The sequence below is a fragment of the Saccopteryx bilineata genome, chromosome 3, assembly GCF_036850765.1.
Source record: "Saccopteryx bilineata isolate mSacBil1 chromosome 3, mSacBil1_pri_phased_curated, whole genome shotgun sequence".
In the NCBI taxonomy this organism is placed as follows: Eukaryota; Metazoa; Chordata; class Mammalia; order Chiroptera; family Emballonuridae; genus Saccopteryx; species Saccopteryx bilineata.
The window spans coordinates 276,224,526-276,296,111 of NC_089492.1; the positions used below are offsets into that span (position 1 = coordinate 276,224,526).

The following is a 71,586-nucleotide window of genomic DNA, read 5'->3' on the forward strand; positions in this document are numbered from 1 at the left end:
GCCTGTCAGTCGATACTTCCCCAATCACCTAAAAAAAAATCACCGTTCCCTTATAGCCAGCCAGTTCCTCTTTTAACTTCCTGGTTTTAATGGGGCACAACAGACAAATCTCTTTTAGTCTGTTTTCTCATCAAAGTAGGGGAGTTGTGCTTGTTAAATAAGTTCATACCTAAATCAATAATATTTGTGCCAAGAACTGTGAAATAAATAAAGAAATATCATGCCCTTGAAACAGCATTTGATTCATTCAAGTATTTATTGAGCCCCTACTCTGTGGTAGGCACTGTGTTTGTTGCTGGGCCTTCTAAGATGTGCAGACAGCCCCAAACTTAAACAAGAAATCCAGTCTAGTGGGTGTAATGTTATTCAAAAGAAAAATTCCATTAGGGAAGCCCTAAGTGTATCAGTAATTAGAGGATGATCCAAAGACTTGAAACAAAAATTTTCCTGAGGAAGAGGAAATTTCTTTTTAATTTTCCTTTTTTTTTTTTTTTTTAATTTATTGGTGGCGGCGTGGATAAAGTGTCAACCTGGGAATGCTGAGGTCACCGGTTCAAAACCCTGGGCTTGGCCCTGACCGGTTGGCTCAGCGGTAGAGTGTCGGCCTGGCGTGCGGGGGACCCGGGTTCAATTCCCGGCCAGGGCACATAGGAGAAGCGCCCATTTGCTTCTCCACCCCCCTCCCCTCCTTCCTCTCTGTCTCTCTCTTCCCCTCCCGCAGCCAAGGCTCCATTGGAGCAAAGATGGCCCGGGTGCTGGGGATGGCTCCTTGGCCTCTGCCCCAGGTGCTAGAGTGGCTCTGGTCGGGGCAGAGCGACACCCCCTGGTGGGCAGAGCATCGCCCCTGGTGGGCGTGCCGGGTGGATCCCGGTCGGGCGCATGCGGGAGTCTGTCTGACTGTCTCTCCCCGTTTCCAGCTTCAGAAAAATACAAAAAAAAAAAAAAAAAAAAAAAAACCCTGGGCTTGCCAGGTCAAGGCACATATGAGAGTTGATGCTTTCTGCTCTTCTCCCTTCTCTTTCTCTCTCTCTCTCTCTCAAAAAAAAACTGAATAAAGTTAAAAATAAAATAAAATATATCTTTAATTTTTGGGGGTGACACTGGTTAACAAAACTATACAGGTCTCACACTGGCCAGATAGTTCAGTTGGTCAGAGCTTCGTCTCAAAGCATGGAGGTTGCTGGTTTGATCCCTGATCAGGGCACATACAGTAACAGATCTATGTTCCTGCTTCTCTTTCTCCCTTCCTCTCTCTCTAAAAATCAATTTGAAGAAGGAAAAAAAGAAAGAATAAAGGGAGGGAGGACAGGAGGGAAGGAAGGAGAGAGAGAAAGAAAGAAAGAAAAAGAAAGAAGGAAGGGAGGGAGGGAGGGAGGGAGGAAGGGAGGAAAGGAGGAAGGAAGAAAATCTATACAGCTCTCTCAGATGCACAATTCTACAACACATCATCTGTACACTATATTGTGTGTTCGCCACCCCTAGTCAAGTGAGGAAACTTCTATAGATAAGAAGATATTCAATCTCAGTAGTAGTCAGGAAAGAGAAAATTAAAACCGCAATGAAATAGCATTTCAGCCTGGCCTGTGGTGGCGCAGTGGATAGATAGATAGATCATCAGCCATGAATGCTGAGGTCGCCAGTTTGAGACCATGGACTTGCCCAGGTCAAGACACATACAACAAGCAACCAATGAACAACTAAAGTGAAGCAACTATGAGTTGATACTTCTTGCCTCCTCCCCCACTGCTGTAAAATCGATAAAGTCTTTAAAAACAGAAAGAAAGAAAGAAGAAAGAAGAAAGAAAGAAAGAAAGAAAGAAAGAAAGAAAGAAAGAAAGAAAGAAAGAAAAGAAAGAAAGAAAGAAAGAAAAGAAAAGAAAGCATTTCAAACCCACCAGACTGAATTAGTCCCTGATAGAATACTGGGCCAGCAGGCCCAAGGTTGCACTAAACCTGAGCAAGCACGGAAGGAGTGCAGACAGGTACAGCAGGCGCTTGGTAAATATTGTGCTACCCCTAAGCATAGAAAGGTGAGAGCAGAGATAGCGAACTGGCAGGTCATGGGCTAAATATGGCCTGCCACCACGTTTTGTTTGCCCTGACCGTGTTTACAAAATTGAACTCATTGCCAAGAGTTAAAAATTAAGAGATTTCACAACTTCTCTTGGAAAATAGTAAATTCTGCAACCTCTTGACCCAGTCTCCACGGAACAACACGTGGCTGGAGCTGAGTGGCAGCAAAACCCAGCCTCTCACCACATCCGCACGACTCTCCTGCCCTCCACCCTGGGACTTCCATTATCTCTCTAGGCCTGGGAGCACTGAAGCATGTTCCCCCTTCATTTGGAGATTTCTTCAAATGTTTATTTTATTGATTTTAGAGAGAGGAAGGGAGAGAGTGAAGAGAGAGACAGGAACATCAATCTGTTCCCATATGTGCCCTGACCTGGGGTCAAAGCAGCAATCTCTGCAGTTTGGGATGAAGCTCTAACCAACTGAGCTAATCCAGCCAGGGTTCGTTTGGAGATTTAATGGGATCCACTCTCAGGGATAAAATCCAGAGGCTAATATTACCAACTCTGCAACAGGGACAGGAACTACAGCCAGAAACAATTTCTCCAGGAAGATATTTGTATACTACTATCCCAGATCCTTATACCCTGCAGGAAACCGAGGCTCAGGGAAGTTAAGAAATTTATCCAACGAGCGGCAAGGTTGGAATACAACTCACAAATCTTGGGTTTAGCTAATATTAAGTACATTCGTATGCTTAAGCACTGGTAAGTATTGCTTATGAATTAATTTCTCACTTTACCCCTATGAGACAGAAACAAATGGCCCTGGCTGGGTAGTTCAGTTGGTTAGAATGTTGTCCTGACACGCCAAGGCTACAGGTTTGATCCTGAGTCAGGACACATATAAGAACCAACCAATTAATGTATAAATAAATGAAACAACAAATCAATGCTTCTCTCTCTCTCTTTCTCTAAAAAAAAAAAAATCAATTAAAAAAAAGAGAGCGCCTGACCTGTGGTGGCGCAGTGGATAAAGCGTTGACCTGGGAATGCTGAGGTTGCCGGTTCAAAACCCTGGGCTTGCCTGGTCAAGGCACATATGGGAGTTGAAGCTTCCTGCTCCTCCCCCCTTCTCTCTCTCTCTCTCTCTCTCTCTCTGTCTCTCTCTCTCTCCTCTAAAAAAATGAATAAATAAATAATATAAAAAAAAAAAGAGAGCAATAGAACAATTATTTCCATTTTACGTGTGAGAAAATGAAGGCACAGAGGTTAATGGTTTGTCAAAGGTCACACAGCTTGCAAGAGGCAGAACTGGGATTTGAACCCAGTACTCTCACTGTAGAGCCTGATACCGGCAGGCTCTGGAGCGTCAGCAGATCAAGTCCCCACCTCCTGGACCTCGCCAATTCACTCTTCGTGGTTACCAACTCACAATTTGGTGCCGCTCTTTCAAGTAAACATTTCATTTGCCCTGAACACCAAAATGGGGTACCACATGCCACCCTGCAATGTGTCTTCCCCCCACTGAACAATATAGCGTGGAGCACTTTCCCTATCAGCATGGTTTCCCGGTTCTATGGACAGACTGTAATTTAACTTATCTCCTTATAAACGTTTAGGTTCTCTCCAGTTTTTCCTTGTTTTACTAAAAAATTGATACAGCAAACATCCTCCTGCATCTAAACTTATGCACTTGAACACTTCTTTCTATAGGATAATTCTAAGTAGAATTATGGAGTCAAGGCCATGCATATATAAGATTTTGATAGATATTGTCAAATTGCCCTCCAGAAAGGCTCTACCAATGTGCGCTCCCACCAACACTGTAGAAAAGTGCCAGTGTTCCACACCCTTGCCTCCACTGGGTATATCTTTTTTTTTTTTTTTTTTACAGAGACATAGAGAGTCAAAGAGAGGGATAGATAGGGACAGACAGACAGGAACAGAGAGAGAGATGAGAAGCATCAATCATCAGTTTTTCGTTGCAACACCTTAGTTGTTCATTGATTGCTTTCTCATATGTGCCTTGACCATGGGCCTTCAGCAGACTGAGTAACCCCTTGCTCGAGCCAGCGACCTTGGGTCCAAGCTGGTGAGCTTTGCTCAAACCAGATGAGCCCGTGCTCAAACTGGCGACCTCAGGGTCTCGAACCTGGGTTCGAGTGTGACGCTCTATCCATTGCGCCACCGCCTGGTCAGGCGGGTATATCTTTCTAATTGCTTTCTCTGTGTCACATTCAATCTCTCCCTTAAGCCGTCTCGTTGTTGTTGTTGTTTTTTTAAAGATTTTATTTATTGAATTAATGGGGGGCGGGGGCAGAAGTAGTTGCTTCACTCTGACCAGGCAAGCCCAGGGTTTCAAATCAGCGACCTCAGCGTTCCAGGTCGGGGCTCTGTCTCCTCTGCTACCTTGTTATTTTTATAACCAGTTTCATTTCACCACTATGAATACAACCATAAAAAGGAAAACACAAAATAATCTATGTGTAGTTTAAAAGGGGGGAGGGGCAGGAAACACACCAGTGATGACAGTGATTGGATTCATGTGGGTATAATGTAAGTGATTTGTTTTTTTCAGTATTTTCCCAATGTTTTTACTTGAACAGCAGGGGAAACTTTCTCCCCACTGACCCTTATTCCTATACCCATCTCTTTATTAAAAAAAAAAAAAAGAGAGACCCAGAGTGTGTCACTGGGGCAGCATACAGGAGCTAGAGACTGCTACCTGTCAGCAGCCAAATCTTGTGGGGGAAGTGCCCACCATCCTAAGTGAATACTGGTGGTGGTAAAGAAAAGAAAGCTGGATGACTCTGGGACTGAGGCAAGGTGAAGGAGATGAGGGGAAACCCAGAGCTTAGCAGTGAGAAGGCCAGTAAGACAGCCAACAGCTGTTAACCTGTCTCTGTCCAGAACTGCCAATTCCGGGAAACAGCACCGTTGCACACACCCGAAGCCAGGGGCCCATCCTAGATTCCTGCCCACCTGTCACCAGATCCTGTTGATTTTATCTTCCTAAGTCGAGATCTCAGAATCCACCTGTTTCTCCACTTCCTTCTCTCACCTGACTCACTAAAACCATCACCCCCTCTGCACCCGGCCCCACCTGTTTCCCACAGAGCTGTCAACTCAGAGCACTTCTAACATGCTAATCTGATTTGGGGCAAAACCCTCGCATGGTCTCCTGTGGCTTACAGCCCTGGCTGCAAATTAGAATTTAGTGGGGGTTTTTTGTTTGTTTTTTTTACAGAGACAGAGAGAGTCATTGAGAGGGATAGATAGGGACAGACAGGAACAGAGAGAGATGAGAAGAATCAATCATCAGTTTTTCGTTGCGACACCTTAGTTGTTCGTTGATTGCTTTCTCATATGTGCCTTGACCGCGGGCCTTCAGCAGACCAAGTAACCCCTTGCTCAAGCCAGCGACCTTGGGTCCAAGCTGGCGAGCTTTGCTCAAACCAGATGAGCACATTTTTGGGCTCAAGCTGGCAACCTCGGGGTCTCGAACCCAGGTCCTCCGCATCCTAGTCCAACGCTCTATGTACTGCGCCACCACCTGGTCAGGCTAGAATTTAGTTTTTAAAGATGATCCCAATGCATCAAGCCCCCACAGTCTGAGATTTGGCTACACTGGTTTGGGGTGTGGCCCAGATTTCCAGTTGTTGGCTTTTTTTAATTTTTAAAAAACTTTATTCATTTCTGCCTGACCTGTGGTGGCACAGTGGATAAAAGCGTCGACCTGGAAATGCTGAGGTCGCCGGTTCGAAACCCTGGGCTTGCCTGGTCAAGGCACATATGGGAGTTGATGCTTCCAGCTCCTCCCCCCCTGTCTCTCTCTCCTCTTTCTCTGTTTCTCTCTCCCTCTCTCTCTCCTCTCTAAAATGAATAAATAAAATAAAAATAAACGTAAAAAATTCTATTAAAAAAAAAAAACTTTATTCATTTTAGGAGAGAGAGAGAGAGAGAGAGAGAGAGAGAGAGAAGGGGGAGGAGCAGGAAGTATCAACTTCCACGTGTGCCTTGACCAGGCAAGCCCAGGGTTTTGAACCAGTGACCTCAGTGTTACAGGTCGATGTTTTATCCACTGTGTCACCACAGGTCAGGCCCAGACTTCCAGTTTTTAAACCTTCCCTAGGAGCCAGGCTTGAGCACCACCGGCCTCCAGGGTATTGAGTGCTGGTCCCTCCGTATGGTATTCAGGGATTCCGTATCATTCACTCTCCCAGCAAATATTTACTGAGCACTTGCTATGTACCAAATATCTTGCTGGCATGGAGGCTCAGTGAAGAATAACATTTAGTATCTTCAAAGTTTTAATAAATTTATGCATCTTTAACATAAAAAAGAATAACAACATTTATGCCCCTCATGAAGCCTAAGAGTCTATCAGGGTCAGTCTGGCTCTCTGTACTTTCAGCCTTATTTCTGCCTCCTCCCACCTCCCGCTCTGCTGTTATCATCATGACGACTTTGGGATTCCCCACACTTGTACTGCTATAGCCTCAGGGCCTATAAATATACTACTCTTTCAGCCCAAAATTCCAGCCCTTAGCCTCCTGACCTAGTTAAGACTGCTTGAGAATCACTTCCTCTGAAAAGTCTCTACTTCACCCCACCTCTGGACCTTCCCGGATTATCATCATACCCATCACTCTGTCTATTGCCATCACTGTCCACTTCATTATTTGGCACACCCTTAGACTGTGAGCTCCTGAGGGCAGGGATAGTGGCTGAACCGTTTCTGTATGCCCGGTGGAGCCACTGTTTGGTGAATCCATACGGGAGCGAACTTGAATGAACCTGAGTGAACCAGAGGAGAGTCTGGATAAGAAGTATTCACACAGGGCAATATTTGGTATGAGCAGATTGGAGGCCAGTTAGAGGATAATTGCCACTTTAGAAGCTTTGCAAAGCCAGGTTCTGGATAGGAGGTTCAAAAACTCATAGCCCTGTAACCACCAGGGAGGCAGATAGATAAAGATACCTTTAAAACCAAGTAAAACAGCCTGACCAGGTGGTGGCACAGTGGATAGAGCATTGGACTGGGATGTGGAGGACCCAGGTTCAAGACCTCAGGGTCGCCAGCTTGAGCGTTGGCTCATCTGGTTTGAGCAAAGCTCACCAGCTTGGACCCAAGGTCGCTGGCTTGAGCAAGGGGTTACTCAGTCTGCTGTAGCCTCATGGCTACAGCACATATGAGAAAGCAATCAATGAACAACTAAGGTGTCGCAACGATAAAACTAATGATTGATGCTTCTCATCTCTCTCCATTCCTATCTGTCCGTCCCTATCTATCCCTTTCTCTGACTATATGTCTCTGTAAAAAAACAAACAAACAAACAAAAAAAACCAAGTAAAACAGTGGTAGCAGCCTGTTGTCTTCTCTTTGAAGAGGGAATGTGATGGAACAATAGGGGATCCATGTTTTACTTTTGTTATTTTTTTAGTGTGCACACATTAAAGGGCAGAGATAAGGGAGAGAGAGAGAAGCATCAACTCATAGTTGAGTTACTTTTAGTTGTTCATTGATTGCTTCTCATACGTGCCTTGACAAGAGAGGGAGGTGCTCAAGTGAGTTGGCAATCTTGGGCTCAGGCCAGCAACCATGGGATCACACATTGATGATCCCACACTCAAGCTGGTGACCTCAGGGTTTTGAACCTGGGACCTCAGCATCCAAGTCAATGCTCCATCCACTGCACCACCACCTGGTTAGGCAGAGGATCCATGTTCTAATTTGTATTTTCTAATTTGGGTACTCACTTATATTTAATTTTGGATTAGGCTTACCCCTAATATTTGCAGGGCTGGTGAAAGGAATGTAAATAGAAGCTCATATGTCTAATATCTTTTGTTTTTTTCTTTTTCTTTCTTTCTTTTTTTAAGAGAGAGGCAGGAGAGACAGAGAGACAGGAACATCAAGCTGTTCCTGTATGTGCCCTGACTGGGGATTGAACTGGCAACCTCTATGCTTCCAGATGATGCTCCAGCCAACCGATCTACCTGGCCAGGCATTGTCTAAATATGTAAAAGTTAAAAGAACAATATAAATGAACAAGCAAAACAGAAACAGACTCACAGATACAGAGAACAGGCTAATAATTGCCAGAAGAGAAGAGGATTAGGAGACTGGGTGAAAAAAAATCTAAAAGTTATATGACCTGGAAGGCCACACTGAATTTAGAATTCTCAGAGTTCTTGGAAATATGGCACAAGGATGACTAGCCTCTGACCCACCCCCTTTCCTTTCCACCTGCGAAAGGCAGAATGCCCCTTTCGCCTGAAATGTCCACAGCCTATGAATCCAAATAACATCTGGAGTAGTCTACCAATATTAACTTCTCAGTTTCGACCACTGTAATAAGGTTTCATAGATGTGAATGTGAAGGGAAGCTGGGTGAAGGGTATATAAGAGTTCTCCACTACTTTATTTATTTATTTATTTTGCATTTTCCCGAAGCTGGAAACAGGGAGACAGTCAGACAGACTCCCGCATGTGCCCAACCAGGATCCCCCGGCATGCCCACCAGGGGGCGATGCTCTGCCCCTCCGGGGCGTTGCTTTGTTGCATCCAGAGCCATTCTAGCGCCTGAGGCAGAGGCCATGGAGCCATCCTCAGTGCCCGGGCCAACTTTGCTCCAATAGAGCCTCGGCTGCGGGAGGGGAAGAGAAAGACAGAGAGGAAGGAGAGGGGGAGGGGTGGAGAAGCAGATGGGCGCTTCTCCTGTGTGCCCTGGCCGGGAATCGAACCCAGGACTCCTGCATGCCAGGCCGATGCTCTGCCACTGAGCCAACCGGCCAGGGCCTCCACTACTTTTTTAATTGAAAATTTTATTCAGATAATTATAGATCACATGCAGTTGTAAAAAATGATAGATCCTTTGTAACTTTCCCGGTTTCCCCCGATGGTGGTATTTTGTAAAGTTATAGCATAATATCACAACCAGGATGCTAACACTGATACAATGAGTTCTACAGAAAACATTTGCTATTCTAGAGGGACAAGAGACTTTTTGAGAATTGTACTTCCATATAATTGCCTCCAAAATATACAATAAACAATCACCGGGGGGGGGCACCTTTGGATACCCACTGATCATATGAATCCAGGACTACAGTGCTTTATAGAGCTATTACATTCTTGTTTCAGTTTTTGCCTGACCTTTTCCTTCTCCTTGGATGAGTCATTTTTACAGTGGATGGAAAAAACAAACGGTTTTTCCTGTTTGCCACAGAGTACACAGTGCTCTGCCTACAGAGGCCACTGCACACCATGGATCCAAGTCTGCAGAGTCTGACCTCCACTCTCTTCTTCTTCACCTTCTTTGTTGTTGTTTTTTTTAATCTCCACTCTTTAGCCAGAATTAGTTTCTGTCTCAGAAACCATTTTCCTTAGACTGCATTGTTTGTTCTTCGCTTCCATCACCCTCACTAGCAAATGGTTTTCACAACAGACGCCAGTTAGGGTGTCTCAGCAAAATTACAAATTAAAATCTGCTGTGTACTTTCGGGGTTGCTTGCAAATAGCAGTGATTTTGACTAAAATTTGCAAAGACCAGATATCACTCAGCTATCTCTGCTTGCCATCCCCTCTTGGACTCCCTCAATTCTGGCCACGTCATCTTTCATCAGGAATATGGCAAAATGTTCTACCTCTGCCCAGTCATTTTAGTTTTTAATTGATTTTTGTTTAGACAGACTGGCAGTGGCACAGTGGATAGAAAATCAACCCAGGACGCTGAGATCCCAGTTTTGAAACCACAAGGTCACGGGTTTGAGGACGGGCTTAACTGGCTTGAGTGCAGGCTCACCAGCTTGAGCACGGGATCGCTGGCTTGAGTGTGGGATCATCAACATTGTCCCATGATCGTTGGCTTAAGCCCAAAAGTTCCTGGCTTAAGCAAGGGGGTCACTGGCTCAGCTGGAGCACCCCTCACCCCGGTCAAGGCACGTATGAGAAAGCAATCAGTGAGCAACTAAAGTGCCGCAACTACGAGTTGATGCTTCTCATCTCTCTCCCTTCCTTTTCTCTCTCTCTAGCTCACTTAAAATAAATAAACAAATAAATAAATGAAAATTGATTTTTCGAGAGAGAAGGGGGCAGAAAGAGAGAGAGAAAAAGAGAGATAAACATCGATCTTTTCCTATATGTGCCCTGACCAGGGATCCAACCGCAACCTTGTTGTATCAGGACAATCAATGCTCCAACCTATCCAGCCAGGGCTACTTCTGCCCAGTCTTGATGCCCCTGTACACTGCTGCTAGGATGAGCTCTCTAAATACTGAGGTAACCAATAATAATGAACACTGGTGTCATAATAACTTAAATTACATTATTTTTACTCCTCATTCTAACCAAGTCAGATAAGAATATATATCCCTAATTACCAGATAAAAAAGAAACTAAATTCAGAGAAATTTTAAAATGTACCAAGATTAGAAGGTTATACAGCCAGGACTGGGATTCCACCCCAGATCTCTATGGCTCCAGAGCCTAAGGCATGACAGAGGACAGATGCCTTCCAAGTTTATGAACTTAAACCCAACAGACACATACAGTCTACTTTGGGGGTCTCAAGGCACTGTTCTTGAATTAGTAGTTTGAGCATCACCTGAGAACTTGTTAGGAATACAAATTCTTGCCTGACCTATGGTGGCACAGTAGCGCAGTGGATCAGAAACTCTAGCTATTGCAGGGTAGCTCAGTTTGTTAGAGCATATCCCAATGCAGAGTTGTGAGGGGTAGTGAGTTTGAGCCCCAGTCAGGGCACATACAAGAATCAACTAATGAATGCATAACCAAGTGGAACAAACCAAAGTTTCTTTGGCTTTCTCTCCCCTCTCCTCTTTCTTTAAAATCAATTTTAAAAAATTTTTACAGAAAAACATCATATAGCTTAGTCATTAAAAAAAAAAAAGAAAGAGAGCCCTGCCCAGATAGCTTGGTTGGTTAGAGCATTATCCAGATACACAGAGGTTGCAGGTGCAATGCCCGGTCGGGTGCATACAGGAGCAGAGGAACAGGTTGTCTTTCTCTTGCTCTCTCTCTTCCCCTCTCTCTAAATCAATCAATGAATTAAAAAAGAGAGAGAGAGAGAGAAAGAGAAATTCTAAGGGTGGGATCCCAGCAATCTAGTTGTTTGTTTGTTTTAAGATTTTATTTATTTATTTTAGAGAGGGGATAAAGAGAGAAGGGGGAGGAACAGGAAGCACCAACTCCCATATGTGCCTTGACCAGGCAAGCCCAGGGCCTCGAACCTGTGACCTCAGTGTTCCAGGTCAATGCTCTATCCACTGCACCACCACAGGTCAGGCCCAGCAATCTAGTTTTGATAAGGCTTACAGGAGATTTTAATTCACTTTATTTATTTTTAACTTTCCAATGATTTAAGAGAGGAGTCAAGGAAAAGAGAGATAGAGAAACATCAACTCATTCCCTTAGTTGTTCCTTTTTTTTTTTTTTTTTTTTTTGTATTTTTCTGAAGCTGGAAACGGGGAGAGACAGCCAGACTCCCGCATGCGCCCGACCGGGATTCACCCGGCACGCCCACCAGGGGGCGATGCTCTGCCCCTCCGGGGCGTCGCTCTATTGCAACCAGAGCCACTCTAGCGCCTGGGGCAGAGGCCAAGGAGCCATCCCCAGCGTCCAGGCCATCTTTGCTCCAATGGAGCCTCGCTGCGGGAGGGGAAGAGAGAGACAGAGAGGAAGGAGAGGGGGAGGGGTGGAGAAGCAGATGGGCGCTTCTCCTGTGTGCCCTGGCCGGGAATCGAACCTGGGACTTCTGCACGCCAGGCTGACACTCTACCACTGAGCCAACCGGCCAGGGCCAGTTGTTCCATTTTTTATTTTATTTTATTTTATTTTTTTACAGAGACAGAGAGAGAGTCAGAGTGAGGGATAGACAGGGACAGACAGACAGGAACGGAGAAATGAGAAGCATCAATCATTAGGTTTTTCGTTGCGCATTGCGACACCTTAGTTGTTCATTGATTGCTTTCTTATATGTGCCTTGACCGCGGGCCTTCAGCAGACCGAGTAACCCCTTGCTGGAGCCAGCAACCTTGGGCTCAAGCTGGTGAATTTTTGCTTAAACCAGATGAGCCCACGCTCAAGCTGGCGACCTCGGGTTCTCGAACCTGGGTCTTCCGCATCCCAGTCTGACGCTCTATCCACTGCGCCACCGCCTGGTCAGGCTGTTCCATTTTTTAGTTGTGCACTCACTGATTGCTTTTCATAGGTTCCCTGATCAGGGATTGAACCTGCAGCCTCTGTGTATTGGGAGGACATTTGATTGACCTAGCCACCTGACCACGGCTAATTCACTCTGAAGTTTCGTCATCACTGATCCGTAGGACAAAGATACAGATGAAATCCAGGGAGCAAGATCAGAGACACTCGAAAGGCCTATGGGACAGCCCTCTGTGTCAGAGAAGACTGCAGGTCGAGACCAAGTCTTCGAAGAAAGAAGAGCCAAGAGGATTCCATCCTGGAAAAGATCAGTGCCATGTGGGTCTACCAAGTACTAGGCCAGGACATTAGGTGATTTGGAGTAGGCGTGGCTCTGCCATTAACCAGCTGTGATCTTGATACAGCCCTTGACCTCTCAAACCTGTTTCTTCACCCACGGGAGTTTCATTGAGAGGGTCCTGCCCTTCGGTTGTGTTCCTCCATATTTGATGCAGGACTTCCCAGATGACTTTTACTCCTCCTCTAAAGCCTTATATCTGTCCCCCATGATTATCCCCCTATTTCATTGAGAAAATCAATCAGAAGAGAACACCCACTGATCTGCCACCTGCCAACTCTGCACCCTAACTCAGCCTCTCGACTTACCACCATACCCCAACCATGCTTCCATCCAAATCCAGTCTCTCCATTTGTGCTAAAAGCCAACCCCTCGCACTTACTCAAGGGTATTATTACTTCAGCAAGTCTTCCCTTTCTTACACCAATTTTTCTTGCTACTAGATTTTCCAATCACCAGAACAGTTATTTCTCCCATCTCTACTCCCCTTGATAGCAAAATTCTCATAAGAGTTCACTCTCCTCCCATCCTCTCCGAACCCCTCTCAACTCAAGCTTTGAAGCCTATCCCCCTACCGTCCTGATGCAGGCCTAGTCACTAGTGACATTCATGCTGTGAAGTCCAACAGTCAGTCCTCAGTCCTCACTAGACTTGATCATCAGCAGTACTCCCCTTGGACTGTCACACTGTCCTCCTTCACACACTCGCATATGACCTCCAGGATAATAAAGGCCTATTTTTTCTACTTTTCTGGTCCCTACTTCTTAGTCTCTGCCAATCCCTTTCTTTTCTTAGACCTCTTTTCTTTTTTATTTCTTTTTAATTTTTACAGGGACAGAGAGAGTCAGAGAGAGGAATAGATAGGGACAGATAGACAGACAGGAACGAAGAGAGATGAGAAGCATCAATCATCAGTTTTTCGTTGCGACACCTTAGTTGTTCATTGATTGCTTTCTCATATGTGCCCTGACTGTGGGCCTTCAGCAGACCGAGTAACCCCTTGCTCGAGCCAGTGACCTTGGGTCCAAGCTTGTGAGCTTTTGCTCAAACAAGATGAGCCCATGCTCAAGCTGGCGACCTCGGGGTCTCGAACCTGGGTCCTCCGCATCCCAGTCCGACGCTCTATCCACTGCGCCACCACCTGGTCAGGCTCTTAGACCTCTTAACAATGAAATACCCTAAGGTTCAGTTCCAGGTTATCTTGTCTTTTCATCACATTCACTCTCTTATAATTTCATCCAATTTCAAGACTTTAAATATGGATCTCTATGCTGACGAGCCCCAAACACCTACCTGCAGCCCAGACTCGACTCCAGGCTGCCTATTGCACATGTCCTCCTGGATGATTGATAGACATCTTCAATTAACCATGTCCGAAATGAATTCTAGTTTCCTGTCAAATCTGCTTTACACACTTTTTTAAGCAAGAGACAGAGGCAGGAAGGGAGAGATGAGAAGCATCAACTCATAATTGTGGCAATTTTAGTTATTCATTGATTGCTTCTCATAGTGTCTTGACCAGCAGGTTTCAGCCAAGCCAGTGACATTTTGTTCAAGCCAGTGACCTTGTGCTTCAAGCCAGTGTGACCTTTGGACTCAAACTAGCAACCATGGGATCATATCGATGATCCCACACTCAAGCCAGCAATCTTGTGCTCAATCTGATGAGCCCATGCTCAAACCCACGAGCATATGCTCAAGCCGGCGACCTTGGGGTTTCAAACCTGGGACCTCAGTGTTCCAGGTCAACACTATATCCACTGTGCCACCACAGGTCATGCTAGCAGGATACAGTTTTTAAGACAGTTACATATTTTAGTTCATTAGAAGTATGTCAAACCTGTAAATTCAGTGGTGACATGTTCTTTTATGTCTTTTACAGGAAATATCAGGTAAATAATAGTATTTCGTGAGTAAGCTAAAGGTGATACACAATTGGAAAACCCTGACATCTAACAGCAGAGACAGACACATTCAAATCCTCTGCTGGTCTAGAAAGCCTTCAGTGTAAGGGTTGCATCCTAGAATTTTCAAACCTGGCTGTGCATACAAAGTATCTAGGAAATCACTAAAAAATAGATTCCCGTGTTCTACTCTAAGCTCTCTGGCATTGGGCCTGGAATTGGTATTTTAAATAAATGTCTCAGATGATTCTCCTGTAACCAAACCAGTGCTAGCCAAGAATTAGGATTTAGGGGCTGCTAGATCAGATGATCCCTGAGGGCTCTTCTAGCTAAAATGTTCCGCCTTTGGGATCGAAACATGACTGACTGCACGCAGAGCAGGGTTTTCCGAACTGCAGATTCAATGCATTAGCACCAGCATTAGAAAAAAGCATATACACACGACAGACTATAAAATGAGAATACATTGCCGAAAGTAAGGGTATTATTTCATTAAATTATTTTTTCGAGATAAGAATATGGATAAGTGGTGACATAAAATACATTTTTATTTTATTGTCAAAAAACTCTGAAAGCTAGTGTAGTCAAGAATAGAATAATGAATCTCAACCTTCAATGTTGTAAGAATGCGAGCTTCTGAGCCCCAGAACATTTTAAGTCTCTGAGTGGAGTTCAAGAATGAATCTGCTATTTAACAGGTGACTGATGCAGATGGCCTTAGATTACCGCAGTCTGTGAGTGCAAAACTGTCTCCAGGACCCCAGGACGCCAGGACCCACTCAGTCAGTGCCTTTCGATACTGGAGGATGGGGGTGGGATGCCTTCAGGGGAGCAATCCCAAGCCCCCATTTTTGTGGCAGCAGTGATGACTTGGAAGAGTTAATATCATTGTACTGTCATGTTGGGGAGGAAGCCTATTTTGATTTTTTTTTTTTTTTTGTATTTTTCTGAAGCTGGAAACGGGGAGAGACAGTCAGACAGACTCCTGCATGCGCCCGACCGGGATCCACCCGGCACACCCACCAGGGGCTACACTCTGCCCACCAGGGGGCGATGCTCTGCCCTTCCGGGGCGTCGCTCTGCCGCGACCAGAGCCACTCTAGTGCCTGGGGCAGAGGCCAAGGAGCCATCCCCAGCGCCCGGGCCATCTTTGCTCCAATGGAGCCTCGCTGTGGAAGGGGAAGAGAGAGACAGAGAGGAAGGGGGGGGGGTGGAGAAGCAAATGGGCGCTTCTCCTATGTGTCCTGGCCGGGAATTGAACCCAGGTCCCCCGCACGCCAGGCCGACACTCTACCGCTGAGCCAACTGGCCAGGGTCTATTTTGATATTTGTAACATTAAAGAGGGCACTGGATTTTTTTCCACCTGAAGTGGGGCAAGAAGGAGGGACATGTACTTTTTGTCCACTTGGCAGCAGAGACTATCAGTTTGGGTCAATGTCATGCTTCATGTAGGTAAGCACTCAAGTGTCTGCTGAAGACAGAATGCTAAACAGAGAGCACAGGAACCCATACCTGGTCCCTCTCCAAGCTACTGTCACTCCTAAAACCCAGTTCTTCATAGACTTGAGGGAGTCCTTGAAAGAATAGAAGCCCAGGAAACAACCCCCTGAATCCACACTTACTCAATACCCTTCCAGTGAATAACCCCCATCCTCACCTTCTTTTCTTTCCCAGGAAAGGGCAGCAGATGTAAGATTCAACCTCTTACATTTAAACCTGCCACAAAACACAAAGAACATACAGGGTGGGCAAAAGTAGGTTTATAGTTGTGAGTACATGAAACAGTTTTGTGTGGATTTTTTAATTTTAATTTTGAGAAAAAGAGAGAGGGTGAGAAGCATCAACTCATAGTTGCTTTCACTTTAGTTGTGCATTGAGCTTTTCGTACGTGCCCTGACCAAGGCCATGGCAGTGACCCCTTGCTCAAGCTAGCGACCTTGGGCTTTTCATGCCAGTGACCTTTGGGCTCAAGCCGGTGAGCTTTGGGATTATGTGGATGATCACCTGAACCAGTGATCTCAGCATTCTGGGTCAATGCTCTATCCACTGTGCCACCACCCGTCAGCCAACAGTTTATTCTTAAATTGTTATTAACTATTGTATTATTTCCTATAGGAACAACTGTAAACCTACGTTTGCCCACCCTGTATGTAATAATTACATACTAACAACAGTTCCTACTACATGCCAAGTGATTTACATATACCACCTTTAATTCTTGAAAATAACTCTGCAAGGTAGGTGTTGACCTATTTTACATCAGACCTGAAGCCCAGGGAAGAAGCTGACTTGCCTCAGGCCTCACCTAGGCAGTCTCTGCCCCATCTGAGGAACAAGGTGGTCTTGAAGGCCAGCCACTGGGAACATATAGAGAGACAGCCTTGTGACTGGGATTGCAGACTGTCAGTTACAAAATACACACACTTCCCATTCTGAGGTACTGCCTTCCTTTAATTACAATCCAGGGGCTAGTTGGGTGTTTGTGTTTACAGACTCAATTAATTATTGACAAGTTAAGACCAACTCCATTTCTATGACTGCTGGCCCTCTTTGGGAACTTGGGGAATTATCAGCTAAAATGATAAACAGCTTTCTGTAGGTCGATCAGCTTAATTTCAGGGAGAAGCTGCTGGAAGGATATGTCAAGGAGCAGATGTGTGGTTCAGCCCTGTTACTTAAGAGCGAGAAACCTGTACAAAAAGACGGGTCTGAAGGTTCTGCAGTCTGATCACCTCGGTTTGAATACTGGCTCTGCCACTACTACTTGTGACTTTGGGCAATTCCTTTCCTTTTCTATGCCTTCCTGTGTCCTCATTATTGTAACACCTCGTAGTCATGAAAACTGCATGTCATGAAAGAATTCCAACCAGCATCCAGGAGAGCATACCCATCCCCTGTAGTTTGTCTGGACAACCACCCTGAGAGGAACGACCATTGCACAATATCCTAAAATTAGAGTTGGAAGAAGGGCCAGGTGGCAGCTAGTTGAAGTCTTCATGGAATATAAGCCAGGGACCTGCAAAGGATTTAAGAAGCGTAAGTTCCAAATTCTGTGATCTTACACACTGTACTACGTAATGTTTAAGCAGAACCAACTTTAAAAGCAAAAAACAAAAAGACAGCCTGATCAGGCGGTGGCGCAGTGGATAGAGTGTTGGACTGGGATGCGGAGGACGCAGGTTCGAGACCCCGAGGTCGCCAGCTTGAGCATGGGCTCATCTGGTTTGAGCAAAAGCTCACCAGCTTGGACCCAAGGTCGCTGGCTTCAGCAAGGGGTTACTCAGTCTGCTGAAGGCCTGTGGTCAAGGCACATATGAGAAAGCAATCAATGAACAACTAAGGTGTTGCAACGCGCAACGAAAAACTAATGATTGATGCTTCTCATCTCTCCGTTCCTGTCTGTCTGTCCCTGTCTCTATCCCTCACTCTGACTCTCTCTGTCTCTGTAAAAAGAAAAAACAAAACATAAAAACAAGTTACTTAAGTTCGTCAACTAGTACAATCACAAACAACTTGTCACTTCTGTTCAGATTTGTAAAAACAAACCATCTGTATTTGTTCCTGATGCTTTCCTGTCCCTGCACCTTGGAGAGAATCAAGTTCAGACCTCCTGGGCCGCAGGGTGCCTGAGGCTGGATACCCCTGGGACAGCCACAAACTGTGGTTTCCATAACAAGCTGCTCTGGAAGTGGTTCTGGACCCCCAGGAAACAGCTAGGTCCCTATCAGCTGTCAGCTTAAACTGTCTGTGGGCGGTTTCTGGGCTGGGACCTCAACACTAACCTAGGAAGTCTGGGCCTTAACCCTTTAGGGCTCAGACCTCTGGCAGCCTACTCATTATGGTCTTTACCCACCCCCTGGCTGGAGCACCTCAGCAAATGTATGGAGCTTAACAGACTGGGACTAGCAGGGGATTAAACTGAAGAAAAAGAAATGAACAAAGCTCAGAAGATAGAAAGTTATACACAAAATCCAATAGGCTAGGCTGCTCTAGAACTATACTGTATTTCCAGAAAAGCTGCACTATACCTTGTTAACTTGCCTATACCACCATGCTAGCAGGGGAAGCAGAGAAATAGAATGTCAATGATCCCATGTTCAAGCCAATGGCCTGCACTCAAGCCAGCGACCTCAGGGTTTCAAACCAGGGACCTCAGCATTCCAGGCTGATGCTCTGTCCACTGCGCCACCACCTGTCAGGCAGCTTAGCATTCTTTCAGCTATACCACACCACCTAACAGCTTGAAAATACTATGCAAGGACTGTACAGATAGTGAACAATGGGCCAAGACAACAGGACAAAAGGAGAGCCTCTACTGGGGCACTTTAATGAAACTGACACGCCTGGCGTTTAGTGCTGGCTGCATAGATACGGCAGTATGTACTACACATCCAGAAGATGGCACATTATGAAGCCCCGGTAACCTGAGACATAATTAAGAGAAAAAATAGAAAATTAAAATTATAGCTAATTTCCTCAATTATTTCTTTTAAAAAGGCCATGTTTGCTGACTAGGGTTTCCAGTGCGGGAGAGAACCTATTGTCCTTAGTCTGCTCTCACATACAACTATTTCCTCCCACTGGTTTGAAAGAGAGATCAACTTAATTCATTTAGTTGTGTATTGCTTCTCATACCCTTGACCAGCAGTTTCCAACCTGTGACCTCTGGCACTCTGGGTCAATGTTTTATCCACTTACCCACCTGGCCAGGGCCTTTTGTGCGTGACTTTTTTTTTAGAGAAACAGAGATGGGGAAAGAGATGAGAAGCATTAACTCATAGTTGTGCAACTTCAGTTGTTCAATGATTGCTTCTCGTATGTGCCTTGACCAGGTCCAGCTGAGCTAGTGACCCCTTGCTTAAGCCAGCAACCTTGGCCTCAAGCCAGAGACCTTGGGATCACGTTGATGATCCCATGTTCAAGCCAGTGAATCCGTGCTCAAGCCGGCAAAGCCAGCGTCCCAGGTAAATGTTTTACCCACTGCACAACCAGCAGTCAGGCTCATGTATGACTTTTAAGTTATTTGGCATAACCCTGGCCGCACAACTCAGTTGGTTAGAGCATAGTCCTGAAGCACAGATTGCTGGTTTGATCCCCAGTCAGGGCACTTACAGGGACATATTGATGTTCTTATCCCTCTAAAATCAGTAAAATAAACATGAAAAAAAAAGTTATTTGGCATAAACAGTCCTTGTGGACTGATATTTTCTACCTAATAGCTCAAAACAGTAACATATGCATGTACACAAAAATTTTTAAGATTTTTTTTAGATTTTAGAGAAAAGGGTGGGGGTGATAAGGATCAACTTAGTAGTTGCTTCTCATATGTGCTTTGACTATGCAAGCCCAGGTTTTGAGCAGTTTTATCTACAGTGGCATCACATGTGGGGGCCACAGAATTTAAAGTTTTGATGACATCTTTAAAAGGAACACTAAACGACTCTCACCTGAATTTTGATTTCTTCCCTCGAGCCATCCTATGTGGATGAAAATGTCAAGCACTCTGGTACGATAACCCAGCAGTTTCCCCTTGTGTCCAAATTCTCCCTTTCTAGTGTCGCACGGCACCTGCCACAGCCTCCATTGGTGGGTTCTATAATCTGGCCCCTCCTTAGCTTCATCTACTAATCGCTATCCTTACTGTCTAGTTACATGGTCTCCCTGCTATTTCTTAATCAAATTGACTGAGACCCCCTAGCATTTGTGTAGCTGGCTGGCTCCATTTAATTGCTACTGAAGTACCAGTGGACCTAATCCCAACCACTTACATTCTGTGGCACCATCCTCTGACCTCTAGGTACTAATACAAACAGCAACCCTAGTAAAATAATAATTAGAAGGCCACCCCCACAAAATTTCAAATACCTCAGGATGGGGATAGGTATTATTGCTCCAGCTTAAGAACTCCGCCCTGCAGGGTAACTAGAGGACTAGAACATTCAACCAGCAAAGTAGCACCCAGTATCTCTGGGCTTAGCCTGGGATATAGACAGATGCCCACTAGGGATTCTACATTATTCTGAAGGCATCCACAGTGGGACATGGGGGCAGAGGGTCACCTAACAATGATCCAAGTTTTCATGGGCAGCAGCTGAAGAAATGAGAATAACCACACAAGCAAGAACTTCGCAGAACTAAAATTTATTTACAAACTCTCCTGGGCAATCCTGTCCTCCCGCTTTCTTCTGGCATCAGGATGTGGGCAGTGCTTCTTTACTTTAGTGTGAGCATACAGGTCACCTGCAGATCTTGTCAAAAGGCCGTTCCTAATACAGTAGGTCTGAGGGAGGACCCCAAAGCTTCAAGTTTCCCAGGTGATGCCATCCACTTACTAGCAGCTCTACCCAAAATGTCAATGCTTTAGACCCCAGTGTGGTATGTGTTTGGAACCAAGCTCCTAACCAGAACAGAGGGCAAGTCTTCCTGGTACTGGCTGCTCTAAACTGGTCAGGGAAGTATCCTCACTTGCCCCAGTCCCCAAGGTGTTTCATGACTCACCTAAAATATTGCTAGAGCTAGGACTAAAATCTAGTTAATATCTCTGAACTCCCAAGATTCCTTTTTGCCCTGGGTCACAAGCCCAGGCAGTTTAATTTTAAAATGGGGAAGTCAACTCAACTGAGTACAGTACAGCAGGACCAAATGAAGGGTAGGCACATTTATACCATTAAAAAATTAACAAGCCCTGGCCGGCTGGCTCAGCAGTAGTGTTGGCCCGGCATGTGGAAGTCCTGGGTTCGATTCCTGGTCAGGGCACACGGAAGTGCCCATCTGCTTCTCCACCCTTACCCCTCTTCTTTCTCTCTCTCTTCCCCTCCCATAGCCAAGGCTTCATTGGAGCAAAGTTGGCCTGGGTGCTGAGGATGGCTCTATGGCTTCTGCCTCAGGCACTAGAATGACTCCTGCCGCAATGGAGCAACGCCCCAGAGGGGCTGAGCATCACCCCCTGGTGGGCATGCTGGGTGGATCCCGGTCCCGCACAATCAATGAACTAAGGTGTTGTAACGCACAACGAAAAAATAATTGATGCTTCTCATCTCTCTGTTCCTGTCTGTCCCTGTCTATCCCTCTCTCTGACTCTGTAAAACAAAACAAAACAAAACAAGACAGATTTAACTATAATAAGTTGTTTTATAAAGATTTATTCTGCCAAACTTAGCGAAAATCCGACATAAAATACTTGGTAAGTAATTATTATATGCTTTAACTTGCTGTAACTCTGCTTTATAAATTTTATAAAGTTACTTCCCTACTTTATAAATCAGCATTACTGTGGAACCGGTGGGAGGTTAGAAATTTTACTACTAACAGAGATACAAAAGTGGGCGGTAGGTATAAAAAGGTTGACCACCCTTGCACTAGAGCGACTTCCACTTCCCAGAATGCTTTTAGATAAAACTAGCAGGTGCTCTCCATCCCCTCTGTACATGTCGACTTCCCACAGCAGCTAGCGCCCAGTATGTTACCTAGACATTCACCAAGAGTTAGTGTTGTCTCAAAAATATTGATTTCAGTTTAGTTCTTACTCTAATTACAGAAGTTAAAATGACTGAGGTTCTTCCTATAAAAATACAGCCGAATCACAAGAAGCAAGACTCTTTCACAAGTTTTCACTCTATTTACAAGGTGACGGGACCTGGCCCTACAAGTACCAGATTGAGCAGTGAGTGCCTTATTTTTAAGTGAAATAAAAAGTATATAGCAACACTTTTCATGATTCTCCCTTTAACCGACTGGATCTGATCTTATTGAGGAAGAAGCTTTTATTACTAGGAAAACAAATCACATTTCCATAAAATATTAGGCACACCAAATAATCTCTAGGTTTTAAAATACCTACAAAGACAGCTAACAAATTTCAGCACTATGAACAACAATGAAAAGGTGGCCCAAGGACAACTGAACTCATTAATCACAGGAGAGTAAGTTATAAACTTAATTAACACATGCTCAAAATGTAAACCCAAGAGTGAAAATTATGAACCACTGTCCAAGTTTTGCATTTATGGTCAGAGAAACAGTGGCTTCTGAATGTCACAACTTCAGCGACCTGGAAATATATAGGCAAGAAAGTTTTACTTTCACGGGGTAGAGGGGAATGGGGGGAGACTGGTTAAGAGAAACATTTCCCATACCAAAACACAAAATTAACCCTTTTTGAGTACTGTGTACCTGGTACGAGCCTAGACATTCTACAGGTATTAACCCACTTAACCCTCTGAGGGATATTCGTGTTATGGCTTCCATGATACAGATTAGAAACTGAGGCAGGATTAACTTGCTCACGGTTAACACATCTAAAAGACAGGTGGGAATGGAATCTAGGCAATTTGCCTCAAAGATCACCCTCTTCTCTACTTACACTGCCTCTCCACCTGATGGACTCTCACTTTAAAGGGAAACTAGGTCTGAACATTTACACCAAAATATAACCCCAAGCTTCACACCAAAGCCCATGATCCCGTCACCAGACATCAATGCTACTAAAATCTCTAGTGAAGACCAGAATCGCTGAGTCGAAGGGAGCCTCCTGGAACATGGCGGCTCTGCCGCCCACCTTTGACCAAGGCTCTAACCCAGCCCCATACACCTCCTCTGAAATCAGTTTCCAAGGGCTACTGCACCACAGCCTATCGACAGGGTGTGGCGAGCACGGGCAATGCTGCAGCTCAGGCTTAGCTCTGTCAGGAAACACTGGCATCCGCTCAGAGGAAGACGGGTTGTTACCAGCTATTCCCATCGAAGCTTTAAGTGGCTTGAGGTCCAAGGACTTGAATATGGCCAGGCTCCTTTCACAGAATACACAAAGTAATGTACCTTTCACTGAAAATATTTTATTTGCCTTTTGGATAGAAACAGGATTTATTTGCCAGGAAGGATGATCCCATCATACTGCAAGAGAAGAGATTTTATTTTTCTTCAGAACAGGTGGAAACAGCAAAAATCGCAGCAATGGCTAATGTTTCATTTTAGAATTCAAACCTGATACATGAACTTGGCTCTGAATCCCATGCCCACCCTGAACTGAACAGGAAGCTGGCCAGTTGTAGCTGCTACACTGTGCTCAATTGCACTACACTCTAAGAGAAAGGGGGCGCTTATTAAAGCTGTATTCCCTCTCTTTATGTTACCAGCATTCATGGCGGTGGGGAAAAAGGCCCGATCCTAGGTGTTCTTTTAAACCATTATCCCTGGAAGCCCCTACTTGCCAAGTTGCCCAAATATACATACTATCTTCACAGAAGCTACCCATCAAATGGTAAACGACTTTGCATCCCCAAATCCCAACTCCATTCACCACATTCCACCATTTCACCTGCGAGAGATCAGTTTTACCTTCTGCTGGAACCAGCGCATGGCCTCCTCTTTGCTGATTCTGTGTTTGGCCCCAATGCAGCCTGTTCTGCGTTTCTTGTCTGCGATGCTGAAACCTGGCCTACCCAGCACCTGTCCCAGGAATAACCAACAGTCACCTAGCCAGCTCAGAGTCAAAAGCAGACAGACAAGACTCACCCATTGGAGATTAGTCTTCAAGAGTCACTCTGGACCCACAATCTCAGGGCCAGATGGAACTGTTCGTTAGCAACATCCTAGACACGCTGCCACACCACAGGTTTGCTCTGGAGGCCGGAACTTGCCGCACCTCCCTGCTTCCCTACCTAACTTCTAATGGTAGCTACTCCCCAAAATTCTCCACCGCTGCTCCCCAATCTCCAAAACAGTTTTACTTAAAGTCTGAGAAGCATAAAAAAGTAGTTTTATCTCTCCCCTTGCACTTCAACTCAAAAATCCTTCTTAAATGAGGCTTGCTGTTCCCAGATTCCCAGTGAGCAACCAACTCTCATTACTGTTTGGACACACAAATCTAACAAGGCTGCTGCCATAATTCAGGTCCTACACCAGTCAGGACTTGGTTTTTGCTCTTTAGTTTGATGGTTGGGCCAAAGCACTGCAATAACACAGATGGTCATTCTTACACTGAAACCCCCACCTGAGACAAACCAGCCACATCGCCAAGCCTGCCCTCTGAATGAAAGCTACTGTCCCCCAGGGTCTAAGGGAAGGGGCTGGAAAGAGCAGTCTCAGTGCAGTCAACCCAAATTCCAAAGGCGGCTCCCAGCATTATCTCTTAAATTTTCAATTCAGTAGCTGAACGAAACGGTTTCTTCATCCACCTCTAAGCCCTATCGGTGGTTGCTAGATGCTAGACTTTAAGTTTTACAATAGCAGCAATCTCGTCTAACTAGTGTACATCCCTACAGGCGTCATAAGCAAGGCACATCTTCCAAAGGGAAAGAAGACAAGGCAGACAACAAGGCTTCAACCCATGTTCTTCAACACCTGAACATCAAAACAGCGTATGTGAAATAAAGGAGTAGCAGAATCCATGCCCCTCACAGACAAAGAGTGAAATGGATGAAATATTCATACCACATAGAAGTCCAGGCCATAGATACCGATGCTTGGGTCATATTTGATCCCCAGATCGATGTGTTCCTGGATCCCAAAACCAAAGTTTCCAGTATCTGAGAAGTTATTTTTTCGTAACTCGTACTCTCGCACCTGAGGAGATAAATGTAGCAATCACAGTTCGTTAATGCAAATGCCCCCAAAATAATTAGCTTAGCCTGCAACACTCAGCACCCAGAAATACAATTTGACCACAACCAAATTTGATATCCCCTCTACACCAAATCACATCTCAACTATGGAGTTCAAAGACCTTTCCCAACTTTGAAAGGGCAGGGAAAAACCCAGAGGAAGCACCAGAGTACAGTTTAACTCTGCCTAAAAAAAGAAGGGTCCTTTAAATTATTTTCAATTGATTTCAGGGAGACTGATTTGTTGCTCCACTCCTCTATCCATCCATTGGTTGATCTTTGCATGTGCCCTGAGCAGGACCGAACCAGCAACCCCAGGGACAATGCTCCAACCCAGTTCTATAATCTTCATACAACAGCAGGGTGGTTAACTTTCTCCTGGACTGGCATATAAAATTTCTGGCAGACTGGTGGTTGAAAAACACTGCTCTAACCAACTGAGCTAACAGGCCAGGGTAGGAAGAGTTCAGACATAGAGATGGCCCACAGGCACATGAAAAAAAAAACGCTCTGACATCTCTATAGTCATTAGGGAAAAGCAAATCAAAACCACAAAGAGGTAACACCTCACACCAGTTAGAATGACTATTATCAAAAAGAAATGTAGTAAAAAAAAAAAAAGAAATGTAGTCAGGACGAAGAGAAAAGGGAACTCTTGTGCACTGTTGGTGAGTTTGTAAATTGGTATAGCCACTGTGAATAACAGTATGGAGGTTCCTCAAAAAATTAAGACGCATGTACCCCTATGTTCACTGTAGCATTATTTACAATAACCAAGATATGTAAAACAACCCAAGAGTCCAACTCCAAGGTTGCCAACTTGAGTGTGGGCTCATCTGGTTTGAGCAAAGCTCACCAGCTTGGACCCAAGGTTGCTGGCTTGAGCAAGGGGTCACTAGCTCTACTGGAGCCCCCCAGTCAAGGAACATATGAGAAAGCAGTCAATGAACAACTAAGGTGTCACAACAAAAAATTGATGCTTCTCATCTCTCTCCCTTCCTGCCTGTCTGTCCCTCTTTCTGTATGTTACAAAAACAAACAAACTTCTAAATGCAAAAAAACCCAAATTGGTGGCTGCCAGGGAAGTGTTAAGGGGGTCAAGAGGTACAAACTTCCCATCATTGTAATTTTAGTAAATGCAATAATCATATGGTACAGCCTAAACTAATACAATGTTATATGTCAATTACACTAAAACAAAACCAAATGAAACATAAAAAGCCTGAACTGGCCCTGGCCGGTTGGCTCAGCGGTAGAGCATCGGCCTGGCGTGCAGGGAACCCGGGTTTGATTCCCGGCCAGGGCACATAGGAGAAGCGCCCATTTGCTTCTCCCACCCCCTTCCTCTCTGTCTCTCTTCCCCTCCCGCAGCCAAGGCTCCATTGGAGCAAAGATGGCCCGGGCGCTGGGGATGGCTCCTTGGCCTCTGCCCCAGGCGCTAGAGTGGCTCTGGTCGCGGCAGAGCGACGCCCCAGAGGGGCAGAGCATTGCCCCTGGTGGGCGTGCCGGGTGGATCCTGGTTGGGCGCATGCGGGAGTCTGTCTGACTGTCTCTCCCCGTTTCCAGCTTCAGAAAAATACAAAAAAAAAAAAAAAAGCCTGAACTGTGGTGGTGCAGTAGGTAAGAGTGTGGGCCTGAAATGCTGGTTTGAAACCCCAAACTTGCCAGGTCAAGGCACATACAAGTGCAACTACTATGTTTTGATGTTTCCCATGCCTTTCTCTCCTTCTCTCTCTCCTCTAAAATCAATAAAATCTTTAAAATTATATATATAGAGCCTGACTACTAGTGGCACCATAGATAGAGTGTTGACCTGGGATGCTGAGGTCCCAGGTTCAAACCTCATGGTCACTGGCTTGAGCCCAAGGTTAGTGGCTTGAGCAAGGGGTCAGAGGCTCAGCTGGAGCCCCCTGGTCAAGACACATATGAGAAGCAATCAATGAACAACTAAAGTGCCAAAACTATGAGTTGATGCTTCTTATCTCTCTCCCTTCCTGTCTATCTCTCTGAAAAAAAAGAAAAAGAAAAAAAATCAGTACATTAAGTTTAATTGCTGCCACTATAATTATGTGTTAAGCTGGTGTTCATGAGTTTCACCCCATGATGGGATCAGCCTCACCTTGAGACCTTTCTCCAAAATTTCTTCTGCCTTGGCCCCACGGACTGTGCAGTGAACGGCAATCTTTTCATTTCTTCTGATGCCAAAGGATCTGACAGTGTATCTGGCTGCAGGCAGGGGGTAACAAGGAGTTAGGTGCCGCCATACACACAGTCTATGCCCTAGTACATCATCTCCATCACTCCAAAGAGATTTAAGTGTATATCCACACTCTAAGTGGTGGTGTTCTAACCAGTGTCACCTACATCTCTTAATCGGTTTTATCTGTAACACAGAAAACAGATTTTCCAACTTCCAAGTCACTCAACCATGCTTAAGCAATTAAGAGCTCAGTCATAATACCAAAGTCTCAGGAAAAGCAGGTTCACAACCAGAATAAGCCCCTAGAAAGGAAGCTAATCATTGTGTTCACAGAACACAAAACATTAGGAAATAACAACTAATGTTTGCTAAAACCTTATTGTACCGTCACCCCCATTTTACAGATGAGATTCTGAGAGTTAACTCGTCTAAGGTCACAGTTGGTAAAAAGAGATGGTATCTGAACCCAAGGCCTTGCCATATTTCACTATCCTAAAGCAATACAACTTTACCCTGTTCTTGATGCAGCCTATATAACCATGTTTATCAGGCTTAATACCATTTCCTATTTCCCCAGCATTTCCACACTACCTCTTCTCCTACTTGGATAGTCTTTGCTTGGGCTAGTCTTAATTTCTGCTCCCATAAAACCTTGTACTCCAATGGCACAACCAATCCTAAAAAAGGAAGCTACTTCTTGGGTACCTCAGGAAGGTAACGCTTTTTTTTTTTTTTTTTTTTTTTTTTGTATTTTTCTGAAGCTGGAAACGGGGAGAGACAGTCAGACAGACTCCCGCATGCGCCCGACCGGGATCCACCCGGCACGCCCACCAGGGGCGATGCTCTGCCCCTCCGGGGTGTCGCTCTGCTGTGACCAGAGCCACTCTAGCGCCTGGGGCAGAGGCCAAGGAGCCATCCCCAGCGCCCGGGCCATCCTTGCTCCAATGGAGCCTCGGCTGTGGGAGGGGAAGAGAGAGACAGAGAGGAAGGAGGGGAGGGGGGTGGAGAAGCAAATGGGCGCTTCTCCTATGTGCCCTGGCCGGGAATCGAACCCGGGTCCCCTGCACGCCAGGCCGACGCTCTACCGCTGAGCCAACCGGCCAGAGCAGGTAACGCTTTTTAAGGGATGTCAACTGTCACTGTCAAAATGGACCCTCAGGCCCTGGCCGGTTGGCTCAGCGGTAGAGCGTCGGCCTGGCGTGCAGAGGTCCCGGGTTCGATTCCCAGCCAAGGCACACAGGAGAGGCGCCCATCTGCTTCTCCACCCCACCCCTCCCTCCTTCCTCTCTGTCTCTCTCTTCCCCTCCCACAGCCGAGGCTCCATTGGAGCGAAGATGGCCCGGGCACTGGGGATGGCTCCTCGGCCTCTGCCCCAGGCGCTAGAGTGGCTCTGGTCGCGGCAGAGCGACCCCCGGAGGGGCAGAGCATCGCCCCCTGGTGGGTAGAGCGTCGCCCCCTGGTGGGTGTGCCGGGTGGATCCCGGTCGGGCGCATGCAGGAGTCTGTCTGACTGTCTCTCCCCGTTTCCAGCTTCAGAAAAAATACAAAAAAACCCCCCGAAAAACCAAAATGGACCCTCAACTTGGCAGGAGAGTTAAGAAACACCCAGGTATATTAAGCCACCAGCCCTCTGCAGGCTTGCCATCTACCTTTGGAGAACACAGGGGTCTGGCCGGTGAGCTGCTCCAGGACCTTGGCTGCTCGGGTCAGTCTGTCTCCACTCTCCCCCACGCAGATGTTGAGACAGAGCTTGCGGATGCGAAGCTCCCGCATGGGGTTCTCCTTTTCACCTTGGTCCTGCTGTAACAGGAAGCGCAGGGTCAACACCCTCAACCCACCCTAGCTGCGTATTTATTTCTGCTCATCCTAAATCCTACCGAAGTCCTAAGAATTTAGTTTAAGTGTCCCCGGGTTTGTCTGGGAGACATCCAGGAAGACAGCTCGAGATCTTGTTTCTTCCTCCACGCACGGCGAACAGACACTTAGGGCAGGTGCCAAGTGCCAAGGTTCCAGACACTGAGGGTGAACCCCAAGAGGCTAGGCTCAACGTGCAGTGACGAGCAGCGGTCCATTAATAGGCCGATGGAGGGAAAGGGAACATAGAAATTTAACTACTGAGGAAACAGGAAACACGCGATTGTGCCACGTCCCCCATCCCATGCCGAAGCAGCTCCGAGGCTGCGGCCAAAGGCTGGCCCCCTTCCCTTTGCGGAGGTCCCGGATGACGTTCCCTACATGGACAAGTCTCAAATCCCCAGGACAGGAAACAGGTCCGGATCCCGTGTCCCAGACCCCCTCGTTCGAGCGGCTCGCTCTCGCTGAAGCCTAGGGGCCCGTGCATCTGAGCCCTCCCGGCGGCTGCCCTGAGCCTGCTCCTGGGAGGGCGGGAGGGGAGGCGACAGGGGTCGGCTCCACGCTCTCCGCCTGCATGGCTCTGAAGTTCCGACACGGCCACTATCGAGGGCTCTGTTCTCCTCGGGCCAAGGGCGAATGAGCCCGCGGGGGCTCGGGCGGCCATGGATGGAGGCGGATGAAAAAAAGCTACAAAGGGCAGCAAGTACTCACCGCCATCATGGGAAACAGGAAGAGAGAATGAAGTTTCCGGTTCAGGGCCTTATGGGCCAGGAGGCGGGCTCTTTCCCCAAGCTAACCCGAGAGATGGAGAGGAAAGAGGCGCATGTGGAGCAGCGTAGCGTCAGCTCTCCGCTCGTGGACACTGCTAGCAACTGCAGGCAACACCCGCCCGACGACCCGGACCTGGGTTTTCCAAGAATAGTTTTCAAAGTTCCCAGACTGGGTTTTACTTGAGCTTCCGGAATCCTCTCCGCCCCCCACAGTCTCAGGACCTGGTGGTGCTTGCGTGATGAGACTGCCAGAACTACATTTAATCAGGTATACAAATTATGAAGCAGATAATTTATCCTGTAATAATGTAAACAAATGGCATTTGTACAATTGGAACAGAGTGGCTTGAGTCCTGAGCTGTGAAAACAGGCAGATATGGTCCTGTCTTGGCTAGCTAATAAGCTATACGACCTTGGGCAGGTTACTAATTAAACTTCGTTCCACCTCAACTTTTATCATCTTTAAAATGGATATATGATGGCGCATTGGATAGAGCATCGGACTGGGATGCGGAGGTCCCCGGTTCAAGACCCCGAGGTTGCCAGCTTGAGCGCGGGCTCATCTGGTTTGAGCAAAGCTTACCAGCTTGGACCCAAGGTTACTGGCTTGAGCAAGGGGTTGGTTACTCTGTCTGCTGTAGCCCCACGGTCAAGGCACATATGAGAAAGCAATCATTGAATTAAGGTGTTGCGATGAAAAACTAATGATTGATGCTTCTCATCTCTCTCTGTTCCTGTCTATCTGTCCCTATCTATCCCTCTCTCTTGACTCTCTCTCTGTCTCTGTAAAAAAATAATAATAATAAAAAAATAAAATGGATACACGAGACTGAAAATTAAATGAGGTAATTGTGTAGAACACATAGTAAGTCTACAATGAGTGGTTATTCTTGTTAATATATATAAACCTGCTGTATCCAACCAACCCCTGCCTAAAGTGTTAGACATGATTTATAATTTAGCGGATCATCCTGCAGACACAAAGACGGCTTGCAGATTAGTCTGACAGACAAGGACTCCAGTCCCAGACAATAAGACGGCTCCCTGATTTACACGAAATCTTTAACAGCAGGACCCAAGGGAGTGCCAGCATCCACGTCCCAAGCTGAAGCTGACCTTGAGTCGCCAGTTTCTTTAACGGGAGCCAATGAGGAAAGAACAACATACAGGACTTTGGTGGTGAAGGAGCCAAGCCAGTTTCTTCTGCTGCCTTTTTTACCTTCTCTCACCGCTAGAGGGAGGTAGAGGCCCCTAGGCTCTATGTTGCATCCATCAGGACAAAATTGCTCTCTGGGAAACGATCTGATAGAAGAGTGCAAAGAAAAAGGGCGTCTCCTTTGAGCCTCCTCCTTCAAGTGCCCACTGCCTGGCCCAGAGCTGGGCCTCAGCCAGACCTCTAGGGGGTGGGGGGGGCAGAGCTGAGGGAGGGGCTGTTTCAAAATCTGAAATTAAGAGACAACTGAATGCAACACATGATCCTGACATGTTTTTTGGCTGTAAACCATGTTATTGGGATCAATGACAAAATCTGAATGACGTCTGTAGACTTCAGCAGTGTACTCGTGTTCATTTAATGGTAAAGGGCAGTCATAACTGTGGCTTCCTCTGAAATGGTTCAGAAAAAATTCTGTACTTCGAGGAAAAAGAATAAAGCAGATGTGGTCAATTTAAGATTTAGGGAATCTAAGTGAAGTATACATGGGACTTTGCAACTGTTCTGTAACTCTGAAATTGTCAAAGTGAAGTTAAGGAAATAATTGAAGGGAAACATGTCCCCTAGGAAGATAAAACAGAGCTCATCCTCCAAATTTTGGTCTCATTCTCTGCTCCCTGCCCCCAACTCTTTCCACTGAACTTCCCCATAATAGCTCTCACTTGACTCCAATTCCAACACCGTGTTGATGAGAATAGCTAACTTACCATGGCCAGCAGGTACCAATTCACTTGACCTTTAACGCCCCTGTGAGTCAGGTACTATTTTCCCATTTTACAGATGAATAAACAAGGCACACAGAAGTTTAGTAACTTTTAGAGACACTATTTAAATCAGGCAGTCTAATGCCAGTGTCCAATCCTGTTCTAAGAGCTGATGAATGAGGCCGGGGCCAAGAGATGCCCCAGGGTTATACCCCTTTACACCCTTTCCTCCCCATGAGCCCAGCTCTGTGGCTCTTGCATCAGCCGAGTCCCCAAAAGGAAGCAGCAGGGGCAAAATTAGCCCTGGCACCCCTCGACTCCTTTCTTACTTGAGACTTCCAGGTCAGAAGAGGCAGAGAGACAAAAAGACTCTGTGCTTTATTCGCATGCTTCAAATTCATCAGCAAAAAGAAAAACATGCCTGACTGGTGGTGGCACAGTGGATAGAGCAAAGACCTGGGAGGCTGAGGTCCCAGGTTCAAAACCCTGAGGTCGCCCTGGCTGGTTGGCTCAGCGGTAGAGCATCGGCCCTGGCATGTGGAAGTTTCAGGTTCAATTCCTGGCCAGGGCACACAGAAGAAGCGCGCCCATCTGTTTCTCCACCCTTCCCCCTCTCCTTCCTTTCTATCTCTCTCTTCCCCTACCACAGCCAAGGCTCCACTGAAACAAAGTTGGCCTGGGTGCTGAGGATGGCTCCATGGCCTCTGCCTCAGGTGCTAGAATGGCTCCAGCTGCAATGGAGCAATGCCCCAGATGGGCAGAGCATCGCCCCCTAGTGCGCATGTCGGGTGGATCCTGGTCGGGGACATATGGGAGTCTGTCTGACTGCCTCCCTGCTTTGGAAACAAACAAACAAACAAAACCCTGAGGTCGCTGGTTAAAGCACAAGCTCACCAGCTTGAGCATGGGGTCACTGCCTTGAGGGCAAAGGTCACTGGCTTGAGCCCAACATTGCTGGCTTGATTAAGGTATCACTGGCTCGTCTGGAGCACCACCACTCCCCACCCCACATCAAGGCACGTATGAGAAGCAATCAGTGAACAACTAAAGTGCCACAACTATGAGTTGATGCTTCTCATTTCTCTTCCTTCTTCCTGTTTCTCTCTCTAAAAAAAAAGAAAGAAGGAAAAACGTATTAGCAGGGGCAGGTCATGATCAGAGCAACTGCAAGGCTCTTGTCTCCTCGAGCCACTCTTTCCTTCCTAGGTGTGGCTCCACCTGGGCTGCCCCTGGCCTGGAGGGACCTAAAGTAGCCGTCACCATTTACTTCCTAGCTGCTTTCATGGTCGGCTTGGTGACTTTGCCTTCAGTCGTGACTTTTTTCTGTGCAGCTTTGGTGATTCCAATGGCCACCATCTGCACAGCAATGCAACCAACGACATAGGACATGGAGAAACAAGTGGGGAACACGGCAGGGCATGAGCTATAGGGAGATTGTGCAGGAAGTCAGGCGAACCACGTTAGTGACACTTTGGATTGTGCATATGAACTCCTTGAATTCTCAACTTGCTGAAAATCTCTTTATATCTATTTTATAGGTGACAAACAAGCAAAGAAGTTGAAAGGCACTTGGCTGTAATGGTTGGAAACCTGGAAGTCTTATACCAGCACATTTCTTCTTAGCCTCTTGACTGTTCTGCTTCCACAAGTAAAGGTCCCAGGGAAAGCCGTGCTTCTTGGGCACCCACCACATTAGTGTTCCTAGCCTTGAAGCAACTGGCACCTTCTCTGAGCTCACTATGTGTCCCCTGCCACGTTGCCCTGCCTGATGTCCTTCACCAACATGTTCTTCATGTCCAAAGCCCATGTTGTCACTGGGCAGGGCCTCAGCCAGGACCTCATGGTGCATCACCACAAACTTGACTTCCATGGTGATGTTGCAGGAGGCAAAGGCACCACCGTGCCTGGCATGAGGAAGCACATTTCCCCTGGCCCACAGGCATTGTGCCGATGCCTGAAGGGATAGAGCCACCAGGGCTGTCAGCAGCCACACCCCATGAGCTCCCGACTCCAGACAGCCCCATAGGGCATGGAATCAGCCCCAGGCAGCCCCGGTCTCGCACACAGCTTGCAGGGGCGGCCACAAGGGCTTGTCTGTAGGGTAAGCAGGGAGGATGATAGAGTCCAGTGCTGCCAGAGCATCATACTCTCCTTCCTGGTGACCTTCCAGGCTCTGAACCAGTGTACCTGGAAAAGCCACCAAATATATACCTCACAGCCCCTAGAGAGCTTGGTCCAGGCACCAGCCTGCACTTAACAGAGGGTCTCATGTCACTTCTGTATGCATTCTGAGCCTCTGCTTTCTCATCTGTGAGACAGCGACATCACCACCTACCTGGCAGTCCCCTGTAATGGCCCACGTAGAGACACAAAGGACCACACACAATCCACCGACCACAATGCTGACCTGTACTATGCACCCACTAAACAGTGGCGATCACAGTTAATCTCTCAGGCGTTGCCCCTGAGTTGAAAAGCAGAGATTCTGAGAAACTCAAATAGGTCTCATTCCATCTGCTCATTACACCGGCGAGGAAACAGATCCCTTTCCCTATCGGGACTTGTTTACCTACAGCAAAGTTAAGCAAGCATCAGGAGTAAGAAGGAAAACAAGACCCAAATAGTCTGGTACTCGTGCCTTCTCAAGACCGAGGCACCTCCATCAGAGGTGCCCCAAACAGGTGCCGCAGGGGCTGCAAAGGACTTCCCCAAGGCAACAGACTGGGAAGCACTGGCAGCATCGTTGTGTTTAGGACCTTCTAGGGAGGTGGCTTTTAGAATGACAGTGCATATATGCATGCCTTTTGAGCAGACATGGTATTCACTCCTCTAAAAGTCCCAGCCAAAGCACATCAGAGACGTCATTTCTGCCCTGAAAAGCCACATATTAGTTCACTCAAAATACAGGACAAAAGGTACAGAAAGAACCAAGGCGGTTAAAGTTAAAGGCCAAGTGGGAGGCCAGCCCCTCAAAGCTCCAGGTCGGGCACAGTATCAGAAACCCAGTAACGTTTCTCCTTTCCAGCCATAGGTCCTTGAGTGAGTAAATCTCGAGGCTTTGAACCTTAGTGTCCCATCAGTGTCAAGGGAAACACCAGGCTCTTCCTCACGACTGGAAATTAAAGGCAGAGCCTGGAGAGGGGCCCTGACGTCACTCGCACAGCAAGCTGGCAGTGATCGCACGCAGTCCTTGGTGAGACCCTTGGAGGAGGGAGGAGGCAGTGACTGCGTGGAAGGTTGGGACGGGGGAGCAGGGACGGCTTCGGTGGGTGGGGAAGCGGGCTGCAGCCAGGGATATCCCCCGTGGGAAGAAAACAGACTATGCAGCACAGAAGCCGCCCAGAACACCTCCTGTCTCACGGACTCAAAACCTGGGGGCCGAAAGCAGAAAGCTGCTGTTCTTATTAACGCTCAACTCGAGAAGTGGGGAGAAGATGGGAGGAAGATAGGAGGCCTTGAAAAAAATTAACAATCATTTTTATATAAATAAATCAAACTTATAAGAAAAAAAATTCCTCTTTTTACAGAGGGGACAATTGAGGATCAGAAGAAGGTTGCCCAAGGCCCAAGTTGATGATGAGTCCAATTCCACACTCAAACATTAGCCTCATCAGCAAGGATGAATTCTTCCATTAGTTTGATGAACTTGTCAACTCATTGGCTCTGTGCCAACTCAGGCCTGCATAAGCCTATAAGATCAGCCTCACCCCCATCTTAAAGATGAGGAAACTGAGGTCTCCAACATCACAGGTATTTCTTGAGAGCTGAGTCTAAACCCTAAATCTCTCTAGTCCACTGACTGAATACCTTGTTTTCTTTTTAGCATCCAGAACATAGTAGGTGCTTAGTAAATTCTCGAAAGGACATAAGAATAAATCCCTTTCTCTTGCTAGTTGAAGTATGTGACAATACTTTGGGTGTGGGGAAATGGGCACCAAAGCTTCAGGTTCCTGTCACAATGGAAGAGTCCCCCTTGACCACCCGATATGAAGGAACTCTACCCTATCGTGTCCCTTTACCCTTTTGCTTTCTTAGTACCTGTCATCATCCATCTGCCCTGCCCCCAACAAGACTAAGTGCCCTGAGCAGAGTCGCCTCATTCACCGGAGCACCCTCAGCACCAAGGACAGTACCCAGCATGCACCTGTTCAAACGCTGTAGGAATGAACATTGCCAATGGCAATACCAAACCTTCTCAAGGACAATTGGGCAGTATATGTCAGAAGATTCCAAAATAATGCCTATCCTTTGTTTCACTAGGAATTTATATTAATTAAATTATGGAGGACACATGCAAAGATGTATTTATTTGCCTAAGTGGTGGTGGCACAGTGGATAGATCTATGACCAGGAATGATGAGGTCGCCAGTTTGAAATCCAGGGTCGCTGGCTTGAGTGTGGTGTCCTCACTGGCTTGAGTACAGGGTCGTTGACATGATCCCAAGGTCACCAACTTGAGCCCCAGGTCACCGGTCCAATCCTCTGTCAAGGCATGTACAAGAAGCAATCTATGCACAACCAAGTGAAGCAACGAATTGATGCTTCTTTCACTCTCTTTCTTTCTCCTTTCCTCTCTCTTTCCCTTCTTCTCTCTTCCCCCACCTAAAATAAAAGGCTTGTGGCAGTTTTTAATAAAATTAGAAGCAAGTGAACTTGGGCTATTATCTACACTCTGTCCCAGTTTTCTTATTTTATGTGGGAATAAAAGGCCTTCTTCATGGGGTTGTGTATACGTAAAGTGCTTAGTCTGTAGTTTTGCATGTGATTTCTCAAATCATTAATCACCACTTTCACACAGCTAATAAGCAGCAGAGCTAGGATTTGAACCCAAGGCATGAGACTCTAAAGTTCAAGTTCTTAACCACTACCCTTAAATAGTAGATATGGCTGATAATTACCCCTGGATCCCTGGGTGACTTGAACTTCTTTCAGCTCCTGGGCATTTGTTCATTTCAGTTCCAATTAGAGCACTGTGTTAGGCCCTGAGGGCAGAGTGGAGAACAGGACAGACCAGAGACCAGGTGTCTTTGTTGAAAAAACTAATTAGATTAATAGATAGAACTAGAATCCAGGTGTCCTGACTTTGGCTACTGCAGAAAACAGTCCATCCTAGTTTAGAATATACATTAGATAAACAGTGCTCAAATAGTAGTCTGGGGACCCCTGATGGTCCCTGAGACCCTTTAGAGTTTGCAAGGTCAAAACTATTTTCATATTAAGACATTATTTGCCTTTTCCTCTCTCATTGTCTCACAAGTACAACAATGGTGTTTTCTAGAGACTACACAATGTAAAATCAACAGATCAACTGCACAATCAGATGTGAGAATCAGGTTGTCTGCTATTAAGCCAGAAATTAAAGGTATCTGCAAAAATATAAAACAACGTCACCCTTCTAAGTATCCTTTCTAGAATTAATTACAGCAGTGGGAGAGTCTCTGGGGTGGGCTGAGGTGGCCAGGATGCTGGGGCACACACGGGGTTTGGGCAGCTGCTATTTCTCAACCAGAGGAGAAATATTTCCATAGTTTACCAACTGGTACCACTGGGCTGCATATCTTTAATACCAGTTTGTTGTTTTTTTTTCTGAAGCTGGAAACGGGGAAGTAGTCAGACAGAATCCCGCATGCGCCCGACCGGGATCCACCCAGCACGCCCACCAGGGGGCACCGCTCTGTCGCAACCAGAGCCACTCTAGCGCCTGGGGCAGAGGCCAAGGAGCCATCCCCAGTGCCCGGGTCATCTTTTTGCTCCAATGGAGCCTCGGCTGCGGGAGGGGAAGAGAGAGACAGAAAGGAAGGGGGGGGGGATGGAGAAGCAGATGGGCGCCTCTCCTGTGTGCCCTGGCCGGGAATCGAACCCGGGACTCCTGCACGCCAGGCCGACGCTCTACCACTGAGCCAACCGGCCAGGGCCTCTTTAATACCAGTTTTAAAAGCTGAAAAAGTTTAAAGGTTGCCACTGCTTGATAAAGTAAGAGCTGGGAGTTGGGGTTTGGTTTGAGCCCTTCTGCTTGAGCACAGGTCCCTGGAGTGCCTACATGTGAGTCCCAGGACATGCTGGAGACCGCTGAGGTAGCTGGGGGCGCCAGGGGGCTGTGCAGGGAAGAGACCACCAGCCCTGTGTCCAGACTTGCTTGTGGCTGAAGTAGCCGAGCATCTGGCTGATCAGGAGGCCACAGAAGGTGCTAAGCAGGAGGCCGCATGTGTCTGAGCTCCAGTTGTGCACAGGAACCTAGAATGTGGGAGGGTTGGAGAGACCTTGGATGAGGTCCTGCCACTAACCAGGCCCCTCACCCACTCCAGCTTACTCAGCCAAGGTCAGACAATTCATGCCCTAGGGCTGTCACCAAGCCCCTCACACACCCTGCCTGCCACACATACACAGTTCATACCCACAATGACAGGTACATGACCCCCAGGCACCAGGACCCTTTGTTCCTCGCTCCCAGCCTGATGTTCGTTCCAATATCCTGTTGCCCCTTTCTTTCTACTTTCCATCAGTCCCTTCCTCCTGGGCTCAGATTCCAGCTTCATACTTACTTGACCTTGGGTACATTACTCAAACTCTGATACTGTAGATGAGGTAATAACTCTTCCCACCTCTGAGAGGGTTAAGGATGATATTCCCACAAAGCAGCTAACTACCTCTGGGCCTGCCTCTCAGCAGTGGGAATTCAGCTGTCATCATTCACATTCACCTTGGCCTTGCTCTGGCCCCGCCCTCTGCCTTCCGGAGGGGCGTGGCCTCTTCCTCTCCCAGCTGACTGTCCCTGCTTCTACCTGGACCTCCTTTCTTTTTCTCAAACCTTCCCTCCTTCCTGAGCTTGAGACCCAGAACAGCGGAGAGGTTAGAGAGGGAGAAAGGGCAGCCATTCCCCAAAGGAAATGCTGCCTGGCTAAGATTCCTGAGTGGGGAGCAGCTTCTGCCCAGCCTGAGAACCCAGCGTAACCCAACCCGCGCAGACCCTGAAGTAAACTCTGCCAGTCAAAAAAAAAAACCCCGCCCAGGCTCACCTGGGCAGGTCGGGCCACTACCTGAAGCTGCTTCCCCATCTGTGAATCAGAAAGGGAGAGCACTGGCCTAGATGCTCCTAAGATGCCCTTAGGGGACACTCTGGGGGCTGAATCCACACTGGGGACAGGCTGGATGTGGCAAATATTTCATGGACATGAATTTGAATCCTGGGTTCTCCTCTACTTCTCTGAGTCATCTTGAAGAAGTCACTTCTCCTGATTGAGCCTTGGTCTTCTCATTGGTAAATTGAGGTCAAACAACAATCCCTTTCTACTAGCCCAGAGGTAGTCAACCTTTTTATACCTACCGCCCACTTTTCTATCTCTGTTAGTAGTAAAATTTTCTAACCGCCCACCGGTTCCACAGTAATGGTGATTTATAAAGTAGGGAAGTAACTTTACTTTATAAAATTTATAAAGCAGAGTTACAGCAAGTTAAAGCATATAATAATACCAAGTACTTTATGTCAGATTTTTGCTAAGTTTGGCAGAATAAATCTTTATAAAATAACTTACTATAGTTAAATCTATCTTTTTATTTATATATACTTTGGTTGCTCCGCTATCACCCACCATGAAAGCTGGAACGCCCACTAGTGGGCGGTAGGGACCAGGTTGACTACCACTGTACTAGCCTCTCAAGACTGTTGGAGGAAACAACGTCCAGGAAAGGGACAGAAAAAAAGAATTGTGTCTGACAAGCTGGGAAATTAGCACCTTTCCATCATCAGCTGAGTTTCACATCTTGGTCAGCAGGCGGTGCTATTGTAGCGCTAAGTATCTCAACCCCAGGTCTCCCTTCAATTATGCTCCCAACCCATTGCTGCCTGCCTGTGCTTGGATGGGAACATATATATGTTGTATGTGGCAAAGCTCAGTTTTTAGCGTGTTAATTAAGATTTCGGACTTTGGAGCCAATTGACCCAACTAGACGTATTCTACTCCTTTAAAAAGGAAATGTGACTTTGCTTAACCTCTCTGAACTTCAGTATCCCCATTTGTAAAATGAGGATGACGCCTCCACTTTTGGAGTTAGGCAGGATTGATTTGATCTACCTTGCAAAGGCTCCTGCAGCGCCTGCGGGGAGTCAGTGCTCAGTAACCTGGCCCCTACAACTGGCCTGGGAGAGCAAGGCAACGTCTCCTTCCCACCTGCTCTCCCCAAATCTGCCCAAATTGAGCCACGCCTGTTACCTCTGTCCACTCGTGTCACTAGGCTTTCACTCCTGTCCTCTCCCCTCTGTCTGGAATAGTTTTCTTCTCCGTGTTTCATGACTTCCTAGAAAATTTGGGACCTGTTGGGTTTTTTTCCTAATGGCATTTTTTTTTTTTTTATAATAATTTTATTTTTTTAATGGGGTGACATCAATAAATCAGGATACATATATTCAAAGATAACAAGTCCAGGTTATCTTGTCGTTCAATTATGTTGCATACCCACCACCCAAAGTCAGATTGTCCTCTGTCACCTTCTATCTTGTTTTCTTTGTGCCCCTCCCACCCCCTATCCCTCTCCCATTCCCCCCTCCCCCCCGTAACCACCACACTCTTATCAATGTCTCTTAGTTTCACTATTATGTCCCACCTACGTATGGAATAATACAGTTCCTGTTTTTTTCTGATTTACTTATTTCGCTTCGTATCATGTTATCAAGATCCCACCATTTTGCTGTAAATGTTCCGATGTCATCATTTCTTATGGCTGAGTAGTATTCCATAGTGTATATGTGCCACATCTTCTTTATCCAGTCATCTATTGATGGGCTTTTTGGTTGTTTCCATGTCCTGGCCACTGTGAACAATGCTGCAATAAACATGGGGCTGCATGTGTCTTTACGTATCAATGTTTCTGAGTTTTGGGGATATATACCCAGTAGAGGGATTGCTGGGTCATAAGGTAGTTCTATTTTCAGTTTTTTGAGGAACCACCATACTTTCTTCCATAATGGTTGTACTACTTTACATTCCCACCAACAGTGTATGAGGGTTCCTTTTTCTCCACAGCCTCTCCAACATTTGCTATTACCTGACTTGCTAATAACAGCTAATCGAACAGGTGTGAGGTGGTATCTCATTGCCGTTTTGATTTGCATTTCTCTAATAGCTAAAGAAGATGAGCATCTTTTCATATATCTGTTGGCCATTTGTATTTCTTCCTGGGAGAAGTGTCTATTCATATCCTCTTCCCATTTTTTTATTGGATTGTTTGTTTGTTTGTTGTTGAGTTTTATGAGTTCTTTGTATATTTTGGATATTAGGCCCTTATCTGAGCTGTTGTTTGAAAATATCATTTCCCATTTAGTTGGCTTTCTGTTTATTTTGTTATCAGTTTCCCTTGCTGAGCAAAAACTTCTTAGTCTGATGTAGTCCCATTCATTAATTTTTGCCTTCACTTCTCTTGCCATTGGAGTCAAATTCATAAAATGCTCTTTAAAACCCAGGTCCATGAGTTGAGTACCTATGTCTTCTTCTATGTACTTCCTAATGGCATTTTAAATCTTATTAAGATATAATTTATATATCCTAAGAACTTACTTGTTTTGAGTGGACTGTTCTATGCTTTTCAGTGAGTCTACCAAGTTGTGCTCAAGACCTGATTTTTAAAATCCTGTATCTTAAATTTGACTTCACTCCAGAGTCCAGACCCTTTACCCAGTGCTCCTTGGACATTGCCACTGGGCTGGCCCCTGACCCCTCTAACTCAGTACATCCCCAGCCAAATGCATCATTGTCTTCCCCTCCCTTCTTCTCTTCCAGGGTTTCCCACCTCCCTTCTGGGCTTCTTTATGCCAGCAGTTCCATCTTTCTTCCCTGTGTTCTCAGCACTTTGCCTAGTACCTGGCACTCAGTAGATGTTCAATAAAAATTTGTTCTCTGCATGAATAAAACAAACAGCATCATCCTGCTACACAAGTGTGACCACTCACCACTCACATCCCACCTGCCAGCCACCCTGTTCTTTCTATTTTGGAACTGTCTGTCCAACCCTGTCTGCTCCAGCCCTGTGCCATGGCATGGCCTCTTTCCTACACTCCCCCCATACCCTGCCTCAGTCTCTCCTTCTTGTTTTTCTCCTTTTATCTGGTCCCGGAGTGACTTCTCAAAAAAAGCTCATCTGATCTCATCATTCTCACCTTAAGAATGTGCTACCCATTCTGCTGCAGTGAGGTCCAGATCCCCTATCCCGACACAGGCAGCCCCACAGGATTTAGTCCCAGTCCATCTCTCCAGCCACAACCTCATCCCTCTTCCCTCTCCAACTCTTCCAGGTTCTAGTCACCCCAGACCACAAGAGTGGTGTGACACCATCGCTAACAGGCAGGTCTGGAGTTGGCCCGGCTGTAGTTGACAACCCCACGGCAGCAACCCTTTGAGCCTGTTCCCTCATTTGCAATATAAGAGTGATAATAGCACAGACCTCGTAGGGGTGTTGTAGGGATCACATGAGATGATGAAGTAAAACACTTGGAACAGGCCTGGCACGTGGCCAGCACTCAACAAACGTTAGTTTCATTTCACTGCAGGCTCCCCAAGCACACACAAAAGTTTTGCTCCTCAGGGTTCAGCTATGGAGACCATCTTTCTCATTTCTGTCCACCAGGGGCGCTGCAACCCGTTCCACTGCCCATGGCCGATCTGCTCCATCTGGGAGGCCTGCCACAGGCCCCTCAAGTCAGCTTTAATCAGACCTTCCTCATTCACAGAACTGATCACTGTAGGACCCCTTTGCCACCTCTCCGAGGGCAAATACAACATGTCATTTTTCCCCCATCAAGCTATCAAGTCTCTCCCTTTCTCTGCATCCTCACTGCTACCCTCCCTTCCACCAGCCACCATTGTGTCCACCTTGCTTCCATTCCGCCCCTTCAGTGTTCTTCCCTGAATGAACTCTGCTCCCACTCCCCCTCCCCTGCAACCCTTCAGTGGCCCCCAAGCATGGTCCACCAGACCCTGCGAGCTCTGCCCCCTCCCTAGTCACATAATGGGTTGCAAGACACTCTGGCCCAGAAGTGTTCCTCCTCCCACCTCAGGGCCTTTGCACATACTAGTTTTTTTTCCCACCCGGACCCATTTTCCCCACCTATTCACTTCTTATTAAACCCCTTCAGATCCTGATCTCTTCAGAGACATCACTTCTGATTCTCCCATCTCCATTAAATCAAGATCCCCCATGACATGTTTTCATAGCACTGTGTGCTTCCACCTCTTAACCCTTATCACAGTTTGTAATTATATGTATGGGTGGCTATTTGATGAATATCTGCTCACCCACTGCCTTTGAAAACTTCCTGAGAGTTGAGGCGAGGCTGTCTTGTTCCATTTCTCCCTGGTGGCCTGGCATATACCAGTGGAATGGCTGAATGGAGTTTGGCTATTTCCTTAGTGTCCCCTCTTTATCCTTGTCAGGTCCACAAGGTAAGGACCATAATCCTGCCTGACCAGGTGGTGGCGCAGTGGATAGAGCGTCGGACTGGGATGCAGAGGACCCAGGTTCGAGAACCCGAGGTCGCCAGCTTAAGTGTGGGCTCATCTGGTTTGAGCAAGGCTCACCAGCTTGGACCCAAGGTCGCTGGCTTGAGCAAGGGGTTACTCGGTCTGCTGAAGGCCCACGGTCAAGACACATATGAGAAAGCAATCAATGAACAACTAAGGTGTCGCAACGAAAAACTAATGATTGATGCTTCTCATCTCTCTTCGTTCCTGTCTGTCTGTCCCTATCTATCCCTCTCTCTGACTCTCTCTCTGTCACTGTAAAAAATAATTAATTTTTTTTAAAAGGACCATAATCCATGACAGACCCCTTCCCCACCTTGGCCTGGAACATACTAGGGGGTCCACAGATGTGACATGGATGAATGATAACATCTTTTTCTGGTCCTTCTAAGGTTGATATTTTAACTATGCTTAAAAAAATGATGATATGTTATGACAAAATAATATCCAGTGTGGTCATTGGAACTGGCTATCACTACCCTGTTATTCCCCCAGAAGAGCATGTTCTTTGACCATGAACATCTCTGCAGACTGTGCAGTTCACCTTCCCAGTCCTGATCCACCATGTGGAATCAGCAGGGCAGTGCCACTATTTTTTCATTTTTACAGAAGAGAAAATGGAGGTTTAGACAGATTAAGTGACATGCTCAGAAGAGGCTGAGCTGGAGCTCAAACACAAGTTTTCTGTGTCCAAGCCCTGTGAATTTCCACCCCATGCCTCCCAAGCCTGGACATTGAGCTCCATGTGGACAGACATCACACAGTGTCACCCCACTGTACCAGGTTGCTAGTGCAGTGCCTGGTCAGGAAGGAAGGGCACAATGGCTGGCAAGTGAATGCACGAGTGAAGGAATGCCCCCGTGCTGCAGGGGCCAGACCCCAGACCATCCCCTGCCAGAAACCACCCAGAGATGCTTCTTCCAGTCAGGAGGACTCTCTCTCAGAGCCCAGAGTGGGAGGAGGGAAATGGGTCAGGCAAGAGGAAGAAACGTCATGCACAACAGCACCTCCTGAGCACAGCACTTTAGTTGTTGTTGTTATTTTTTGGTAAGAGTTCATTTGAGTCAAACTAATGACATATGCCAAGGAGCAAGATTTCAAATGTTCTTTAGCACTTTACAGTTTGCAAAGCCTTCACACTTGCTGGCTCTTACTGAGATCTCAAAAGAGCTCTGCAAGTAGCAAGGGAGAACAAACAAACAAACCAACAGGAAAGAAAGAAGAACTTTTCTTCCCCTCTTTGCAAGGCCAACCTGTATTCTTTGTAAACAACTTAAGAACTGTGTTGCCCAATCCAGTAGCCACTTACTGCCTGTGTCTCTTTAAGTTTAAAGTAATCAAAATGAAATGAAATGGAAAAAGTCAATTCCTCAGTCTCACTAGCCACATTTAAAGTGCTCAGTAGTTTAGTTGATTAGAGTGTCACTCTGATAAGCCAAGGTTGTGGGTTCGACCTCTGGTCAGGGCACATGCAAGAATCAACCAACGGCCTGGCCTGTGGTGGTGCAGTGGATAGAGCATTGGCCCGGAATGCTGAGGTCGCCGGTTCAAAACCCTGGGCTTGCCTGGTCAGGGCACATATGAGAAGCAACTGCTGTGAGCTGATGCTTCCTGCTTCTCCTCTCTCTTCTTCTGTTTCTCCCTCTCTTTCCTCTCTCTAAAAATCAATAAATTTTTTTAAAAAAGAATCGACCAACGAATGCATAAATAAGTAGAACAACAAATTGATGTTTCTCTCTCTCCCTTCCTTCCTCTCTCTCTCTCAAATCAATAAATTAAAATAAAATAAAATAAAGTTCTCAGTAGCCACATGTGGCAAGTGTCCACCATATTGGACAGTGCAGCTACAGAACATTTCCATCACTGCAGAAAGCTCCATGGGACAAACTGAGTTATGACACACACATAAGCAAGAGGAAGGAGGAAAACACCTGTAGTTCCATTTCCCAAAGAAAACTACTGCTCACATTTTGGCGTGGATAGTTCCAGTTTTTTCTATGGCCAGTCATTGTATATAGTTTTGTTTTCCAAAAATGACTTAATACTGTACAAACTGTTTTATGGCCTATTTATTTTTTACTTATCAAAGTACTATATATATCTTTTCTATAACACTTTTTTTTTAAACACTAGCACAGTATTTGGTGACTAGCACAATTAATTTATCCAATTTTCTATTCACAGGTATTTGTGTTATCTTCCTTTAAAAAAACAAAAGCTATCAGGGCAGCCCTGGCCAGGTAGCTCAGTTGGTTAGAGCATTGTCCCAATACACCAACATTGCAGGTTCGAGCCCTGGTCAGGGCATATACAAGAATCAACCAGTGAATGCCAACTAAGTGGAACAATGAATAGATGCTTCTCTCTCCCTTGCTCTACCTTTCTGTCTCTCTAAGATCAATTTGAAAAAAAGAAAATTAAATGAAATATATAAAGTTTAAAGAAGGGGGGAAGTTTCCAAATCACTCTATCCCAAAATAACCACATTTTCTTTCAATTTTTTTTTTTTTCATTTTTCCAAAGCTGGAAACGGGGAGGCAGTCAGACAGACTCCCGCATGCGCCCGACCGGGATCCACCCAGCATGCCCACCAGGGGGCGATGTTCTGCCCCTCTGGGGCATCGCTCTGTTGCAACCAGAGCCATTCTAGCACCTGAGGCAGAGGCCACAGAGCCATCCCCAGTGCCCGGGCCATCTTTGCTCCAATGGAGCCTTGGCTGTGGGAGGGGAAGAGAGAGACAGAGAGGAAGGAGAGGGGGAGGGGTGGAGAAGCAGATGGGTGCTTCTCCTGTGTGCCCGGGCCGGGAATCGAACCTGGGACTCCTGCATGCCAGGCCGACGCTCTACCCCTGAGTCAACCGGCCAGGGCCTCAATTTTTAAATTGTAAGATTTTTACCAAACACATAGAAAGGTTAAAAGACTAGCACAAGCCTGGCCAGGTGTTGGCACAGTGGATAGAGCATCAGACTGGGACGAGGAGGACCCAGGTTCAAAACCCTGAGGTCACCAGCTTGAGTGCAGGGTTGTTGGCTTGAGCATGAGATCATAGACATGACCCCAAGGTCGCTGACTTGAGCAAGGGGTCTCTTGCTCTGCTATTGTCCCCTAGTCAGGGCACATATAGAAACAGATTGATGTTCCTGTCTCTCTCTCTCTCCTTTCCTCAATAAAAAATAAACATTATAAATTAATTAATGTGTGTTTAATGTATGGTTGCTCCATCTCCCAGACTGAGCCCAGAGAGGGGAGTAACACAGAGAACACAGTGGAAATTCATCCCATTAGGGGTTAGGTTTTAAAGTTGGCACAGAAGTAAAATAGCCCATAAAATGTTTGTTGAGGGAGCAAATGTTTGAAAATCCTGTAGGAAAATGCTACAGTGGATACCAACAAATAGCTTCCCTGTTATTCAAACACTCTGATTCATTTAACACATATTGATTCAGCATCTACTAGGAGCCAGGCACTCTTCTGGATAATACAGCAGAGGATGTATCAAAGCCCTGTCCTGTGGAGCCGACATTCTAAGGCAGGGGAGGGGACGACAACAGGACACATGATAAACAAATCAACAAGAAAATGCTTAGTGTGTCTGACTTGTGGTGGCACAGCGGATAAAGTGTCAACCTGGAATGCTGAGGTTGCCAGTTCGAAACGCCAAGCTTGCCCGGTCAAGGCACATGTGGGAAGCCATTACTACGAATTGATGCTTCCCGCTCCTCCCAACTCTCTCTCTCTCAAATCAATAAATAAAATCTTTAAAAACAAACAAACAAAAAACAACAAAAAGAAGATGCTTAGTGTGTCCATTCGATGGTGATGAGTGCTATGAAGAAAAGTAAAGCAGGAGCCCTGGCCGGGTAGCTCAGTTGGTCAGAGCGTCATCCTGATACCAAGGTTGCAGGTTTGTCTCCAGTCAGGGCATTTCCAGGAGTCAACCAATGAATGCATCTATGTGTGGAACAACAAAGTCAATGTTTCTCTCTCTTTTTTTTTCTCTCTCTCCCTCCCTTCCTCTTTCTCTAAAACCAATAAATGAAAATGTTTAAAAAAATATTAAAGCAGGAGAGGGGCTAGAAAATGGCAGAGTTGGGAAAGGAGAGGGGAGGGAAGATGGGGTGCTATGTTATGTGGGGTGGGCAGGGAAAGCTCATCTTTACTGATGAGCAGAAGTGAGCCATGTGGCTGGATAAATGGGCCATAGTAGTCCACTCTAGGCAGCAGTAACAGCAAGTGCAAAGGTCCTGAGGTGCAACTGTGCTTGGCTGCTCAAAGAACAGCAGGATGCCAATGTAACTGAGGTGAGGAAAGGGAAAGCAAGAGGAGATAAGGTAAGGAGGGGTGTACAGAGCTCATGTAGGACCTTCTGGGATTGGAAAGGTGTTAAGATTTTCTTCAAAGGAGAAAGTAGCCACTGAAGGGTTTGAAAAGAGAAATGAAATCATTTGACTCACGTTATTATAAAGTGTTGCTGGCGGTGATACGGAAAATAAAACATGGGTGGGGGGCGGGCAAGGGTAGAAGCAGGTTGCTCCTTTGGGAGGCTGTTACACAAATCCAGGCAAGAAATGATGGTCCCCAGACACGGCACTAGCCATGGAGGTGGTGAGGGTCAGGTTCTGGAGGACAGCTTTGGAAGGCAGGGCTGGTGGTATTTGTGCTGGGTCAGATGTGTGGGTAAGAGAGAGGAGTCAAGGACGAGCTGAGCAGCAGGACGGACAGAGTTGCCGTTTGCTAAGATAGAAAGACCAAGGGAGGATGAGGTTTGGAGGTAAAAATGAAGAGTTCAGCTGTGGCTGTATTAAGTTTGGGTTGCTTGTTGAATAGCTGAGAAGAGATGTATGATTCTTGAGCTGAATAGGAAGGCCTAGGCTGGAGAAGCAACTCTGGAGTCATCAGCTTACAAGAGGGATGGAAAGCCGTGGGATGGACGGGAGCTAGCTAAGGGAAGCAGAGAGGTTCAAGGGCCAACTTGCAGGGAACGCCAGCCTGTGGACATCAGGAAGACGAAGGAGAAGGAGACTGAACGGAGGTCCTGCAAGGTGGGAGGGAGAATGAGAGAGTGGGATCCAGGAAGATGCAGGAAGCATGTGTACCTGGAGCAGGATTTAATCACCTGGTCAGATGTTGATGATGAGGACTGAAAAGTGACCGTTACGTTGGGCAGCATGAGGTCATTGATGACCTTGATGAGAGCCATTTCAGTGGAGTGGTGGGCGTGAAAACCCGTGTAAAATGAGTTAGAGAGAAAGGGAAAGGAATGACGAAGATTGTCGATCCAGAAAGCTCTTGGAGAAGTTTTACTGTAGAGAGAAGCAAAGAAAATTGTCCTTGGCTGCATTGCATGCCTATGTTTAAAACGAGATGAATTGCCACGCGATTGTGTGCTGATGGGAATGAACCCGGAGAAGGGGAGGAGACCCCATGCTGCAGGAAAGACCAGAGGAGCTGCTGGGTGATGTCCCGGGGTAAGCAAGAGGGACCCAGTGCAGCGTCAAGTCGGGGGCGTGGCCTTAGACGTAAACCACGGTCACAAGGCATCTGTAAACCGGGGAGAGGCAGAGAAACGAGCACAGATGCTGGCAGGTGAGCGGAGGGCGAGGTGGGAGTCTGGGGAAGTTTCCTGCGATACTTCTGTTTTCCAGTGAAACAGGAAGCAGGCTTATCCGTCAGCTGTACGGGCAGGTCTTTCTCTGATGTTGTTACAGAGGGCTATGGCTTCCACTGACCACCAGATGAGTTAGTTGGCTTGTATTTAGGTTGTATAAAAAGCCTTTGAATGCCTGAATCACACTCGACATGGAAAGAGCCCACATTCTGCTGGGCGTTGGGAAACTGGGACCAACTGGGGCACTGTGGCAGGTCACATTACGTCATGTCCCCATCAAGGTGTGAGAGCATATAGGGTGGTATGGGAGTGTAACTCCGTAACAGTGATGCATGCATATTGCTCTCTTCTCTCCTTCCACATGTGTGTTTAAATGTGTGGTAGTTAAAGGCACTGTGATGAGGACCCCATTGTACATGTCACAGCTGGAACCTCAGGCCTCATGACTCAGGCCACTTTTCGCTCTACCATGCTGCTCCGCCTCTTATCATGTGTTGGCAGGGAGCAACAACATTTCAGGAAAGCGAGTAACCTGGACGTGAGGGGCTAAAGCAGAGAATTCTAGCGCATCAGAGCTGGGCAGTTCCCCACGGATCATCTGGTTCAACAACCTTATTTTACAGCACTTTTCATTTCATTTCATTTCATTTCATTTCATTTCATTTCATTTCATTTCATTTCTCAGCTCAGGCTGGAGAGGTTCAGTGACTCACCCAAGACCACTCAGCAGAACTCTGACATCCCCACCATCATCATTGCTGTCCCCACTATCCTCATCTTCACGGCAGCTGGCCCAGGTTAGTCACTCCCTGCTGTCAAGCTGCGTCCCATTTCATCCTCACAGCCTCACTATTTTCATTTTACAGGTGGGGACACATCACAGAGCAGGTAAGGCACAACCTGGGAGAACTTCCTCTCACCCCCTTCATAAAAATACTGACCAGAGATCTCAGATGGGGCCAGTAACCCTCAGATGTGAGGCAGAAGGGGCCTCCCCTTGAAACCCCAATGCAGTGAATTTAAGATCAATAAGGGGAAGTTTTGCTTTGCACAGAAAGGGTACTGACTAAAAATACTAGTAGCTATAAGAAGTATTTAGACAAATTCATAGATAGTTGATCTTAACACGGCAGTTGAAGTGATTGTTTTAAAAACATAAACCAGATTACAACACTGTATGGTCCAAAACCTCTCACTGCTCTCAGAATAAAATTCAGACTCTTCCTGCTGGTGGCTTCCCCATCTCCTCTCCTGCTCCTCACCACCTTGCTCATGGTTCCAGGCATGCTACTGTCCTTCAGTCTCTTGGATATGCTGATAATGCCATGCTCTTCCTGCCTCAGGGCCTTTGCATATGCCCTTTACGCTAATGGCTATTCTCTGCTTTTTGCCTGAGTGGCTCTTTCTCACCTTTTACATTTCAATCTAAATGTCACCTTCTTCAGAGGGCTTTCCCTGCATGACCACACAGCTGAGTCAGTGCCCGGTCAGTCCATCTTGTCACCTTTTGATTTTCTTCCTTGCCCTTATCATAAGCCACATTCTTTTATTTACTTATTTATTTACTTGTTTTGTGTCCATCTCCTTCCACTGGACAGTGAGTTCCATAAGGGCAGTGACCTTGTCTGGCTTTTCATCCCCATGTCCCCAGAACAAGTACCCTGCTGGCATAGCGCCTGGCATGTCCTATTTAGTCAGCACGGACTATGCTGGATTCAGTCCTAAATGCTTTTATATGAATTAACTCAATTTAGTCCCTATACATTAACCTTGTAAAAGAGGTACTGTTACTACCATCCTTACTTTATAGATAATAGAAACTAAGGTACAATCTGATAGAAATTTACCCAAAGTTACAGCTAGTGAGCGGCATAGAAGAGATTAAAATCCAGGCAGAGACTGGCCTGTGGTGGCACCATGAATAAAGACTCGACCTTGCCCTGGCTGCTTGGCTCAGTGGTAGAGCGTCGGCCTGGCGTGTAGAAGTCCCGGGTTCGATTCCCAGCCAGGGCACACAGGAGAAGCGCCCATCTGCTTCTCCACCCCTCCCCCTCTCCTTCCTCTCTGTCTCTCTCTTCCCCTCCCGCAGCAGCGAGGCTCCATTGGAGCAAAGATGGCCCGGGCGCTGGGGATGGCTCCTTGGCCTCTGCCCCAGGCGCTAGAGTGGCTCTGGTCACGACAGGTGTGCCAGTTGGATCCGGGTCGGGCGCATGCGGGAGTCTGTCTGACTGTCTCTCCCGGTTTCTAGCTTCAGAAAAATACAAAAAAAAAAAAAAAAAAAGACTTGACCTGGAACACTGAGTGAGGTGGCCAGTTTGAAACTCTGGGCTTGCCTGGTGAAGGCACATATGGGAGTTGATGCTTCCTGCTCCTCCCCCCTTCTCTCTCTGTCTCTCTTTCTCACTTTCCTGCCTCTCTAAAAATGAATAAAATTGCCTGACCAGGCGGTGGCGCAGTGGATAGAGCGTTGGACTGGGATGCGGAAGACCAAGGTCGAGACCCCGAGTCACCAGCTTGAGCATGGGCTCATCTGGTTTGAGCAAAAAAAATTAACCAGCTTGGGCTCAAGGTCGCTGGCTCAAGCAAGGGGTTACTTGGTCTGCTGAAGGCCCATGGTCAAGGCACATATGAGAAAGCAATCAATGAACAACTAAGTTGTCACAATGCGCAACGAAGAACTAATGATTGATGCTTCTCATTTCTCCATTCCTGTCTGTCTGTCCCTGTCTGTCCCTCACTCTGACTCTCTCTGTCTCTGTAAAAAATAATAATAATAATAATTTAAAAAAATTTTAAATCTATAAAAAAATTATTAAAAAAAATCCAGGCAGAGAGGCTCCAGAGTACACTCTTAACCACAACTCTCTACTCCCTCTTCAATACTTACTGAGATCATCAGTAAACATTTGAGGAATGAATGAATGAATTAGAGGCAATGGGATTGATACATAGGGCCCTAGAATCAGGGCCCTAGATATGGGTTTGGAACTCAGCTCTGTCTCCTGTGAACTTGGGTCTCAGATTCTCACTCTATTAAGAAACAATAAAACCTTGAGAATACTTCAAAGCAATAAGAAAGAACTCACAACCTAATTTTTTTTAAGATGGGTGAAAGGTTTGAACAGGAAATACACTGAAAAAGAAACCAGAATGCAAAATAAACAAATGAAAAGATGCTTCATCTCATTAGGAAAATGCAAATGAGACTGACATATTAGGGACAAGGAAGAAGTCTGATTATACTAAATGCTGGTGAGGATGTGGTACAACTGGAAATCTCATCCACTGTGGCAGAGGAAGGGGAGAGTGTTCATTGGTGCAAGCACTTTGGAAAACAATCTGGCAGCACTTATAAAGCTAAACATGTCCATACTTGATAACCCACAATTTCAATCTTAGCTATGTAGCTCAGCGAAACTCCTGCATGTGTGCACCAAAAAACATGTTATAAGAATAATCATGGCAAAACACAAGAAACAACATACATGCCCACTGACTTGTCAGTGAATGGATAAAGTAACTGAGGTCTATTTAGACAATGGAGTACTAGACAGCTGAAAAAAATGAATGACAGCTAAAATGCAAAATCATGTTTGTAGTTTAGGAATGTAGCAATGCATGAAAAAATTCAAGCCAATGAGGAATACATATGCATTATACTGTTTATGTAAAGATCAAAAAACAGTATGCTTAGAGGACCATCCCCATATGGTGACACTATTTTCCCCCCCAAAGTAATGAATGGGGACCACAAAATTCGGGATTGTGTTGACCTTTGGAGTGAGGCAAGAAACAGAATTGGAGAGGCAGGTGACTTTAGTAGTGCTGGTGAAGTTCAAGTTCCTAAGTGGGGACAGTGGGTTCACAGATGTTTGTTTTCATAAACCAGACATTCATCACACATTTTTTGTATTCATCAAATATGACATAATAAAAATTTTAAACTTCTGTAGTTCCCAGGGCTATAAGAATCAAATGGTAGTGTGGATCGAGTTGACTGTTCATTCAACAAGCATCCACCATATGCCAGGCACCCTCTTAGATGCCAGGGAAGAAAGATACAAAAAATGGGAACACAATCCAATACGGAGGAGATGGCTCAAGATCAGAGCAGTGAAGTGCTCCAGCCTTGGAGCTAGAGCGACCCGGATACAAATCCCAACTCTGCTACTTACAGCTGTGTGACCTTGGGCGAGTTACCAAACCTCCCTTTCCCTCAGTTTTCTCAACTGTAAATCAGGAATGGGAAAGCTATGAGGCTGAGATAAAGCTATAAAGATAACTGGCTTTGCCGTGATGTTGAACATTTAGTACAAGCTCAGTGACTGTCCTTGCTTGAGCCAAGTGCTGAGGACGTGGGGTGGAGAGGAGGGTGCCACTCTGCCCAGGTGAGCATTGAATGGGAGAAGGATTGCATACTGAAATTTAGACTGTATACAGAAGGCTTCAAAGGGTCGATGGAGATTTGAAGCAAGGCAGGGACTGGATTTGTGTCTCAGAAAGATGCCCCTCACTAAAGTCTGGGATAAACCCAGAGCCATAGAGGCTGATTGAGAAACTAAATAATCTAGATGAGATTACAGAGTCCTGAGCTAGGGGTCTAAGTAAACAGGGCCCAGGGGGACTGGAAAGAAGAGGACAGATTCTAGAGCTATTGGGGGAGATAAAATTGATTGAACTGGGAGACTATATGTGGGGGCAAAGGAGCAGAAATTGCCTGGGACAATATCCGGGTGTGACGCCCTGAGACTGGGAACCCAGAAGGGGAAGCAGGTTGGAGGGGAGTTAGGATGATGGATTCAGAGTTGGTCAAACTGAGTTAGGATGCTTGGGGATTAATAAATGGAGAAGTCTAAGAGCTGCTGCATTTACACATTGGGAGTTATGGGCAAAGTTCAGTTTGGAGAAGATAACTGGGAGTGGGTGAGGTTGTCCAGGAAGGGTGTGGACGGTGTGCCCCAGGCCAAGATGCCTAGATCCCAGGGGTAGGAGGAGGGGGAGCTGAGGTGACGGCAAAGCTGTTATGGAGGTAGGTAGGAAATAGAAATATGAGGTCTCTCTGAAGCTGAGGGACAGGAGAGCTTGAAGCAGGAGGGTGTGTCCCACCCCAGAGTCAGATGTCACAGAGAGGCTGAGAAGCCACCGGACCTGGCCTTCAGGGGTTGTCAGTGCTCTGGGCAGGAACATTCTCCTGGCAAGGTGGGGACTGAACTTCATGAAACTCCACGGTGAGGGGGGCTTTTCTCAATGTTCCCAGAGTAATCTGTGGCCCCTTCACTGTCCCCTCCCACCCCCATCTATCAGCCCACCTCTTCGGTCTTACTTATCACACGTATTCAGTGTCTATTCCTGGTTAGTCTGTAAACTCCAGGAGCAACCAGCAGGAACCATACTAAACATTTCATCTCATTTGAGCCTCCTTTCAGTCCTGAGATGTATTCATCCCCAGTAAACAGGTGAGCAAACTGAGGCCCAGAGGTCAGGGATTTGCTTGGCCTATGGGGGGTGGGGGTGGTGTTAGGTTTCACCTATAACTGCCAAAGGCAGTCAAGACAGACAAATTCACGTCATCTGGACCTCCAAAGCCTGAACTTGATAGTTCTCAAACATGAGCCTGCATACAAAACCCCAGAGGAGGGTGTGAGTTTGCAGGCTTTCAGGCCCCAAACTGCAGATTCTGATTCAGCAGGTGCGAAGCAGCGCCTGAGGACCTGTTTTGTTAACCTGCACCCCAGGTGATTCCCACGCAGGTGAGGGAGGCCGCCCCGAGGCAGCATTAACCCAGCGTTAACCCAACCGTGTGCTGCGCTGCTGGTGGAACTGCAGGCAGCCAAGTGGTCCTAGACCCCCAAGCTACTGGTTTCTGGCAATCAGTTAGGGCGCTGGCTGCAGCTGGGAGCGCCTGGGGCTGGGGGAGGCAGAGGGTGGTAATAAAGAAACAACAGGAAGCTCAGCTTTTATTAGCCCTGGGTACTGCAGCTGCAGGTGAGTAATCTGATTTCTGCGGCGTCCTGTTTTCTCTGCTGCATGGCGGTTCCTCGACACCCACTCACCTGCCACCAGCCACGGGAGAAAGGGCGGTGGGAGGGAGGATGGGCGTGGGGCTCCGCCCGTCTGGGTCCCTCGCCCACGCCCACCTGGGCACAGTCACAGCGCCAGGGCCACAGGCGGGCCGCGCACCTGGCCTACTCACTGCAGGGAAGTTGGGCTCCGCCTGCGTGTGGAAAGGGTGGGGGAGGCCATGACGCAGACGCCCACTCGGGGCCCTGCCGAGGTCCCACGCCCCCACCTAAGCTGTTCCCCTGGATCCCAGCTAGCTTCGCCAGATCAAATGACCCAGTGTCATCTCCTGGCTCCTCCTTTCGCCATTGACTTCCAAACCTCAGTCGCCACCTACCAGTGTCAGGCTGGCATTGGGGGCAGAGATGTGAATGTTATAAACTCTAAATCTCTGGACCAACACTGAGGAGTCAGGAAGAACCTGTCCAAGAAAGGCAGGTCACCGAACTGCTCTGTGTCTCAGTTTCCTCACTTATAAAATGGAAATGATGAACTCTTCCTCATAAGCAGATAATGCTCGGGAGGTGCCCGGAACGCTGCACACAATAAGGGCAGTAGTTGTCACTGTGGCCGCCCAGAAGTTTGCATTCTCTCCTTACTCGGGTGCTCTGGGTTATTCTTGGTTCTCCACTCAGAGCTGGGAAGTGGGGGGTTGGGGAAGGCTTAGAGACAGGCTTTGAGAGAGTCAGGGGCTTGCTCAAGGATGGGGATTTGTTCAGAGAGATGGAGAACTCTCTGAACCACATTTTCCTTCTGTAAAAGGGGGTTAATAACACATTCTTGGACAATCCACTGAGACTGTAAAGGCCACATGAGAAAACCAGCCTGGAAACATCTTGTATTCTTAAAGTACTGTCTACATGCAAGGAATTATGATTTCTTGCAGGTGCCTCTTTGTCCTAAGGGGTCAAGGTTTAGTCAAGAACTGAACTAGCCTGACCAGGCAGTGGCGCAGTGGATAGATGCATCGGACTGGGATGCGGAGGACCCAGGTTCGAGACCCCGAGGTCGCCAGCTTGAGCGTGGGCTCATCTGGTTTGAGCAAAGCTCACCAGCTTGAAACCCAAGGTCACTGGCTTGAGCAAGGGGTTATTCGGTCTGCTGAAGGCCCACGGTCAAGGCACATATGAGAAAGCAATCAATGAACAACTAAGGTGTTGCAACGAAAAACTAATGATTGATGCTTCTCATCTCTCTCCCTTCCTGTCTGTCTATCCCTATCTATTCCTCTCTCTGACTCTCTCTTTGTCTCTGTAAAAAAAAAAAAAAAAAAAAAAAAAAAAGAACTGAACTAGATTTAGCCACTGAGTTTTGGAGGCTCCCTCTGAAAAGACCTCGTGTGAAGTCCACCACATTATTAGCCCGTCGCATCAAACCTTGCTGGTACAATGGTAGAGAATGAGATCTTGTCTTCACGGGCTTCGTGGACCAGTGAGCCCAAGAGGCAAAGTTTTCCTGGGTGCACAGAGGAGGGAGGAATTGGACTTCTTAGGGGTAGGGGTAGGGTTGCAGAAAGGAGGACTTCCTGGAGGAGGAGTCAACCTGGGAAGGACTTTTTGAGAAATGGTTGTAGTCCAAATGAGAAGGGGAGGCACACTTGGGCAAAAACAAATTCCAGCAGAAAAATCGAGGGATGAGAAAGTGTGTTGTGTGTCCTGGGAATGGGTGTGACCTGTGGCTGAAACACAAGGGAAGAAGAAGAGTTGGGTTCAGGATGAAGGCAAATCAGGCATGGCTTCGAGTGCTGCCCTAGGCAGCTCAGACTTCATCCTGAGGCTGATGGGGAGCCATGCCGCGTTCGGAGCAGGGGAGCAACGTGGTCAGCTGTGGGTTCTAGAAAGATCACGGTGGGGAAGAAGAGGAAAGGCAGGACAGGTGGAAGCTGTTGTCCTCAGTTGAAGGTGGCCTGAACCAAGGCAATGGCAAGGGGTGGGAGACGGGACAGATAAGAGAGAACTTTCCAAAACAGAGCAGCAGTATTTATGATAGAACAATTACAGGGAGAGAAGTTACGGCAGCGACTGAATTTTCTGTCTCTGGAGCCTGAGGTAGATGGTGATAGAGTTATTAGGATGGAAAACCCGGGAAGAGAGTTGAGTGAGGTCAACTTTGAGGTGCCGGTCAGACATTCAGTTTCTTTAGGAGCTGTCTGCACCTGGCCCGCAGGTGTGGGATTAGATAAGACTCAGCACCATCCAGGGAGAAGCTAGAGAGAGGAGAATATTGTATTAGTTGGTAATCTTTGGTTGTAAGTGACAGAAACTCAATTCAAACTAGGTTAAGAACAAAAACTAAAAAGGAAAAAGAAATTAAGAATTGAGTGGCTCCTTTATCTTGGAATTTCAAGGGTGAGCCAACTTCAAGCACTGCTGGATCCAGGGTTCCTAGTAATGTCCTTGGGTTATCCCCCCCCTTCAACCCTGCTCAGTCAGTACTGTTTGCTTCTGTCTTTCTTTAGGAGTGGGCCTCCTTCTCTCCCATGGCAGACAGGCCCTTCCCAGTCCCAGGAAAGACACTCACGAATTTCCATTCTACCAGCCAACACTTCAGAAGTAGAAAGCCAATCAGTGGTCCCCACTTGCTCTATCACAATCCCAGGGAGGGACCTGAATGACCCAGCCTTTGTCATGTGCCCAGGCCCAACCTGACCATTGTTTCAAGAAATATGGGGCACTGTCATTGGACTATTTGCCCTGTGAGTGAGGCCCTCCGGTGCGCACCCCACCATAGACAAGAAATGGGAAAGGATGGAAAAATATGTCAGACAAAATTAAATTAATCACTCTCTCAGTTCACTCTTAGGTTTGAGAGCAGAACCCTGGGGACACCAACATTAAAGGGTTTGAGGCCCTGGCCGGTTGGCTCAGTGGTAGAGCGTCGGCCTGGTGTGCGGGGGACCCGGGTTCGATTCCCGGCCAGGGCACATAGGAAAAGCGCCCATTTGCTTCTCCACCCCTCACCCCCTCCTTCCTCTCTGTCTCTCTCTTCCCCTCCCGCAGCCAAGGCTCCATTGGAGCAAAAGATGGCCCGGGCGCTGGGGATGGCTCCTTGGCCTCTGCCCCAGGCGCTAGAGTGGCTCTGGTCGCGGCAGGGCGACGCCCCAGAGGGGCAGAGCATCGCCCCCTGGTGGGCAGAGCGTCGCCCCTGGTGGGCGTGCCGGGTGGATCCTGGTCGGGCGCATGCGGGAGTCTGTCTGACTGTCTCTCCCGGTTTCCAGCTTCAGAAAAATACAAAAAAAAAAAAAAAAGGGTTTGACAGAACTTGGGAAGGAGATTGAAGGGTAAGAGGGAGGTTCTAGGAGAAGCAGGATCTTAAAGAGAGGAGAGAAGTTCTACGAGGAGGGGCTGGTCAAAGGCAAATTCTGGAAGGAGTGACAGGCTCCCACTATCCTGGGCCCAACCATCCACCCTCACCAGGGGTGGAAAGGCTGCGAGCCCTGATTGGGCCAGTACAGATTCTACCATCTAACCAAGAAGAGCCCATTTTCTCCCCTGGGAAATTAGGACACTAACAGAACACCCACCCCACAGGATGATGGAGAGGTACGAATGAGATACAACTAAGAAATGCTTAGATCAATGCCCTGTCAGGGTACCAGGGCTAGGCCAGGGACTGAGCCACTGGATGAGTTTATTAGATGAAAAAGAGAGGAGAGAGAGCATGCCAGGCAGAGAGAAAAGGATAATGTGACCCAACCCTCTGGGATGTGCAGAAGGAGCCAGGATTCCCTCCCTGGGAAAGCCCACACTTGTGGGTGGGTGAGTGGGACAGGGATGTAGGACAAGGACCAGATGGGAGCCATGACCTCCAGCAAGTCCTGTGCCTCCTGGAAACCCAGGCTCCTTATCTGTTCAGGGGGGATAAGGAAGTCTATTATCTCTATCCCTTCATTACAGATGAGGAAGCAGAGATTAGCTGAGAGGCCTCTGGAGAGCCCCATGCCTTGCTGAGCCACAACACTGTGGCTCTGCTGGAGCAGATGTGATGTGACAGTTCACTGCAAAACCTCCTCTCTGTCTCAAGGGTGGAAACCATGAAAAGCACCCTAAGAGAAGTGGGGAGTGTCCATGGGAGCAGCCCTCAGAGGGTCCCAGAAGACACTCCTGTGCTCTTATACAAAAATTCAGTATCTTAAGGACCTTAGGGACGATCACATTCATGCATTGTGAGGATGATGCATGCAACTCACAAGTAGAGAAACTGAGCCCAGAGAAGATGAGGTGATTTGTTCAAGGTCACCGCCATGGTGGTTGACCTCCATCTGGAATGCAGATCTCCTGGTCGCTGGTCCTGTGCTGTTTCTCCATTCCAGAATCCACTCCTAAGAAATGACGTCTCCCCATGCCTCTGTGATAGCGACCTGCTGGTTGGGAACAGTTGGCATGGTCCAGGCCCTTCGCCTTTCTTTTCCTCTGGTCCTCCAAACCACCCTGTGAAATGTTATCCAGGGCAGCTGTAGGAGCTGGTAACAGAGGCACATGTACCTACATAATAAATGTTTTATTGATAGCACATTCATTACAAATCATGTAAAATAATAATCAATGCATCCAGGCTTTGGAACCACCCTCTAAATTATACAGTCCTATTGTACAGATGAGAAAACTGAGGTTCAGAGATATGAAACGTCTGCCTCAGGGACTTACAGCTAGGAAGCAACAGGGTGAGGATTAGCCTCCAGCCATCTCTGACTCCAAAGCCAGGGTGCCTTGTCCCCACCCTGGTTACTGTGAGATAAGAGATGAGGGACCTGCACAACACGTTGAGGGATGATGGCAAGAGGTGCTGATTCCTGGTGATGAGGGTGGTACCAGTTGTGTAGTGGTTAAACATTTATCCCCTGACGTCTGGCTGCCTGAGTTTGAATCCTGCTTTGCCACTTCTTAGCTTTGTGTCCTCAGACAAGTCACTAGTCCTCTCTGAACCTCAATTTCTCATTTTAAACTGTGGGTGGTAATAAAGTATCATTGGGTTGTTGGGGGGGAGGTAAATTAGAAGAGTGTGGCACATGGCCCTGGCTGAGTAGCTCAATTGTTTAGAGCATCGTCCCGATGCACCAAGATTATGGGTTTGATCCCCAGTCAGGGCACATACAAGAATTAACCAATGAATGCATAAGTAAGTGGGACAACAAATTGATGTTTCTCTCCTTCTGCTCTCTCTAAAATCAATAGATAAGTTTAAAAAATTATTTTTTAAACAGCACCTTAAAAAATAGAGTGTGCTACGTGGCAAGCACAATGGAAGTGTAACCTCGTAATCACTGGCCCCTTGTATGGCATTTTGCAGTGACTGCCTCATTGCCCGTCAGTTCTGCTTTTATAACACTGTGGGTTCTGTAGCTGGCCACCTGGGTTCTGCCACTTGCTAGGAAGGTGATCTTGAGCTTAGAGAGAGAGTGAAGGTTAAGCCTTGGGTCTCTCATTGCATGGCTTTATAGCTCATTTTGTGTTTACAATTTTTATTATTTTTCTTGAAGGGGCCTCCCAATATTGTATAAGATGCACTAACATCATGTAAAACCTGGATTCACCCCTGTGTGAGCAATGCACTGGCCTCAGTATTCTCATCTGTGGAAGTGGGGAGAGTTATTATAATGATTAAATGAATTAATTTGAATAAAATGCTTTAAAAGCACCTGGCATATAGTAAGTGCCCAGTAAGTGTTGATTTCTTAAGCGAATCTGCACCTACTTTGTATGCGAAGTATTAGAAATGTTCTACGTGTCTTACATTCGTCATGTTCTTTAGTTATGTTTGATCTTCACAACCACCCCTCCCATTTTACAGGTGAGAAAACAGAGGTTCAGAAAGGTGAGCTCATAGAGCTCAGAAGCCAAACAGGTCCATGCCCCTAACCACTGCCCTCCACTACCCCTCTGGCAGCTGAAGCTGGAGGACCCAGGACACACATCAAGCAGGCACTGTCTGTCAGGCCCTGGTCACCTGAAGGTGGCCCATGAGGCCCCTGCCAGGGAAGAGGCGCCCCAAGTCCAGACGGGCCTGGGGCCCTGCCACACCTAGTACCCTCATCCCTCCTGTTCCCTAGAGCTTCCTTTTGAGCCCCTGTCACCAGGGGCCCTGGCCCAGGTGGGGCGGGGGCCAACGGGTGACAATGACCGATTTAGAAAGTAAAGTTGCTTCTCAAACAAATAAGAAAGAAGAGGAAAGAAAGAAATGGCCTGCCCGCTTCCTGCCCCACTCTCTCTCCCAGCACCTGGGGCCCAGCTGCGAGGTTTTCACTGCTTGTTTGTTCATCCTGCCGAGAGGAGCCTCTTAAAGCTCCAGCCCCCCTCCATGGGCAGCAGGATGGTTGTGGAGCCACTGGAAATAAGCACCCTTCATGATTGTTTTATTGCTATTGTCTCAAGTATTGTTTTGGACAACAATACCAATAATCATAACAATCCGAGTTTCCTGTCATAGGGAGAGAGGGAATTACCAGCTCCAATGTGGGGGGTGGCCATCCCAGCTCTGCGATTTATGGCTTGTGAAGGCCTGGCTAGGTCATTACTTCTCTCTGGACCTCAGTCTCCTTGCCTGTATATACTGGTGGGGTGATGGTGAGGGCTGGAGGGGGTCAGCACGAGCAGGTTAAAGCACAGCGCCAGGCCCCGTGGCAGCTGCTCAGTCAGTTTACTATGAAAGCCAGGATCTTGCAGGAATACAGCTGTAAGAGCCTTCATGGCTATGGCTGGAAAGTCCAGAGGACTCGGAGGTAGAACAATTCTTAGTATGTTCTAGCTACTGTTTTAAGCACTTTATGTAATAATAACTCATTTTATCCTGACCACACCAAATGAAGTAGAGACTATTGTCATCCTCATTTGTAAACTGAGGCAACTAAAGCACAGAAAAGTGACTTGCAAAAGGTCAGCATGTCTGGCTGGGGCGAATGCAGAGCCAGGGTGAACCCAGCCTGTCTGGGTCCAGAATCAGAGCTCTTCACTGCATACCCTGCCCAGGGCGCAGGTCTGGCTGGGTAGGGTCTAATTTGCTGTGTGACCACGGACGAGTCATTTGCCTTCTCAGCCTTAGTTCTTGATCTGCAAAGTGAGCAGCCCATAATACCCGCCCGTAGATATTACACAATCCTAAGAGAGAGTTGTGCTCAGATTTAGTGATGATGTAGAGAAAGACTATGAATGAATGTAACAGGAGCTCAGGAAGCCATGGCTGTCTCTGCCGTAATTATTATTAGTTTTAGAGTCACAGGCCAGCGCCAGCCTGAAGGATGCTGAGGGCCCTGCCCAGCTCTGAAAAGCTATAGCTGGCGGTTGCAGCTGGGTAGTGACTCCAGGAGGCACCTGGTGAGAGGTGACTCCACCCATTGGGGCTAAAAAAATCCCTGAGGCTGCCACCGTGCAATCTGCCAGCTACCTGCCCCATTTCATTGCAAACTCTCCAACTCTGCTTCCCTGCCCCCTCCCCACCTCCCTTTAGTAGTGGCTCTGGAGAAATTACATACGCTACCTCTCTGAGAAAGGGGGAAAAAAATACACCTTGCAGAGTCTTATTGGATTAGAGATAATGTAGATAAAGTACTTAGCATAGTACTTGACATGCAGCCTCAAAGAGGTGACCAGAACCTGAGTTTTGGGGCCAACCTATGTTCTAGTCCTGGCTATGCCATTTGCTGTTATTTCTTATGAACCTGGAAAACAGATCAGCATGGTGCCCAACACTCAGTAATTGCCTAATTAATGACGGTGGTTGGCTGTGACCGTTTCTTGTACTTTATAAGGATGTCTAGAGGCCCTCAAAGATCCTTAGGGTGTAATGTTTTCTCTAGTGGTGGTTTATTTCTCTGTTTGCCCCTCCAGAACTCCCCTCTGCCCTTCTACATCCTGTTCTGTGCCCTGGGAGGTGACCTGTGTGAGCAGGACCGATGGTCTCCTTTGCCTCTGGCTCCTGGCTGGGTGGAGCAGGAGGGCAGAGGGGAGGTGGAGAATGGGGCCCCTTCCTGCAGGGTTGCCAGGGGTTGGGTGTGTCCTTCACTCAAAGGCTATAGCTCCTGTAGGCAGCATCCTGCATATATTTCTGACCCTGGGTCCGGGTACCTGCTCACTCCCCATCCTTGAGGTCTTGGTGGAAACAGTTCCCCATGGCTGCTGGCTGCTGGCTCCAGAACACTGCATGATCCCTCTGGGGTTCTCTAAATCCTGCCCATGTCTTTGTTAATAGTCCCTTGATGAAACCCTCTTCAGCCTGACCAGGTGGTGGTGCAGTGGATAGAGCATCGGACTGAGATGCGGAGGACCCAGGTTCGAGACCCCAAGGTCGCCAGCTTGAGCGTGGGCTCATCTGGTTTGAGCAAAAGCTCACTAGCTTGGACCCAAGCTTGCTGGCTCGAGCAAGGGGTTACTTGGGCTGCTGAAGGCCCACGGTCAGGGCACATATGAGAAAGCAATCAATGAACAACTAAGGTGTCTCAATGCGCAATGAAAAACTAATGATTGATGCTTCTCATCTCTCCATTTCTGTCTGTCTGTCCCTGTCTGTCCCTCTCTCTGACTCTCTCTCTGTCTCTGTAAAAACAAAACAAAAAAACAACAAAAAAAAACCCTGATAATTGATGCTTCTCATCTCTCTCTGTTCCTGTTTGTCTGTCCCTATCTATCCCTCTCTGTCTCTGTAAAAAAAAAAAAAAGAAAAAAAAAAAAGAAGCCCTCTTCAAATTACTCAGTTTGAGTATGCCATCTGTTTCCTGCAGAGCCCCAATCACATTGTATTCTGTTGTGCTCATCTAGGACTTCAGGTATGGTAGAAGAATAGAAATACACACAGCTTTCACATACGGGGATTTACCTGCTTAGTGAACTCTTGCTGAGCATCTGCTGTGTGCCAGAAAGATGACCAAGATACAGTCCCTGACCTCAAGGAGTTCATGGGCTAGTTGGGGAGGCAGACACCCAAACAGACAACCACAGTGCTTGCTCAAAGCCATAGCCAAGGCGTGGGCAAACCCTGTGGCAAGGCAAAGGGAAACCATCAAATTCCGGGAGAGGCTGGGAAGGCTGCACAGGAGAAGGACTCTGGATCAGCAGCTTAAAAAAAAAAAAAAAAAAAAAAAAAATATATATATATATATATATATATATATATATATATATATAACATTTTATTTAACCAATATCCCAAAATATTATCAATATATATTATCAATTAAAATTGATATAAAAGCTCTTAAAATTTGTTATATGTTTTTCTAAATTTTCAAATTCTTGTGTGTATTTTACGCTTAGAGCCTAGCTCGGTCAGCCTGGCTGTAGTTCGGGGCCCAGGAGCCACCTATGATTAGGGGTAAGCAGGCATTTCATCTGATCCTTCCAACAGCTCTGGGACGTGAATGGTGCTGTTACTCCCGTTTCACAGATGAGGAAGCAGAGACTAAGCGGTTAAGTTACTCGCCTGAGGTCACTGTTACTTTCTGGTCGGACAGGATTTGAACCTGCATCTGTGTAGCTCCAAAGCCAAGCTCTTCCTGCTGCCCTGCTCTGTCTCGGGGCCTGCTTCTCCTCCCCAGAGAGAAACAGCTACACAAAAGGGCTCAAAAGTCAAAACTTCAACTGAGGTCTTCTGACCCCCAATTCTATAATGTTTCTACCTCAGGTTGATTCTATGGAACAGATTGGGGAGGGGTAACAACCCTCCAAAACAGGTTCAGACCCATAGCAAGATGGCATGGGGGGAGGGTGGCAGAGGAGAACTAAGGTCTGCTGGTTGGTTGTTAAATTCTCTTTGGGGAACAGCTTGTTAATGGACAGAAGGCACAGTCTGGATGGCAAGGGTGAAGGTGGCGACTAGCCTAGGTACACTGAGAAGTCAGCGTGGCATCTCTGCCAAGGCCATAGTCAGCAGTTCCTTCTTAGCCCAAACACTGGATTATCCAAAAATGCCTATTCTCCAAACCTAGTAGTGGTCACAGTAAATTAGTCCCCATCATTTCACACTGATGCTTGGGATTTTTTAAAGACTTTATTCATTTTAGAAGAGAGAGAGAGAGAGAGAGAGAGAAGGGGGAGGAGCAGAAAGCATCAACTCCCATGTGTGCCTTGACAGGGCAAGCCCAGTGTTCCAAACTGGCAACCCCAGTATTCTAGGTTGACGCTCCATCCACTGCGCTGCCACAGGTCAGGCCAACGCTTGGGAAATTAAAACGGGATGATAAAGGTAAGACATTCTCATGGATAGCTTACCCCAGCTCTTATGTGGAAATAGTCATGGGAGAATTCTCAGACCCACATCCAGGCTTTAAAAGAGAAACTAGAGCCATGGGATAATTGGCAGCAAGGGGAGTTCCCTGGCATGCCCAGGGTGTGTGTTTAGTGACTCCAAAGGTGTTGTGGGATGCTAAAAATAATGATCAGTGGCTGAGTATTCCCAACCTGTTTACTATGTATTAATCAATTATCCCTCCACTAACCATTTATGGTATGCCCACCCATGCATCCATCTCTCAACCCCTTCATTCATCCAGCCATTGGCTCACTTTCTCCCCAACCTGTCATCTACCCATCTGTTACTATTGAGTCTGCACCGAATCCTGGGCTGGATGCTCTAAATGCAACAATGAGTAAGACTCTGGTGAGGCCAATGGACGCTTAGTCTAAGCATGTGTGTAGTGATGGAGGGTTCTCGGAAGTGCAGTGGGAGCTCCAAGGAGCAGATGCCCAGCTGTGCCCTAGAGAGTCAGGGAAGGCTGCTCAAGGAAGGAAAATCTGAGCTGGTTTTGAAAGAGGAACAGGGACTTGTGAAGCCAGAAGGAGGAAGCCTGACTGATAGGATGGGCAGTGATGCGGGCTGGCCAGTGACACAGAAGGACCCGTGGCAGAAGTTGGTGAAAGGAAATGAAGGACTGGCCTTGAGCCAAGATTTCACCCCAGGTTCTCAGGAGTGGCTTAAATGGTGATAACTCAGGAGTCTACATCAGCCTTACCAGGTCCTGCCTTCTCTTAACATAGCGTGGGGTCTGACATGTTGGACCTCGGAGACCTAGAGAGCATCTGAGTTAGTTCCCTTATTGTAAGCTGGGGAAATGGATGCCCTGAAAGGAGAAAGGATATGCCAAAGTCACAAAGAGAGTTAGGGGGTCCCTAGGCCTAAGTCTCTAACCCCAATGCATTCTGGTGTTCTTTCCTCTAGAGCAGGGGTCCCAAACTACGGGCCCGCGGGCCACATGCGGCCCCCTTAGGCCATTTATCCGGCCCCCGCCGCACTTCTGGAAGGGTACCTCTTTCATTGGTGATCAGTGAGAGGAGCATAGTTCCCATTGAAATATTGGTCAGTTTGTTGATTTAAATTTACTTGTTCTTTATTTTAAATATTGTATTTGTTCCCGTTTTGTTTTTTTACTTTAAAATAAGATATGTGCAGTGTGCATAGGAATTTGTTCATAGTTTTTTTTATAGTCCGGCCCTCCAAAGGTCTGAGGAACAGTGAACTGGCCCCCTGTGTAAAAAGTTTGGGGACCCCTGATCTAGAATCTAGGTCCCAACTATCCCCACCACACACACGCACACACGCGTGCACACACACACACACACACACCATGATACAAGTCTAAACACTTGCAACCCCTATTGCCACTGGGTTTCTGCCCTGATCCCACAAATAATTAGATTGTTAGAATTCATTCATGCTCTCTTCATTATCCCATTTAATTCCCACAACAATCCCAGAAGATTGGAATGACCACTTTTTACAGATGAGGGGGAAAGAGGCTCAGAGAGGGGAAGGGACTTGCCCAGAGTCACACAGCTCAAAGGCAGCAGAGCCAGCTGCTTCCTGACTTCACGCCCTGTACCTGCTCTGAGACACCAGGCAACACTTCACGTAGCCTTGACTATTCTGGCCCCTGACTGACCCTGTGCTGTTGAAGTCAAGGGCTGTGGACAGATAGGAACCAAATTGGAATTGGGGACTGGCAGGTGGGGGAAGGACTCTGGAAGGGAAACCTTGGAGATTGTTTTCACCTGTAACCTGCTATGCCCCACCCAGCAATGGAAAATGTGTGTCAGAGGAAGCTGCTGGCTGGGCACGGGCTAGGTGTGCGTGGGTGGCAGCATGTAGAGGGGCACTGTGGGGGGGCAGGATGTGCTGGGGTTGGGGGGCACGGTCAGGGCTGCTGGAGCAGGGTTCAAGTTCTGCCTTTTCCTTTCTGGTTCTCACTTTCTTTTTTACGTTCTCAGAACTAACGATAAGACTTTCACTTCCAGAAGGATGGACAGACCATCCTATGAAAGCCGACCCCAAGCTCTACCTCCCAGATCTCCTTGGCCACTGCCAATTTTCTGCTCACTAGTTCATTCCACAAGCATTCTTGCTGTGTGTCTGGATGGCCTCTTCCCTACCCGGAGAAGTACGTGCATGATCCAGTGGAGACAGAACCAAGAGGAGACAGCTACAAAACCTGGGTGGCACAGTCCAGTCGGGGTTGGGGCACTGGCCCAGGAGGCTTCCTGGAGTCCAGCACGACACATAAGGGAGGGAAGAGTAACCGCTCTGCTGTGTGCACTAACCACAAGCCAGATGAAAGGGCAGGGAGCTTTAAAGGCTTTCATACATTTCCATCCTCAAACAGCCCTGGGAGATAGGAGCTGCTAGGATTCCCATCTTACAGGTAAGGAAGTTGGGGCATGGAGGTAAGAAGTTGCCCAAGGTCTCACTGCTAGATGCTAGGACAGGGGTCCCCAAACTTTTTACACAGGGGGCCAGTTCACTGTCCCTCAGACCGTTGGAGGGCCGGACTATAAAAAAAAACTATGAACAAATCCCTATGCACACTGCACATATCTTATTTTAAAGTAAAAAAACAAACAAAACGGGAACAAATACAATATTTAAAATAAAGAACAAGTAAATTTAAATCAACAAACTGACCAGTGTTTCAATGGGAACTATGAGCCTGCTTTTGGCTAATGAGATGGTCAATGTCCGGTTCCATATTTGTCACTGCTAGCCATAACAAGTGATATGACACGCTTCCGGAGCCGTGACGTGTGCATCCTGCGTCACCGGAAGTAGTACTGTATGTAAGCGACGCCCTGCTTTGCAGTGCCGCCACATACAGTACTCCAGGAGCTCCTCTTACTGACCACCAATGAAACAGGTGCCCCTTCCAGAAGTGCAGCGGGGGCCGGATAAATGGCCTCAGGGGGCCGCATGCGGCCCGTGGGCCGTAGTTTGGGGACCCTGTGCTAGGACATGGCCAAGCCAGGACTCGAAACTAGGCGGCCTGCTCTTAACCACTCCACTGTGGAAAGGGGAGAGGGACATGGGCACTGAGGGCAGGCTGTAGAGTCAGCGACCAGAGGAAAGGCCCAAAGAGGAGAAGTGTTGGCGCTGAGAGGGGCCGGGAAGGTGCCTAGTGGTGGCGACCCTGGGGAGCAGCCAGAGCCCAGGCAAGGACTGCAAAGCGTTGCCCTGGACAGTAGGGGACTGTGGACACATTCTGAGCAAGGGAATGACAGGGTTGTATTTGCCTTAGAAAGGTACCCTCCTTTAAAGTGGTGATGGGTGGGAGCCTAAGTGGACAAAAGTTAAATGTGGTCTCTTTCACTGTCATAGTTTCCAAGTGCTACTATAACCCGGTACACTGCTCACAAAAATTAGGGGATAGTTTATAGCTTCGTATTCAATATCCCCTAATTTTTGTGAGCAGTATATGTACTTTCACCAGGTGGCTCAAGACAACGAATGTATTTTGTCACTGTTCTGGAGGTCAGATGATTGAAATCAAGGTGTCATCAGGGCCATGTTACCTGAGACTCTGGGAAGAAACCTTTCTTGTCTCTGCCTAGCTTCCGGTGGTGGCTGTCGATCCTTGGCATTCCTTAGTTTTCAGACACTCGTCTCATGGCGTTCTCTCTGTGGGCCTCTCTCCTCTTCTTATAAGGATAGCAGTCATATTGGATTAAGGGCCCATCCTACTACAGTATGACCTCATCTTAACTAATTATATCTGCTACAACATTATTCCCAAATAAGGCCACATTCTGAGTTCTGGGGGTTGGATCTTCAACATATCTTTTCTGGGGGAAACAATTCAACCTATAACATGTCATTAAAGTACTTGTCATATAGATAAATCTGGAATTTAAAAAAGAATTCCTGCCTGACCTGTGGTAGCACAATGGATAAAGCATCGACCTGGAACACTGAGGTCACTGGTCCAAAACCCCGGGCTTGCCTGGTCAAGGCACATACAGAGAAGCAAAAACTATGAGTTGATGCTTCCCGCTACTCCCTCATCACCTTTCTCTCTCTCGAATCAATAACTAAAGTCTTAAAAAAAAAAAGCCTATACAGATTGCATGTCGCAGTTGGAGATTCAGAAAATATGGCCTCAGCATATCTGTCCCCCACATTAATACTTTGCCCTAGTGAGTACAAAATAAATGTTTGAGAAATACTTGACTTGTGGTCCCCTAAGGTCCTCAGGTCTTTCCTTAACAAGTTAGAGAAATAGAATAAAAGTCCCCAGAGAATAAAGTCAAGCTGCCCTCTGTCCTGGATTTCTGACAGGCAGCTGCTCCACTGACCTGGGCACCTCCTTCCCCTCCTGCCTGGGCACCAGCTTGGGGCATAGTCAGTCATGAGAAGAATAATGAAGGATAGAAAGGAGAGGCCTCGACTTCCTCCCTCCCTGGATTAAGCAGAACCCACGGTTGTCAGTCCTCTCCCTTGCCTCCCCATTCAAACAGGCTCAGACTGCTCCATTCAGAAAAATGTCCATGCTCTACTCCTGCCTCCTGGACCTGGTTCAGGCCTTTATCTTTACCACTGGGACTATTGCCCTAGCCTCCAAACTGATTTCCCTGACACCAGCAGCCAATTGGGTCACTGTAAACATGAATCTGATGACTTCTGTTCCTGCCATAAAACCTTCAATGGCTCCCTGTTGCTCTCAGAATAAAGTCCAGATTCCTTGGCCTACCATTTCAAGGCTTGTACAAGTTGGTCTCCAGGTAGCTATCCAGACTTGTTTTTCACTATTTCCCTACTTTGTGTGCTCTACCCTACAGGCATTGTAGTTTCCAGAATTTCCACTGGGAAGACACCGGGATGGTACATTCTAGTAGGAAGGGGACACGGTGGCGTTTGTCCTGAAGTTGTCTCTGTGAGCGGGAACACCTGAGCGTACTGGCGGTGCTTCCCTCTTTTCTGCATCTGCTCCTTAGCACATGCTGTTCCCTCCACATGGAACGCCCTCTCCACACCTCCATTTTTCAACATCTGATTCAAAGGACATCTTCACCCTGATCACATAATCAAAGGGACTGCTCCCTCCTTGAAAAAAAACTTCCTTATGAAGCTTACTCCAGTCCACCTTGACCAGCAGCTGTACCTCCCTTCCCTTGGAACTAGGTTCTAGTCCCAGGCCAGCAGCTGAATGGCAGGAAGAACAGGGAAGAAAAGTACCAGATTGGAGACCTGGCTGGCAATATACTTTGTCAGTGTCTTGCTGCATGATCTTGAGCAAATCACTTTCCCTCTCTGGGCCTCAGTTCCCCTCTGTAGAGTGGGATATGAGGAAAGACATCTAAGCAGGGTGAAAGCACAAGCCAAGTTTCTCCCTCCATCCTGGGCCTGGCCAGAACTTGGTCCTATGAACAAGAGCTTCTGGGGTCCTTTATTTTGTTTTAATTTGCATAGGTTTGCATAGGCACTATAAGAGGCACTGACTATATTTCATTCATAGAAAGAATTGAGATTGTCATCTAATTGATGTCCAGGGATAGAAAAGACCCAGTAGTTCACGGTTCCATTTAAATCTTAGCTGTCAGAGGCCTTTAGTAACTCTCCAACCCCCTCCTTTCAGAAATGAGTAACTGAGGCTCAGAGAGGGAAAGTGACAAGGCCAAGACCAGCGGGAGCAGGTGGGAAGAGTTCCAGGCCCCCTCCCAGGCCCCCTCCCAGGTTCCCAGCTGTCTGCCAGGGAAATGCACTAGCCCCCTCGCTTCTCTCTCCACGCAAGGTGGAAGAAGGTGCAAGGGGGGCTTAATTTTCTTATGAGGCCCTCCTTTGCACCCCAGAATAACAAAGCCTGCCGGTGTGGCAGCCTCCGCAACCACGACAGGAAACCAAAGTGCAGTAGAAAGGCAGATGGGAGTGGAAAATCCTCTCTGAGATGTTAGATCGTTGCTTTCACCTGTCCTAAAAATAACTCAGTTTATTAGATATTGATAGTTGACAAGATAACCCACAAGTTATTCCACTGAGGCTGGGGAGGGGATAGAGTGTGATCCTGTCTGAGCCGGAAGGGAGCTGGAAGACTCTGCTCCGGATGGATGAGCCGGCTGGACTCTTCGAGCTCAGTGTTTGGCCAACGGCAGTAGAGGGACTAAGACACACCTGGATGCTGCCTTCAAGAGATTTTTTTAGTCTCTGGATGGGGGAGACAGATAACAAAAGTCAACAAAATCATTGCAAATTGGGATATGGCCTATGAGGGGAACCAGCAGTGCTAAGACACAGACAAAGGGGTGGGGGGCAGACCAGGCTGGGCAGGGAGGCCCCTGGAAGGAGGAAACATTTAAACTGAGACCTAGAGAGGGAGAAGCCAGCTCAGCAAAGAATGGAGGGCAGGGCATCTCCAGGAGAAAGACCAGCAGGTACAAC

At 47.1% G+C, this 71,586-nt stretch overlaps 1 protein-coding gene and 1 long non-coding RNA gene across 2 annotated transcripts; one reads left to right on the forward strand and one right to left on the reverse strand.

Moving 5' to 3' along the window:
* Positions 1-23,257: 23,257 nt before the first annotated feature.
* RPL11 (ribosomal protein L11) lies at positions 23,258-29,949 on the reverse strand. The gene is made up of 6 exons (XM_066270126.1): positions 29,809-29,949; positions 28,893-29,043; positions 27,164-27,270; positions 24,875-25,006; positions 23,780-23,890; positions 23,258-23,335 (listed from the first exon to the last, which is right to left on the reverse strand). Exons 1-6 carry the CDS (start codon positions 29,815-29,817, stop codon positions 23,306-23,308), a joined length of 540 nt encoding a protein of 179 aa, XP_066126223.1. The 5' UTR covers positions 29,818-29,949; the 3' UTR covers positions 23,258-23,305.
* Positions 29,950-29,997: 48 nt separating this feature from the next.
* LOC136331520 (uncharacterized) lies at positions 29,998-36,416 on the forward strand. Its single transcript, XR_010730497.1, has 3 exons — positions 29,998-30,135; positions 33,323-34,977; positions 35,312-36,416. It is a non-coding gene; the product is annotated as an uncharacterized lncRNA (long non-coding RNA).
* The last annotated feature ends 35,170 nt before the right edge of the window (positions 36,417-71,586 follow it).

Excerpts from the sequence above, each read along its gene's own strand:
- RPL11 (XM_066270126.1), bottom strand. Across the intron at positions 27,271-28,892 it reads GACCCCTGTGTTCTCCAAAG|CCAGATACACTGTCAGATCC; the intron begins GTAGATGGCAAG and ends CCCTGCCTGCAG. Across the intron at positions 25,007-27,163 it reads TTTTGGAGAAAGGTCTCAAG|GTGCGAGAGTACGAGTTACG; the intron begins GTGAGGCTGATC and ends TTATCTCCTCAG.